The sequence below is a fragment of the Xiphias gladius genome, chromosome 3, assembly GCF_016859285.1.
Source record: "Xiphias gladius isolate SHS-SW01 ecotype Sanya breed wild chromosome 3, ASM1685928v1, whole genome shotgun sequence".
Taxonomy (NCBI): domain Eukaryota; kingdom Metazoa; phylum Chordata; class Actinopteri; order Istiophoriformes; family Xiphiidae; genus Xiphias; species Xiphias gladius.
Window position 1 is genome coordinate 18195562 of NC_053402.1, and position 71469 is coordinate 18267030.

At 41.1% G+C, this 71469-nt stretch overlaps 4 protein-coding genes across 13 annotated transcripts in view; 2 read left to right on the plus strand and 2 right to left on the minus strand.

Moving 5' to 3' along the window:
* The first annotated feature begins 3073 nt into the window (after positions 1 to 3073).
* On the plus strand, positions 3074 to 26451 carry axin1 (axin 1). Of its 6 annotated transcripts, XR_005707234.1 has the most exons (12): positions 3074 to 3256; positions 5835 to 6806; positions 13465 to 13605; positions 14702 to 14798; positions 15537 to 15674; positions 18896 to 19440; positions 19537 to 19701; positions 19901 to 20149; positions 20353 to 20460; positions 22980 to 23129; positions 23864 to 24861; positions 25035 to 25100. XR_005707234.1 is itself a non-coding variant. In XM_040124214.1 (11 exons), the coding sequence occupies exons 2-11, from the start codon at positions 5911 to 5913 to the stop codon at positions 25090 to 25092; spliced, it is 2547 nt and encodes an 848-aa protein (XP_039980148.1). In that variant the 5' UTR covers positions 3074 to 3256; positions 5835 to 5910; the 3' UTR covers positions 25093 to 26451. The 6 variants fall into 6 exon arrangements, 5 of the variants coding, with proteins under 5 accessions (XP_039980148.1, XP_039980144.1, XP_039980146.1 ...); XM_040124214.1 differs by lacking the exon at positions 23864 to 24861 and having other exon boundaries at positions 25035 to 26451; XM_040124210.1 differs by lacking the exon at positions 25035 to 25100 and having other exon boundaries at positions 23864 to 24999.
* Positions 26452 to 35711: 9260 nt separating this feature from the next.
* galr2b (galanin receptor 2b) lies at positions 35712 to 43687 on the minus strand. Its single transcript, XM_040123742.1, has 3 exons — positions 43627 to 43687; positions 40321 to 40703; positions 35712 to 36474 (listed from the first exon to the last, which is right to left on the minus strand). The coding sequence occupies exons 2-3, from the start codon at positions 40692 to 40694 to the stop codon at positions 35712 to 35714; spliced, it is 1137 nt and encodes a 378-aa protein (XP_039979676.1). The 5' UTR covers positions 40695 to 40703; positions 43627 to 43687.
* A 14983-nt stretch (positions 43688 to 58670) lies between these two features.
* zfand2a (zinc finger, AN1-type domain 2A) lies at positions 58671 to 63252 on the minus strand. Of its 3 annotated transcripts, none has more exons than XM_040123915.1 (10): positions 62979 to 63252; positions 62180 to 62278; positions 61989 to 62083; positions 61409 to 61540; positions 61154 to 61305; positions 60919 to 61053; positions 60713 to 60788; positions 60539 to 60615; positions 59151 to 59281; positions 58671 to 58988 (listed from the first exon to the last, which is right to left on the minus strand). In XM_040123915.1, exons 2-9 carry the CDS (start codon positions 62232 to 62234, stop codon positions 59170 to 59172), a joined length of 834 nt encoding a protein of 277 aa, XP_039979849.1. In that variant the 5' UTR covers positions 62235 to 62278; positions 62979 to 63252; the 3' UTR covers positions 58671 to 58988; positions 59151 to 59169. The 3 variants fall into 3 exon arrangements, with proteins under 3 accessions (XP_039979849.1, XP_039979850.1, XP_039979848.1); XM_040123916.1 differs by having other exon boundaries at positions 59197 to 59281; positions 62180 to 62221; positions 62979 to 63251; XM_040123914.1 differs by having other exon boundaries at positions 59197 to 59281; positions 62979 to 63249.
* Positions 63253 to 64171: 919 nt separating this feature from the next.
* The window catches only part of uncx (UNC homeobox), a 15844-nt gene continuing 8546 nt past the window's right edge, over positions 64172 to 71469 (plus strand). For 2 of the 3 annotated variants that reach the window (XM_040123912.1, XM_040123913.1), the window contains exon 1: positions 64172 to 64514. The gene's annotated coding sequence lies outside the window, so the exon portion shown is untranslated. Of the gene's footprint in view, positions 64515 to 68112; positions 68588 to 71469 lie in introns of all 3 variants that reach the window. The other variant, XM_040123911.1, reaches the window with a different exon arrangement.

A 71469-nucleotide genomic window follows, 5' to 3' on the forward strand; every position in this document is an offset into this window, starting at 1 on the left:
GGAAGTCATGTCTGATGATGTGATATGTTATAGAGGGACGACACACCTTCGCTTCGAGGCTCTGAAGCATTGTCGAGATTTTCTAGTGGAAGAAACGCTGACCTCTGACCTCTGACATCCGTGTTGTCAGAACTATTCGGAATAAGAACAGTGTCAAACAATAATAGAAATGCGGTAGATGGAGGGAGAAAAATAATTGCTACTGAAGAAAAGGATGAAAAACTAATGATGAAAAACTTGAGTATTTGTGTATCAGGATGCTTAAACTGTTGCTGCCAAAAATCAATTTTCCCCAGAGGAAGCTGAAGTGTGTTGGGTCTCTTTCATCTTTTATGTTGCTGGCATTGAATACTGTAAGCGCTGTGTACAGTTCACACTTTAACAGGTTTTCTAGATTTGAGCAGGCAATTCAGGTGATGCGACGAGACAGAGTGTGAAATGTATATTCCCGTTCAGTCTGGTTCTCTTAAATGGTTCGGCGTAATTACATAGTCAGATGCATTTACGTTTTTACGATGTTCCACTGGCCCTTCATCTTAGACTCAGTAAACCGCGTGACTGCTCAGCGATTGCCCGGCATGAAAGCACAGAAACTGACAACAGCCTTTATTGCTCCATCGGGTCTATCCCTTAGTCTTTGTACTGTAAAGTCGTAAAGTAATGACACAGTAAAGTGTGTTTAATGTTGCTGGTAAAATGTGATAAAATGTTCAGTTGAACTGAAACATATCTGCATTAAATTCCTTGCTTCAAAGCATCAGTACTAATTATTACAACGTATAAAGGCAAACTAATGTAGTTTTATGTGCCCAACTTTGTGAGTTATTTTCAGCCAGAACTGTCAAAATAAAGATTGAATTTTTTTTCTATTTTTGCATGATGGCATGTTTATGGCTGTGTCTACCACTTGTACAGTCACTGCTTAGTTTGGTATTCACCATAGATGTGTTGATTTTATTCCTAAACACACCAAAACGTGAAAAAAATTAACCTCAGAGACTGTGACATTACTTCTTTGGAGTGAGGAAACATATCGTTCAGACAGAGGAAGGTTACAAATTGGTAGGAATAATGTTAACATTGAAGCCACCACAAGTGCTTGTTTGAATCAATATGACACAGGAGTAAGACCAATGAATAACAGTGTAAGATGTATATGTTGGAAACCAGACATAAAATTCACGTTTTGCACATTGTCTGCAGCCCTGGAAACCACTACAAAATAATGTATGTTGTGTGAATCTACCATTAACGGCACGTACTGCCGGCCAGTTGTCCATTATGCTTCGAAGTAAAGTATCATAACCCTTGAACTCCGGTATCATGGAGTTTTTCCTATGTTTATCACTGGTATTTACTGCTCTTGCTGCAGTCCTAGTGAAACGTCCTGGTGGTAAATTTTTATGACACAGGCCGCCTGAATGGACCGTCTAGCAGGAAGAGCCAAACGTGCGCCATGGTAAGCTGATTTAACTGATCAAAGTACCTTCAGCCCATGTAATCAGTGAAGTCATCCAGTGCGGGCCTTTTGCTGGAATGAAAACACGCAGACTTTCTGCCTCTGAAGCACATTGTTGTCGATCCTGCCCTATAAACACATTTCCCTGTGAAATCGTTGCACTTGCAACAGTCAAATGGCAAAATGTGCACTTTATAGGCTTTTCGTGACAAGGACTCCGAACGCGAGGTACACCCACTGTTTACCAGTGGTGGAAAACGGACTAAGATCCCAAGAACTTAGATTAAAAGTAGCAATACCACAATGAAAAATATTCCATTACAAAAAAAAGTCCAGCATTCAAAATCTTACTTTTATTAAAAATACATAAATAATGGCAGCAAAATGTACTGAAGGCAACATAAGTAAATGTACTTATATAAATATTATAGGAATAATATCACTTATTCAATAAAATGTACATTTAAAGCAGCTTTTATTGTTGTCGTCAGTGTCGTCAAGGTCAACCTAATTTTAACAGCTGTTACAGTCGGGTAGTCCAGTCTATGACAGAGCATATTTTACAGACTTGGACCGTATGCTCTATGTATAAAATACTCATCCGAAAAGTAGCTAGTAGCTATAGCTGTCAGATAAATGTAGTGGAGTAGAAAGCGCAGTATTTCTGCCTGAGATTGGCGGAGAAGCGGTGGTATAAATTAACATAGAAAGGGAAATGCTTAGGCGAAGTTCAAGTACCTCAAAGCTGTACTTAAGCACAGTACACCTAATGGAGAAGCTTAGATTCCTTCAGCGTTGTCTACACTGTGAATTTAAGCTGTGAGGATGGCTTTGCCGTGACGGATAGGGCCTTTTTTTTTTTTAAAGGGGCACTCCACCGGTTTTACACATGAAGTTCAGTCCTCCCATAATGATGAGTACTGCCTAGTCTGTGAAAACGCTGGCCGAAGACAGTAAACGTATGACGAAAAGCCCGCGTCGCAAACTGGGGGAAGGCTTCTGAGGGACATAGCACTTAACAGGCAGGGGAAGGCTAATGAAAGAGGTGCATTATGGGAAACGTAGGATCCGGTAATTTCTTTTCTGAGCGGGTCCCACACTATGGATTAAAAATCGGGACCCGGCCTCTTCTGCATCGGTTTTGTCCTGCAAGTCCACCAAGTGGAGGGGACACGCAATACTGTGGGCTGTAGATCTGACATTAGCAATCATCTAATCTGCACTAGCGCAGACATCTTTATCATTCACATACAGCATATACACAGGTCACGTTCGAGAACGCCTGTACTTCCTTAATAAAATGATGATTTCTTCCCTCAATAGAGGTTATTGGTTTGATATAGGTTATTGAATTAAAAAAAAAAAAAGGTCAGCCAATATGCAGAACAATACTTTTTTTGGTTGTGAGGTACAAAACGTGAAAAATTGCAAATGCGAAAAGCGTGGAGAGCAAAAAGAGCCAACCTCTTTTATCGGGACATTTATTTCAACACACGGGAAAGCGAGAGGGAGAATTGGGGGGGGGGGGGGAGAAAAACCCCATCAGTGTACCACATGAACCAAAAGCTAAACACTGGCAGTTTGTGTAGCGAACGGGCGAGGCGCTGTGCATCATCTGCTGCCTGTGTAGCCTCGGCTCCGCGCAGACAGTGAGAGACAGCCATGGAGAGGCGGAGAGCGGACCGTGTTCTTTGTTATTCCTAAAGTCCTGCAGTTCGCAACTATGACACTGCTCGCGGCGACTTGTGCCGGTCCCTACGCCCGATGCGCTCGAAAGCAGCAAGAAGATTTTCACCGGTTAAGTATATGTCACTTTTTTTTTTTTTTTTTTTTTTTTTTTTGGAGGGGGGGTGGTGGTGGTGGTAATGTTCCTCCCCTCAGCTCGGAGATTGGGATTGCGGTAGTCGGGAAATAGGTGCCGTCGCTTTCGCCGGTTCTAAGTCTGCTCGGAAAAATTGATGTGGGGTTCCCTCTGTGTCCTCTGACGGTGGCGGGGGGGGGCGGGAAATGTTGGCGGCCGTCACGTCTACCCGTCTACTTTGGCGGCCGTTGGCGGACGCAGCGCGGATATTAATAGGTGAATAGTGTGACAAAGTTGTGCACTTGTCGGTCGGCTACAGAAAGGCCTGGCTCGCTCTCTCGCTCTCTCTCACTCACTCTCACTCACTCACTCTCACCGTGTGTGTGTGTGTGTGTGTGTGTGTGTGTACACGGAGTTTGTTACTGGCTCCCCTCCCCCACTCGCCGCTGCTGTGCTGCTCATTCTGGAGAGGCCAAGACATGAATGTGATGAGAGGCTCACTTCAAAGGGAGCAAACTGATAGGCTACAGTTTCGGGGGGGGGGGGATCAAATAAATTCATTTAAAAAAATAGGTAAATTAAAAAAAAAAAAAAACCCGCCCGGCACATCACGCCTAAACCTTTCTGAATATTCACGTCGAGCCAAACACCTGTGACCGCAGAACCGCTAAATTTATATGTATCACTGCGCCGGCCGAACATCTCTGGTGCCGATGCGTCTTTACACACACACACACACACACACACACACACACACACACACACACACACACACACACACACACACAGGTGGCACGGAACTAGTTTGACCGGACGATTGATCCATCGAGCGTTTGTCAAACTGGGCACGAAATGTGCTCGTGGCACACCTGGCCCCCCACGCAAGGGGGTGCACGTGCTGCTCACACTTAGGGATTGTGCAGGGGAAAAAAAAAAAAAAATTCCCAGTCGCCAGTTTTGTGTCTGTGCCGTCTTCGTTTCATTAAGGAGAAACGATTAGCGTGTGTATTGGATAGGACAGAGAGGGGGTGTGCCCTAAAGGGAACGTGACGGCAACCGCTGAGAATATTTCTTGTGAAATCGCGGATAGAGTGAGCTGAAGCCAGCTGTCAGCCCGTTTTGAAATTATAAACCTACTTTTTTTTTTTTTTTTCCCAAGATTTATTTTTAATCCCCGAACCATTAGAGTCAACTGTGCACAGAGCTATTAATAGGAAAGTGATTTAGATTCAAAATGGTAAGAAGGCCAGGACAGGGCAATTCCTGTTAAATTTCCTTCAATTAACCCTTTGCTCCTGCACTTTTTGTTGTGATTGGTCCGAGCCACTACTGGTCAACATGATTTTGTCCTGTCCACAGCTGTCAAGAAGTCTAAAATAGGATTTTTTTTTTTTCTTTCCCCCTCCATTGCAGTTACATTATGAAATTGGCGCCGAAATGGTTACCGACTCTACTGGGAAGCGAAAATATAAGCAGCATGCAGAGTGCATAGAGGTGGACATACAGGCACCGCTGCGTCTTTGCTCACCGAGAAAAAGCTCGGGGACAGTGCATCAGGACCGGGACGTGTCCTTGAACATGATATTCGGTCCCTAATATCATCACATATGCTCTTCTGCAGCTGATCTTTCACTGTGATAACGGGGGAATGAAAAGGGGGAGAGAATATGGAATAACGATCAATAAAGTATCCTTTGCGGTACTGCTCATATCAGTTAATAGTAGAGACAGGATGGCTGCTTCATTATTGAGTCTAGAAACCTCAAGTGAATTTATCACCGTGGTGATGCGCTAATACTCATCTGGATGTAGCTGGAGTAGCTGTGTGAAGTAATGATATGCTTACGCATATAAATCAGTGGGATATTACTGGATACTACATTAATACTGCACCACATTCACCCTACTGCCTAGTAGAAAGCTGCCTCTAGACTATCAAGCCACATTAAAAGCCTAATGACTTCGGTTTTCAATTTCTGCTCAGGTTCTCAGTTGCCGTGCAGAATCTGTGGCCACAGACCAAGTGCATGAGCGTTTTTTCTTCGGTTTATTCTCGTATTGTCGTGCGACGACAATTCCCAATACTGGAGCGTAGACAGCTGACATTACCATCCTACAGTGCGGAGCGTGCTACATTGAAAAGTGAACCAGAGGCTACTTTCTGGTTTTAGAGCTTTACAATAGGTTGTCTCACATTTTCAAATCCTCTGGATTTCCGCAGTGTTTGCATTCATTTTGATATTCAGCTGGAAATTGGACGTACGATGAGTTTTTCATGAGAATCTGATAAAAATGCAAACTGGGTAGAATTCCAAAAATTCCTGACGAGGCATTAGTCCTCTGCTAAGCGAGCATATGGCGCGTAATCGATCAACTTTTTCTCAACAAGACGATCATTTGAATTCACTTGCACCCGGTATCAGCAAATTGCTGCCTAGAATCTTTTTTGCCAGCCATTTGAGAATGACTATTAAAATATCTTATAATAGTAGTTCCCTGTCAAGACAAGCAATAGTCTGCCTTTCAATGATGTGATGAAGCCGCGTCTCATTGTTATATTTTTCCTCCTTGCAGGACTTTTTCTGCAGTGGTGTAAGTAGAGGTCTGGATCTAATAGTTGTGCAGTGTGGGCTCTACGGGGACGTGGTTTATGGATGCTGGGACTATGAGCATAAGCGACAAAAGGGTCTACTTAGCAGACCTGGGAGGCAGCTTCACTGAGGATGCTCCAAGACCTCCAGTCCCAGGGGAAGAAGGTGAGCTGGTGTGCAGTGATGGACGCCAAAGCGGCAACCTTGGCTTCTCCTCGAAGAATGAGAGCCTCAAGTGCGAGGCATCTGTGGCTACGCCCAGGCGACCGGACTTGGACCTGGGTTATGAGCCGGAGGGCAGTGCCTCTCCGACGCCACCTTACTTAAAGTGGGCAGAATCTCTTCACTCCCTCCTGGATGACCAGGATGGCATCCATCTGTTTAGGACGTTCCTCAAGCAGGAGGAGTGTGCAGATATGTTGGACTTCTGGTTTGCGTGCAGCGGCTTCCGCAAACTCGAGGCTAACGAGGGTAATGAGGAGAAGAAGGTTAAACTAGCGAAAGCTATCTATAAGAAATACATCTTGGACAACAATGGAATTGTTTCCAGACAGATCAAACCGGCTACCAAGTCCTTCATCAAAGACTGTGTGATGAAGCTTCACATTGATCCTGCGATGTTTGACCAGGCTCAGACTGAGATACAGACTATGATGGAAGAAAACACCTACCCCTTGTTCCTTAAGTCTGACATTTATTTGGAATATACGCGGACAGGAGGAGAGAGCCCCAAGCTGTACAGTGACCAGAGCCCCGTTTCTGGGAATGGAAAGGGACTGTCGGGTTATCTACCGACTTTGACTGAAGATGAGGAATGGAGATGTGACCGTGAGTCCGAGGAGCAGCCCGAGTGCGACCCCACACCGAGCCACCGGCTGACTCAGAAGCTGCTGATGGAGACGGCACCGCAGCGAGTTGCCAGCAGTGCGAGGTTCCAGGACGGTCACGAGTACAGGTAAATCCTCCCAGCAAGCTAGAGAGCTGCGCCTCAGCTCTGACTACACAGCTTTTCGCTCTCTCTGCAGACTGCTGAATTAGAAATAAACCTGAAACCCCACACCACCATGAGCGCTGCCTCAAGTTTGGAAAGGAAACAAGAGTCAGAGTGTAGAACAAGAGACAGCTGAGATAAGAGGGTGATGGCGAAGTGAATCTAAGTGAACTTGGCTGTTAGAAGGTTGGAGAAGTGTTCTCTGTTTTTCTTGTGCAGGTGCTGTGGGACATATGTGTTTTCCCATTGGACAGGACTTTGTAGTGAAAGAGCTCAACACAATTTTGTTTTAAGAGGAGCTTTCTGAAATCACTGTAATCTTTGCCCCCCTCTTCCTCTCCTTCCTCTTAATATTGAGTCTGCATTGATGGGAAAAACAGTTTCTTTTGCCGTAATGAAGTCACCAGCTCCCAAACCTTTTTTCATATCGCTGATGAGTCACAGACATGCCTATTGATATGATAGCTGTATCTCTGATTCTGGATTTTTAAGCCACATTGTGACATTACCTATTTATCTTAATGTGCACATCTGCCGTCAACATCCTGTTGCACGACTTCTAAAGGTTGAAACATGTTATCTTTTACGCTCTCTTGCGTCAGAATCGGTACTAAAGCAACGTTTTATCTTAAATTGATGTTGGACACTCCCGACGACAAATGACTCAAATGCTGGTAGTTTAGAGAAGTTTTTGATTACTTTGGACTATTTTTCCGCAGTGCAATGGTTGACTGTGCTGGCCAGCAGTGTTTGTGCAACGGCAGCGTTCAGGCTGTGGCATCTATGCTTTGAAATGCTTTTCATTTTCAGCGTGTCACGTCAATGTAGCTTCAACCAGATGTTGTTGTAATCTGTGCAGTGCCAAATCTTCTGATGCCCGCTGATTGATGATGAGATTCATAAGTGTTTAGCCATTTTAATGTGCCTGTATATGGATAATTAGGCTTTAAATTTAACGTTCGGTTGTTTGTTTGATCCAGAGGCAGTTACCCTCGACAGAATATCGAGGCTAATTGCGGCTAATTGCAGCTACTCAGCTGAATGACCAGCATCTATCCTGCTCCTTGACTGTTTCTTCTCCTGTGATGATGACTGAGTCGTCTGCATTTTGTGTCTGTTTGTGATTCTTGCAGATCCATTGAGTCTCTCTTTGTGACCTACTTAAATTAAAGAAGGACATGGTCTTGTTGACCTCCTCATCATCTTTAAGATCATTCTTGGCATTATTAGCCAGTGGAACCAGTTGCAAAGACCTGCTAATTTTAATTTGCCCTCTCTTGTCTTTCCTGAAGGTATCTTGTCTCATAAATTGTGTGTAAAGTGATGTTTGACAGTGTTGTCCATGTGTGATTGAAAACTTGATTGATACTGAGTCTTGGTCTGCACAGTTTATTATAATTTTATGTCATGATTCTGTACTGCCACATAGTATAATCCTGTAACTTAGTACTGTTGGCTGTGTTTGAATAATCGCAACCGTTGAATGGGCAGCTTGCACAATGTGACAAAATTATATACAAATGACAGAAACATAATGAGACGCAAAGTGGAAAAGACGGTGTCAACAGCATTTTTTTTTTTTTCATGGAAGACACTTTGACATGTCACAGTGGGAAAAGCACAGATGCAAATAATAAACGCAGCAATGGTTGAACTACCTGAAAGTGCCTTAGTTGCAGGTTCGTGATACCGCGCACGCTGGATCACTGTCACGCTGCCCGGACACTTGGTTATAACGGCGCCCTCGTCCCTCACTCATACAGGTGTTATCAGTAACACCTGTATAGGTGAGGCAGGTTGCTGTAAAACAGTGATCATGTCAAAATTAACTTGGAAATAAAAACAAAGAAACAAGAGAGCGTTCGATTTTTGTTTGAGCTGACCTTTGATAACGAAGGTAAAGTTTGCCTTAATGTCACGGTAGCTCCAAATGTAATACAGTGGGAATTATTTATAGTTTTAGTCGTGTGAAAAGGAACCACAGTGACTGAGATTTCACCTCATTTGCTTTGAATCTGTCTAATACACAGCAGCCAGTAGGGCGCCTGAAAGAACAGACACGATTTGATTCTATAGGGCTCTGAATAATCAGACTCTGCATGCTGGTTTACTCGACGCACTTGTGATCCTCCAGCATAAGAAATTGTAATGATGTTCAACGAAAAGTGGCGTTAGGACCTCGCTCCCAGTTTGTGTCTTCGCAGAAGAAAGTGTAACAATGAAAGATCAGATGAAATCATAAGTAACTGCTCACTGCCCACAACTTAAGTTATATCCCTGCTGATTAGCAGCTGCGACAGCGTGGCCGGTATTGTTTTCACCGTGTGAGTCACGGCAACACTCGGTCCTGGAGACACCTATTGAAGCAGTGGCGGTTTTGAGAATTTTGGTAGGTTTCTAATATATATCTGTCTGTCCACGGACAGATTTTGTCACCAGGATAGCATCACTACCGCGCAAGACACTGTCACAAAACTTTACAGGTGTGTTGTTGAGATCAAAAGGAAGGCTGAGTTTGAAGATGGCCGTGGTCCGACCCATGAGTACTCAGCACCCACCCACGTGTGATTGCAGATATTGTTTAGTTTACAACAGTGACTCTATGTAAAGAGGGTACGACGCGTCCACACTTCCTACCACTGCACGCAAATGTAGGCAAAATGTCCCGGATTCGTGCGCTGCCATCTTGCACGGTATGGAAGTCCCGCCCATACACCCGCTCGACTCGGTGGTGAGCAAACACACAACTCTCGATCATGACTTCAAACCCGCTTTTTATGGCGTCAAATAGCTTATTAAAACCAAACTTATCCTAGAAAAAATTAGCATTTGAGCATACGTCCGTGTAATAAGAACTACCTAAAATGACAGAAACCATCTTTGGGTTAAATATATTTGACATGTACTTGGTTTTTAGTTTAGCCCTTGTCCCATCCGCTAACATGGAGGGGGCAGGGTTTTATGACTTATACTGCAGCCCGCTGAGGGGGGCAGTCGAGATGCTCCGGCTTCACTTTTGTGGAGCTGTCATGTCGCCCATCAAACCCGCTCTGTGACTTAAACACTGATCAAAGTGCGGTACAAGCAGTGGAGACAGGAAAATCCTGATTACAGTTTAGGCAGGAGAACGAGAATCAGCCCTGCCGTAGCCTGGGCAGCTGCAGATGTCTGCTGCCTTCTCCGCCTTGTCTTTTTTATGTTCGAGTCGCGTTGTGTCTCATCGCATTCTCCAGTGTTCGCATGCAGCTTTTCTGGTTGATAGTCGCCGAACACATGATGAGGCAAATGCTTGTTTGTACAAGAACGACTTTTTTTTTTAAAGCATAACCAAAGTCAGTGTTGTTGGAGTTTGATGTTTTCTTGAAATCTCCACGAAAATATAAGAGAATGAGGGAAAAAGTTGAGACAACTAACTACCACAGGCATTTCTGCCAAGTTGAGTTTATTTTCACATCATTATTTCAGCAGTCAAGCATTTTGCTGGAAAGAAACCCTACATTTTTAAATAGTTTTACAGCATCACCCGTTGGCTTTTTATGAAACTAAATTTTACATCAGTTGTGTCTGATCTCTTTAGAGACAGGCAACAAAAGACATTAAACAGTCTCTCAGATCGGCTTTAAAAAAATCAAATGACTTGAATAAGAACGGCCAACACATTCATTAACGTTGAGGGAGATTGAAACAGCTTTGTTTGTTCCCTTTCGAGGAAGATGTGAACTTCAAAGGCAAGACTTTATTTTCTGTGTCATTTTTACGAAAGTTGTCGCTGCCTGTGAGGGATCTGATGAGGGCCTTAGCAGTCTGCATGCTAGACTAAAGTCGTGACAAACACGGAAAAACAGTATAGATGAACGGTTGTGTTACTGCTCAACGTTTCTCTCAAATTGACATTATTATGTGTCTAAAAGAAATGATCTGTCATCAGTTTGAATAATGTTGAGTTTGGAGTCGGACCTTTTTTTTTTTTCTTGAGAAAAGGAAAAAATACGCTTCCTTTTTCATAAGATTTTTCGGCCTTTGCATGTATTTAGTAGTTGACATGAAGAAGAGACAGGTTGGCTAGAGGGAGAGCTGGGAATGGTATGTGGAAGTTGTGATTACATGGAAGGCAGCTGAGGACAACGTGGCCAATCACGCTCTCAAAAATCAAATGTATGTCTGAGCCAACTACTGACCAACTGAAACCCTTTATATTGTAAGTTGTATAAATCAAATCAGCACAGATGTGTGCCAACAGCATAGAGTATGAGCATACTGTGTTTGTTATATACTGTATGTCCTAAAAGAATTACTTCAGCCTTGGGTTGGGTCCCCAGTGTGCGTTTATTAAAGGCTAGGTTCACTTAAAAAAAAATCAATAATCAGGCATCCGCACCAATATTGAAAAAGCTTTTGGTTACTGTAATCATTCATCCTGTTCATACTGGCCATTAAGAGATCTCACCGTGCTTCCGTTGTAATTGATGGGGGACAAAAAAATTTAACGGTATGCATTCTGTGCAAAGAAATATGAGGCTTCCAGAGTCTGAGTTAATCCAGTCAAGAGGGTATCTTCCAAATGTACAGTCTTTTGAGTACATAACTCTCTTTACATTTTCCTGTGTTTTGATTCGCTTAGCTGCAGCGGAGGCGTACTCGTACAAAGGCAAAACTTTGTACTGAAAACAGTGTAGCCTTTAACTCAATAGCTTTTTAAATAAATCATTTCTATATAGCCTGTTTGAAGCTCCTCATACTCGTGAAAATAGAATGGAAAAGGTAATGCCATATTCAAATTGACATTGTGATTGTACGGCCCTCTAACTGCTGGGGGTCGTGAGAATTTTGAGCCGGAGAAACAGGGTAACATTGCCACTGAAATAAATGTGAATGCATATCAGTATGAGGGTGTTCACATACTCTTCCCTATCAGTCCTTTTTTAGGCCTTGGCAGAAAAATAGTTTAGCTTGTCACCTGCTTGATTAGCGGTTGTTGAGGGATTTGCTCACCTAGATCTGGGTAGAGTTTTTCTCGAAACATCAAAAGCAATAAATGGAGAGTTCATATGGAGGTTTTTTAGCTGCATGGCCCTGACTGGAAAGCAGATGTGCTTATGTTGTCTTGATGACGTAATCAGCTGGTGTTAACAAAATGTAACTAACATCTAAACACATTTTTATTGTGATATAACGCAAAAAAATGTGCGCAGTCATTGGTGTTGAACTGCAAGCAGTGTTGCAGGACAGTACTGCTTCAGGAATCATCTCATCTTTCCTGCATCAAGTAACAGATCGCCTCAGAATAACTTTTCATTCTTTGCCTTGTCATTTCCTTTCAGCTTTAAAAATAATTCTCCGTAGACTGCACTTTTTCTTTGTCCCAACTCATTGCCAGCCCTCCACTGTAATTATTCACTGGTGTTGAATGTAGATGCTAATGAAAATCAGTTGGTCGCAAAGGTTTCATTTTGAACTCTGGGTGCTTGTGCATTCCAAGGAGGGAGAAAGCTTGGGATAAATGCCTCGGGGAATTCCCATTTGAATAATACCAAAAAAAAAAAAACATCTATAATTCATGTGTACAAAGCCCTTTAAGAAATGTGTTCAGCAAAGTCAATGACTGCAAATATAAATGGTGTCAAATGAAGCTTCCCCATGATTCCGTAGATGCCCTCTGAAGGATGTGCCATCAGGATGAGGGTGGCAGATACACTCCACTTTTCAATACCCTGGTATCGCGTTTATAGTGTGTTTACAAAAGTGTTGCTGGCCAATGCTTCACAGGATTCGGCAGAGCCAGAGGGGTTGACCAGGTGCAGGAATGGGAGTTATTAGGGGCTATGGAAAGATGGGGGCACATTTTAAAAGTGACTCTCATATTAATTGCATGTTCATTCAAATGCCTATTTGAATGTGTCACGTTCAGATTCGTAAACTGCCAGCCTAATTCTTACCATTGCCCAAGGATATGGAGGATTTCAATCGATAGGAAATCAATCAGCAACCGTTTTGAAAATCTAAAAATTGTCATTTCTTAAACAAAAATGCCAAACATTTGCTGGTTTCAGCTTTTCAGTGTGAAGATTTTATGCTCTTCTTTCTCAGAAATGAGAGTAAATTGAATATCTTTGAGTTTCGGACTGCTGGCTGAACAAAACAAGACATTTGAAGACATCCCCCTTGGGATGTGGCAAATTTTTGACAATTCTTTGATGTCTTGTAGACAAAAAAATGAATCAGCTGATTGAGAAAATAATCATCAGATTAATTAATATGTATGAAAATAATTGTTAGCTGCAGCCCTACTTAAAGTTGTGTTGCGTATAGTCTGACCCATCTGGAGCAGCAGCTCTCCCGTAGACATTTGGTTGTTCCTAAGTCATAAAACAAGGTGAATAATCTTCTTCTTTTAGAAAATATTAACTGTGAACAGACAAACATTTCGGCTTCTGCACAGATTTTCTATTGCAATATCTAACTATTTATGATAAAACAGCACTGTGTGTTTGAATTTGGGATTACACCATAGAGCTTGTACTGTCTTTTTATAAATGTGTTTTTTACGAGCACACCATGGTCTGTTTGGGTAAATGGGTTTTATTTCTCAGCAATCTCCTGAGTATTTCCTTCATTTTCCAAGGCATGCACCGTGCTGGGAGCCCATCAACCCATACTACGTCAACACCGGTTATGCTATCGCTCCCGCCACCAGCGCCAACGATAGTGAGCAGCAGAGTATGTCCAGCGACGCAGACACAATTTCCCTTACCGACAGCAGTGTGTATGTATTTTCTCATCTCTCACACACACACACACACTCATATAAAAAAAATATATTTCTTGCATAAAATTGTAATACTAGGTCATTAAAGGCAATGTCAGGCTGTAACTTTGGCTGGAACACCAGAGTGATGATATAACCTAATACTTTACTAAGTATTCCCAGGCGTTATTTAAAAGTAAGCCGTGTCATATAAGTTTGCATTGCTGGAAGACGGAAATAAAGGTTTAATTGGCTTCGAAATTGCTCCTCTTGCCCATTTACCCCATGCTCGAACTTTACAACAGGAGTAGCAACTGAAGTCCCATCTGCTCATTAGCCATACAAGTAAAAGCTGTTAGAATTGATCTCCAATGCTAATAAGGAATCCTGACAACACTCTCATAGCAGACATTAAGCCAAGTCTTATAGAATGTATTTAAATGGAAATGCTAACCTACTGACCTCTTTTGCAAAGAGGAGCAAGAACAGATTTTAGACGTTTCAAAAGTGATTGTTTATAGTCGCAGTTCTTAATTTGCAGAGCAAAACAGAGCAAAATTTTTTTTTTTTTTCTTTCACTGATGTCTTTGTTAGTCCACAAGCAGGAGAGCCAAAGGCGGTGCATTCTGCCATATGGGATCACTTGTTTTTCACTTATCAAGCATGAAAACAGGCATGCGCTGGTGAAAAGAAGATTTGAAAAATAATGTTTTCTAGGTGCAGAGACGGCACGGGGGAATGAAGCCGAAGAAACTTCAAAGCTTGCACAACTGGACAAAAATGTGTTTGAAGCTGAATGGATCAGAAGCTGTTATCAGCTAATTGGTCCAGAGCTTCTAGCATAGGAGAGTGTGAAACCCAGCATGGCCAATACCACATGGAATTACAGACGCATGGATGTGTTAACATGTAACTGTAATCTGCCAGACCACTTGTGGTGTACGAGGGACGCAACAAAGCCCGTGAGAATACCTGGCCTGCTGTACTGATTAATCAAGACTTACTAGGTGTTGGTTTCAGGCAATGATGCAGTGAAAAGCGTTCGACTTCAAAGCCGTCTGTGTTGTTTATTCATGAGGATGTTTTATGAAAATGTCCTTGTTGTTAATTCCAGAGATGGGGTACCACCCTACCGATACCGCAAACAGCATCGCCGGGAGATGCACGAAAGTGCCAAAGCAAATGGGCGAGTGCCACTACCTCATATTCCAGTGAGTTATTCATGGGTTATTTCCCTTCCCACCTCTCTCTCTTTGACTGTCTGCCTCTGCCTCATCTTTCTCGGCTTCCACCGCTGGAGATGTGCATATTTAAGCTCTGCTGTGTCGCAGGGCCTGTGATGGAGTATAAGAATAGCTGATGGTGAAAGAGAAGGCTGTCTGAATGCAGTTTGATGCTTTCCTAAGCTGTGTTTGCTGAAGCCTAGCAGACATGAATCCTCCCCTGTGACAGCCTGATGCCTCCCTTCGCCGCTCAGGCTGTCTCTTGGTAGGAAAACCCTGGCCCTAATTAGGCCGTGGAGTAAAGAGTCAAATTAAAAACTCCACACGTAGCATCCTATTAGGATGCATGAATTGGCTGTATAGTAGAGTACAAATCCCAAAAGCATAACTCTCATGTTTCCCTGCCCCAACAAATTAATCATGACTTCACTTCATTAGCAATAAGAAGATTGACGGGGCTTGTAGGTCATTTTTTTTTTTTTTTTAAATGTCACTTTGTTTTTCAGCTGCAGGCACCCTTATCAAATGGATATAATAATGTTATGGCAAGGTGATCCGCTTCTGATGGGAAGTTTAGCTCCAACCTCTTTCTCAAAATCACACAGATGGTACGGGAGTGACGGGATGTTAAGAGTCAGGGCGCCCCTGTGGTGTTGACGGTAATCCAGTGGTGGCAAAAAAAAACCCAAAACAAAAGACACTTATTGTATGACATTTCTCCCCCAGCGCACAAACCGGATTCCAAAGGACATTCACGTGGAGCCAGAAAGGTTTGCTGCAGAGCTGATCAGCCGACTGGAGGGCGTGCTGAGGGAGAGAGAGGCCCAAGAGAAACTAGAGGAGCGGCTGAAGAGAGTTCGATTGGTATGTTCACTTTAGTTTCGAAAACCAGTGTCTACTGTGTAAAGCACAACCAGGGCTACTGTTTTGTTAATTCGGTTTAACGTGCGACTAAGCAGCAAACCCCCGAGAGTTGTCGCGGAGGTTCGCGGTGGAGAACACTGTCTGTAGTGTGATCAAGAAAGTTCAGGGAGCAGGAAAGGGTACGTGTATGTCTTCGCTCTCAGCTGTTCTCATCTTGTGAGATACTTTTAGGATTTTGAATATATATGGTGCCACCACGTTAACTTTGGTGACACCAGCTGAATATATTAGTGGCCAGGGGGAAAAGAAAATTGAAAAATTAAACCCCTAAAGTAGAAGAATTTTTATCAGTTTTTTTCTAGACAAATCACTTGTATTGTCAGTAAAATGTCGGAAAATGGTGAAAAATGCCCATTATAATTTCCCAGAGCCCATAGTGGCATCTTCAGATACCTTACTCTGTATCACCAGCAATACAAAACCCTAAATATATTTAGTTTACTATTATATGTAACCAAGAAAAGCAGCAAATCTTAACATTTGAGAAGCTGGAACCAGAAAATGTTTGGCATTTGTGCTTGAAAAATGACCGAAAGAATTAATTGATCGTTAACACTGTTGCTGATTAATTTTCTGTCTATCGACTGATCGATTGATTAGACTTGTCTCTAGAACAGTTTTGTTTTTTTATATGGAAAAAGTTTATTTTGATATATGGTTTGCTTTCTCAGATCTGAGCAACTATATGTGTAAAGCTTTCGGTTAGAGCTGTTACACAGATGCTGTGATACAGAGAACTTTTTTCTTTTTTTTAAAACTTTAATAACTTTAATTTTCTTTAATAACAGAGTGATTCAATAAATGATGACCATAGAGAGTAGAAAAGCAGACTGTTGGTTGAGGAGAATCTGTAGATACCATCAAAGCCCATTTCTAAGCCAGAAAGCGAGATGTGTGCCTGGCAGCTGGGTTTGAAGTTTTCAGTTATAAAGGAGTTTTAAATCCTTCTGGCCTTAATGAAATTAATGAGGCCAGCCATTTGAATGGGGAATAAAAACACATTATGAATCATTTTTGAGAATTTTGTCCTTGGCCTGTCAGCGATCTGGCTTTGTCGATCAGTCGGATGGAGCACCTGCACTCTCGCCCATTTGTAAGCCTGGAACAGTGTGCCGCCTGTTTGATGTCACTTGAACGGTGATGAAATGGTTGCTGCAACCACAAATAAAATCTCCCTCAGTACACAAAGCCAAGTATTAAGTCTCAAGGCAGACAATTTATGTGGTTTGGCCCCGAAAGGAGAGAAGCTGCCATCACACAGTTCGAGCTTTGCTTTATTAAACCTGGAGGCAAACGTGAAATTACCGACTTCATCAAGTGATACTCTGTGCATCTGGAAAAGGACGTGGACCTAGGGCTCCGCTTTTTTGACCTGAATATCAGATGTATTCAAATGATGTGGTTATAATCCGTAAGGAATTTCTGCGGGATAAAATAAGATATTAAAAAAAAAAAACGCGGTTAAAAAATTGATGTTATCATTTTATTGCTGCGAGAAATAGCTCGTGAGGATGTGAGTAACGTTTTCCCACAGTTCTGTCACACAGTCCCCTAAGAATAAAATTATGGCTTCACCTAATGTAATTTTTTTGGAACAATGGGCCCTGTGGTCCAGCTATGCACTGGATAATTCACATACAAGAGCAGCAGCGTGCTATTCACATAAGTGAATCAATGGCCAAAAGACCATGTGAGCAGGATGTTTATCGCTTGTCTGAATTGGTTTTTTATTTGGTGTAAACAAGATAACGGAGCATGCAGGCATGTCGCACTATTACTCCTCATAATGAGAGGCAGAGGTATTGTATACATGAGCTAAACTATCATCAGTAAAACCCCAGGAACCACCTCAGCTAGAGAAGAATGAAGAAGTCGTGGTTCCACGAGTAACTTCCAGGGGGCTCAGCTAACAGAGACATCGGGATCTGGTGCAGAGACACGAAGACACAGTTAATCAGTTAATAGAAACACGCCAAAAAAATATTTGGCTGCATAGGGCATCTTTTAGAGCGTGGCGGAATTGAACTCTTGAAAGAATAAAATGCATATAAATAAGCATATAGGGCACACAGATTTTTTTTTTTTTTTTCACATGTTCCCAACTGCAGATTTATTTAATTATTAACATATCTGTGACAAAAAGTTTTGGCATGGGCTGGCTAAAAATGAAACCTGAACCCCCTGCCTACTGTTGTCTCTCCACCATATCTCTTTGTTCTCTCCCCTTCCTTCTCTCTCTGCCAAACGGTCTCTAACTTTACACCGGATGCTTTACATACAAAAGCTCTGCCGTATGGCGCTCACTGCCCCAGCTGCATTCAAAACATTTGTAATGGTTCATATCTTGATGGAGATTACGTCTGAATATAGGTTTCCCTTGCAGATTTTGTTGCCTTTGTCCTGTGTTAAATGACAGTTTGTTCTGTGTCAGTAAATATTTAGCTCCGAATGAAACATTTGGTCTAGAATTTCATTCTATCATATTTTTTTTTTGCAGTAATAGTGGTGTGAGGTCCTTGTGCCGTGTACGGATTGCAACTTGACCAGTTTTAGATGACTTGATTTGATTCTACTGTGGAGGATTTTCTCCATCCACTGCTGTGTTCTATTTCATCGCCGCATGTCCTCCGCTCCCTGCGGTGCCTGCCTATCAAAACCCGCTCTGAATGCCTGCAGCGCCCCCCCCCCCCCCGAGCAGATGCTGTCAGAGCTGAGGCTGTATCGGTTGCACTTGTCATCGCATGAAACGGCAACAAATGTGCTGTGCGCATGCATAGTGCGCCGGATCTCACTGATGCTGTTGTATTCCTGGTTTGTCTCCAAACCTCTGCACCGAGAATGATAGCAGGCACATTAGCATCTGGTGAAAATCTGCCATCTGCAGGCTGAAACCGGTAGAATATGCACCCTTGTGGAAAAAATCCTCGGTTTTGTCAAATGTATGAGGAAATAAACTGTTAAAAGAATAAAATGCATATAGATATATTTTATATGGATTAGTTTTATTTACATGTTGTATGGAACTTGTATATCCCTCAGATATTCATACCCTATCACTATAAATTTGTTTTATTTTTCCTGATTTTTATTCCAGATAAAATTTTTTCCCTCAAAATGATGTTTGGTTTTCTGTGTGTTTGGTTTTTGTTTGTGCACTGAAGGAGGAGGATGGTGATGAAGTCATCATGTCCACGGCCACATCGTTAGCCGGTCACAGGTTCCCCCCTGGTGCTCATCCGCAGAATTACAACTCCCGCTATGCTGACATCAGCTACAGTGGTCCTTTTCTGAGAGACGCTCATGAGGAGAACCCCGAGAGCATCCTGGACGACCACGTCCAGCGGGTCATGAAGACTCCTGGCTGCCAGTCACCGGGGACGGGTCGCCATTCTCCCAAGTCACGCTCACCAGACGGTTTCCCGGGGGGCAAAGGGGCGGGACTCGGTACGCCGCTGTCGTCGGGCCAGGGAAAGCACCCATCCAGGCATGGCCTCAAGGGAGAGACCAGCCACCTGTACCACCACAAGCATGCGCATCACATCCACCACGCAGGCGTCGGGAAGCCCAAAGAGCAGGTGGAGGCTGAGGCAGCCGCGCGTTTGCATGGCAGCTTTCCCTGGGGCATGGAGACGAGTCATTATGGATCCAAGTTGCGCAGCTACGCGGATGGCATGGGATCCAGCCCCATGGAGCATACAGGGTATAGGTGAGACACTCAAGCATTAGCTGCTGTCACGGCATCAAGGCACCCAAAAGGCTTTTTTTCTTTGCCTCTTACCAGTTGTTTTCTTCCATTGTACAGTAGCAAAGGCGGCACACAGTGTAAAAGAATGTACAAGAAAGGTGAGGACGTGCGGCCTTATGAAATGCTGGGGCCTGGAGAGGAGATCGAGAAAAACCAGAAGATCCTCTTGTGGCTGATGGAAGGACAGAAAGAATTGGTTCAACATAAGAGAAGCCCATACGGGTCAGTGATGGCAGTTTATATTCCCAACTGCGTTTTTGTCACCTTCTGTGTTAGGTCTAAAATAGTACTGGCTGTGTTGCCATGGATAACATTTCCTCCTCCATTGCAGCAGTTGTGTTTGTTTTCTCCCTGTTTATGTGAGCGAAAAAAAACTCCACACACCCATGAGCGTTTTCCTGCTACAAACTCCACATTTTAGGAGCACCTCTGGGCCCAAGAGGACCGGGGGCCACGAGGGATCCCGTGTGGGCGCAGTGGAGAGGTCAGGCTCGGCGTACCCGTGCGTCAGCGCCCAGCTGCGCAACAGCGTGCAGCCGTCTCACCCTTTCGTCCAGGATCCCACCATGCCACCCAACCCGGCTCCCAGCCCCCTCATCCAGCTGGAGGAGGTTTGCCGGCGGCTCGAGGAGGAGAAAATTAAGTCCGGAACTTTACAGCCCAAGCAAAGGTAAGTAGACGGACATGTCCCATTGCTATAGTTACCTGTCCAGTTGATCGGCAGAATCTATTGAACTTGATACACAAGGGAAGAAGCCGGATCTGTCTTCTCGGTCATTTTTTCACAATGAAACAGTCACCTTTTTGTTCTCTAGCCTGTGTGCACTTTTGGGCCAGTCTGTGTCTAACTGCTGGGGTTGTTCGGTCCCCCAGGTATGTGATGGAGGTGATCCAGAGGGGTCGCACCGCAGTCAGGCCCGCGCTGTTCCCTCCGCTCAGCGTGGTGCCCGCCGTTTCTGACAGCGAGTTCTCCGAGCCGGAGTATGTCCACTGTGTCTTACCAGTAACTTTTCCCCTCTAATCTCCCAATTCCCCGTAGGTCACGGCAAACCCATCTTACTCCGCATTCTGACGACTGGCAGTTTAGTTACCCAGGACTGTGTGTGTTTTGTAGCACTACTAAAAGAGACATTAGGAAATCAATAATGGGCAATTTCTTTCTCTTAATTCCCTACTCTGTGTGCTGTATCCTATCCTTGGGTTTGTTTTAATGTGATATAAACTTTGTAAATACCTAGGATCAGACTTGATGGCAAAAAAACATATGAGATCCTTTGATTGTTATTGCCCGCGAAGACCAGAGAGTGGATCACAGAAAAAGCCGAAGTGTGTGTTTTCTGTGTTCACGCAGAGGCAGGCCAGCCGGAGTATATTTTTTGATGTTTCCCTCAGAAACAGTCTCCCGTTTGATGTTTGACAGCCGCCTCAGATGGGTACTTAGCAGATGGGGGTTGAGCAGGGGAACTGTGCAAGAGGCAGATGAAAGGCAGGTTACATGGCACTGCCAGTGGGTGAAGCCCTCCGGTCGGACCTGTGAAGACGGGGGTTTCGGCATCTCCAGTGTCCAAACTGGAAAAATGTCTTAGAGATAGCCGAGAGGTGGGAATTTGGAAAAGATGAAGGATGTGGGTTGTGAAAGAGCACGGTGGTGGTGTCTGTTTATGCCACCAAAAAGACAATAAGGAGTGTAAGGTATCAAAAGTAAAAAGCACCACTTTTTACAGTAAAACACAAATGTTAATTTGAGTAGCACCACCCGGAAAAAAAATACCAGTAAAGCGAGATAGCTTAGAAATGTAACAACAATAAACGAAATTGTTTGTTGTTTGTTAATTGTGGCGATTGGGCGCTAAGGGAGGGTTTTTAAAGTGCTGTAGTATCTTCCGTGAGCTGCGTCTCACAGCCGCTGCAGAGCTTGAGAACCTCTGATCCACGCCAATATTAGAAACGAGAGAGAAGGAACACATAGTATGTCGAGGGCCGTGTTAATCTGAATTCAGGGGACAGACGGATGTACTGCAATGTCTTGAACGTGCTGACTAATTGACATTCACTGACGTCACTCAGCTGTGAGCAAGCTCTTGTCCCGGTTCTTAAGTTGTACTGACGGCCGGTCTTAAAAGCCACGAACCACCACACTGCCGGCCACAGGCGGGGTAAGGATACACTTGTGTCTGAAACTTTTTAGTAGCTTGATCACTCTCAGAGAGGAGCCCGCCGTCCGCCTGGTAAGGTCACCGCAGAATTCATTTACTCCCCAGTGACCAAAACAGACGCGGTTGTGTGGCTGTTCGAGCTGGCGCAAGAGATGCCAGGCTCGAAGGTTATTTGAGGTCACTGAGGATAACGTGATCTGGCCGGTGCTTCCTGGCACACCCGGGATCATCATTTCAGGGCCTCTCCCGGTCAGACGACGTCGTAGGGAGCGCACCCATTCAGTTAACCTGCTGCTTCACCCTTCAGCAACAGACCCGTGCCCGGTTGCAAGCATCTTTAAAAGGGTCGGTTCACCCAAAATTCGAAATACCCCGATATTCACGGGTTTATCAGTATTTGCTGAGGTTTTGAGATATCTATCTGCTGATGATACGAAGGAGGACCTTGGTTTTGGTTGCTCTAAGCATCTAAAAAATGAGATTTCAACTCAACAGCAGCATGGCTTTCCATGAATAATGCTCCAGGTACTCGCGATAATCCACCAACCTTGCTGTCAACACTTGGTATTTTAAGCTATTTTTTTACATTGGGAGAAAATAGTAAAAACTGGCCACAGCACGTTCTGTAGATATTTTGTTTTTCAGCCACATCTCAGGTCATTTGTTTACGTTTCTCCCATACTGTATATCCTGTTGAAACGCCATTTGTTTTTCCGTTAGTTGTCCTCAGATAGCCTCAGACTTGTTTCCTCTAGATTAATCTTTTGATTATTAAAGGGAACTGTTTTTGTTTCATTAGCACATCCTAGTCGATTACAAACACAGTTTTAACTTGTTCATGTGAACCAGAGAAGAGGGGGACGTTTTCACTCGCTCCGTGCGATTGCACGTATTGATTAGTGAGTTCAACCTTCCAGATGCAAAGTATCCATCTGTCTGCAGACTTGCCGGCTGCTTGTCCGGTGTTGCCCACATCACAGGCACACACAGTTACCGTAGATGTTAGGCCTCATTCTTCATGACATTTCTGCTCATTCCGTGTGTTTTGACTTGTTTATTTAATTCTTTCATCCTTTGTTTTTTTTTTTATAAAGCACTGTGTGATTTGAAATTTTACATCACGGTCACCGTTTCCCCAGTTATACAGTTACTTATGAATATGAGCATGTAATTGTAATTCCCGTTAGTTCGTTTCAGTTGAAAATCTCTAAATTAGACCTTCCTTTTTTTTTTTTTTCGTCCTCATATGTTAAACTATTAAAATAACTTTGAAAAGTGTGGACATTAACAAAGGGAAAGTTTCAGATTTTCTGAATTATTCTGTGTTTTTTTTCCCTTCTGCAGACATAAAGCCACAAAGAAGCAGCCGTGTGACAACACTGTTGTGGCATATTACTTCTGTGAGGAGCAGATACCGTACAGGACGTCTGTCAAAGGGAGAGTCGTCACTCTGGGCCAGTTCAAAGAACTGCTAACAAAGAAAGGAAACTACAGGTGAGATTTATGCTGCCATTTGATTTCCATGGACATTTATATTTCAAGAGCCGCGTCACACCGGAAAATCTGAATTGGATGAATTATGAGCAGGCAGGGTTGCGATCGGATCGAGTTGTCTATGACACAGCTTGCTTTGAGACTCCAAAATACTGTGCAGCGCAATCGGGAGTCTTTAAAATGTCATTAGAGCTATGGTTGTCTGGGGGATATATATGGGAACGATTATTAGCTCTAAATACATCCAAGCCGGTTAAATGAAATTTTCAGGAGGCTTGTCAAGAATTAAGTTTTCTTAAAACCCTTAAAATACCTTTCAGAATCAAGTGTGGGTGAGTCTGTGGTTCAGGTTGTTTTTCTGCCGATACTGACCTCATTTCGCGCGTCGCACGTGATTTCGACACAGTTGTGGTTTCTTTGAGTAGATGCGATTGAATTTCAGAAATTCCAAATCTGCAAGGCCACAGTTCCCGCATCGCTCATCCTTTACTTATCCATTTAATGACAAATTGAGAAGGCAGGATGAATTATAGCATGATCGATCTAATGGGTTAAAAATTAGATGGTTGTTAGGGTGCTACAAGTGAATCTTAAATCTTTAAAGCTTGATCATCTCAAACTGGTTTCTGACATTGTAACACGCAGATAACTTAAGTCTTGCCAGCTGGACAAAGTGTAAGTGACGGTCAGCGCTTTTAACCTGGAGGACTTAACTTTGTTCTTTGGCTTTTTAGGTATTATTTCAAGAAGGTCAGCGACGAGTTTGACTGCGGGGTGGTGTTTGAAGAGGTGCGGGAAGATGATGCGGTCTTGCCCATCTTCGAGGAGAAGATCATTGGGAAAGTCGAAAAAATTGATTGAAGCGCGCGTCGAAGGGGAAAGAGGTCGAAAGGCCGGCGCGTGACGGACATAGGAGCGACGGGATGGTGAAGAGGAAGTGTTATAGGATGACGACGAGGGGGAGCAGAGAAGAGAGGGATGCAGTAGAAGAGCGGAAGAGCGAAGCGGTGGCCACGGCGGGCGACTTGGGACTTTTGAGGCTCGGTACCACCGCTCCCGTGACATGGGACAAGCAGAAAAAAAAGACCTCATTCACTTCTTTGGAGTGTAATGTAGAATTGTAAAGTTTACTAGATAAATGAAGAACAAAAGTGCTACTAAAGCTACATATTTTTGATATCATGTATCAAGAGGGTGTCCTTTCTAAAGTAATCACACTTGTAATTTTTATATGTATTGGTACCAGACGTGTACAGTTTGTGTTTAAAGATAACAAAATTTTATATCTATTTAAGTATTTAAAATGCTCATTGTCAATCCTATGGAAGCAGGAGTGTCGTCCCTGTTGAAGACGATCAAAATCCTTTATAGGGCTGATTTTTCTTTGTTTCTTTGTTTCTTTGTTTTCTTTCTCGTTCATTGTGAGAGCCCTCCGGATGTTTATGCTCTTCTAAGTGCTTTTAACACTTCACTTATCAGTACTTTCTTTTGTGGCATTCAGTCAGGCTGCACTTTCAATGTATTCTATACCACTGACTGTGTCCCAGTGCGAGCTGCGACATCATTTTCTAGGCTTGCGCACGCAAGGTCATGCTTGTAGCGCAGAGAGGTCCTGGGACCCGTTCGTGCGGGGGCCACAGCATTTGAATGAGAAGGCCAGTGAATGTCATCAGGATACTATCAAAAGTCGATGCGTTTGCGCAGATCACGCAAAGGCATATTTAGGAATGTGGTGAGTCCTCTTCCCATTTTAAAGGCAGCGTATAGAGGAGGGTTCAGCCTTTTCAGATTTCGCTTAAGTTCTGCAGTCACATAGATTGTATCCCCGTGAGCTGATGAGAACCAACAGACACTGACATGTTGCACTTATATTTACATCAAGTTTTTTTTTTTTTTTTTTTCCAGCCTCAAGGTCCGTACACATGGACTTCTGCTATCAAGAGATACCATCTTACACCTTTAGTCGCTGCTTAGTTGATGTATCAGTTAAGAAAGGGCTGGACTAAGAACTGATTTCTGATCTCTAGCCTTCTCCAGCCTTTATCACAGCTACATCTTGTGCCTGGCAGGAACAAAGTGTTTAGTGCAAATGGTCTACTTTTGATGGATCACGCTACACCAAAGAGAAAAAAGTGGATGGTAGGTACAGTTTTGAAATTACGCTTTGACACTGATATTCCTCCTTACTTTGTGGCAGCACTTATTTTATCATATTTAATGTTAAAACATTTAAACTCTTGCATGAAAGGCCAGAATGTTTTCGGCAATGGACAAAGAGGGTGTATATGACGGCAGTTTTTGGATGCACCTCGGTATGAACTGCTGTTATGAAAACAGAGACGTTCGGATGAAACGCTTCATGAAGCTCGAGGCAAATTTAGATCTTGTTAGAACTGCAGTACTGAAAAAAACAAACAAAAACAAAAAAAAAGGTCACAGCCAAATGTAAATTTGCTGTCTCCTCTGTTTGGCAGTATGAATGACACTTTTGCACTGGAAAAACACACACAATGAAACTGAGAGCAACAGCACAGAGGTGCTGGGGAAGTGATGTGACGTTGAGATTCAGGGCCACTTTTTTTTCTGTTTCTTTTTTTTTCTCCTCATTGTGCTGGAGACCATAGTGTGGAATGTGCTATAATAAAAGCCTTTCTTCTCATGGAATAACAGGCAGAACGATGCGCGGAAGTGCTGTATTGTATGTGTTGTTGCATAGACTCCCGGGGTAAGGAATAGCTTTTCTTTTGTTTTCTTTTCTTTTTTACATTTGTATATTTGAGATGCTGTTTTTTCGATCCCTAACTTAAATCAGTTTAATATATTTAGTGCATTTGCCTCCAGTGGTCCTTTTGTCTGTTGATTTACTGTATACATTTTTGAGTACTTTATCAAGTTAAATACTTTGTGTTATCTCGATTTTCACTGTTTATTTCTTTTGAAATGTGTCAAAACTCTTATGATTCTTACTGTGAAAGCCCCAAAAGCGAACCTCCCTTATTTAAGATCAATGAAATGTATATAAACATGAGAGTGCCTTTATTACTATGCTAATGATGTCTGCATTTTGACTTTCAGACAGATGTGGGGACATAAATGCCAGGGACTAGCTTTATATTTTTTATTTAGACTTTTTTTTTAAATTGTTGTTCTTTTGCAAAGTTGCTCCTGTTCAGTGATTGTCGCTATTCCACCTTTTCTATGTAAATATGTACAACTTAAATTGTCATCAACCAGCAGCCCAGTCAGCACATTCAAGACCCTGGACCTGTATCTGCTCACTAACTAGCATGGTTACCGTTTAAAGGTACCTGGACAATAAATACATGCAATAAACCAGCGCTTGCGTTATGTGTGTCTTCATCTAGTGCAGGAGAACACGGGTTAAAGGGCCTGTGGTGGTGGTGGTGTTGTGCATTGTCGGCAGACAAGAGAACATTTCAACTGTGGCAGATGACTTGTCTTTATTACCCGGTAAAATCTATCTGTTCATATCATAATTTAACGGTTACCCAGACATGTTAAAACCACAGAATGCTACACAACTTCTGTTTTGAAGTTTGAACATAACTGCAGTGTTTCGCCGCAGACTGAAGATGGCACTCTTAGTTCCCCGTTAATAATATGTACACTAATGTGTGAGTATCTCACACCAAAATGGTTAGAGACAACCATATCGGGTAATGTACGAGGAAAAACTAAACTGTGGATCAATGTGTTTATATGAATACAGATCTGAATGGGTTTTTCCCTGGATATAAAGGGAACAGAAATCCTCTTAATTAACCTGCCCTGACCCTTTATCTGAGAGGATGAGAGGAATGGAGCACTGCAAACACTGCTCTCTCTTTCTCTGGCTGTTCACATACCGCTTTGGAATAAATAATAATCAATTTTCCTGCAGAGATTACCGGGAATTGTGCTGCTTTTACCTCAACTCCCGCAAGCTACTCAGCCGGTTCATACCTGGGTCTGGCGCTTAAATGGACAGGATGGTTGAAGCAAATACACCTACACAGCTCCTGCTGCTGCTGCCATGTTGTCTTCCTTGCGCTCCTTCAGATTCCTGCCAGTCAAACTCTCGACCCACAGGCTCGTATTGGACTAGTGACCGATCTCCCAGCTCAGATTAGAGAATCTTTGACCACCTCTTTGTGCGATAGCAACACACTTGTTTTGTCAGTCCCTCAAGCTACCTCAGGTTAAATAAATGACCATTAATTAGACTGTTTATTTTACGCTTGACTAAAATCTTTGCGTGCTGTGCAGATGTGTGGTAAAGACAGCTGTGCAGCAGCCCCGCAGGTGTTCCGACGCAGTTGTTTTACACCTCTCAGAGACGCGGTGCGGCCTCCATCCTGCTACCTGTCATTTCTTTGTGTTACTGTTGATAAGATCCCTGCAGCATGCTGACCAGCCTGTTAACACTGTTCGTTTCACTCTCTCCTTCCTTTGAGTCATGGGGGCCACGAGTTTGTAACCTCAATCCGCGAGGCGACGGCTCGGATATATTTGGTCTGCAGCGGATATACTGGTTTATACGATGCAGGAAGCAAGAGTTTCACCCAATGACCTACACAGAAATGTAAGACAAGATATTTTAGTAGAGTTACTGAGTCGAGTCAGGTTCCTGCCGGTGCTGTAGAAAGAGATGAAACCGTCACCCAGACCGCTGTGCATACTCGGGATTCTTGTTATGCTGAACACAATGTCAAGATTAAGCCACCAGTAAACCAAATACAAAAGGAAATAAGAGGGTGAGGATAATGACGGTGATGGTGATGCTGATGATGATGATGATGATGTTGATAACGGTGATAATGAGGGCAATTTTAGGTATAAATTCCTCTAACAACATCATCAAATTGCACGTACAGTAAACGTGCAGTTGCTAAATGCTGAACCAAGTTGGTTGAGCATGTTTGGTCTTTTATCTGTGCTGTGTCATTAAAAGAAGGTGAAGCAAACAAAAAAACAAAAAAAATAAGGTCAGGTAATGATTCTCACTGAGCGCGGTAGAGCACTTGATATTAGGTGCTTAACTCTCAGGATAAATGAGGGGCCTCATCAAACACAGACTTTCCAGAAAAGCACACAGAGGAGATGGAGGCCACTGGAGTGACTGAATTCAATAGCTGTGTTTTATATTTGGCTTAAATTTGTTAAGTCTGACCTGTAATTCTACTTTCTTCGCTCAAACTTGAACCAGAACTCATTAATAAATTTGTTGATCTGTATTCTTTAATGAATACTAGTTTAGATTTGTTGATGTTTTTAAGAGAACCCAAAGTCTCCTATCGATCCAATGTTTGTGAAGACGGGTGTTAGAGAAAAGGACACGTTTATCAAAGGCCGATTTCCATCTAAAAAAATTGTGTGGCCTGTGACACTACTATGAAAACAGGGCACTTCACAAATTTAGTTTCAGGTAAAGATTTTCATGTCATGTCAAGAATGTCCAAAAAAAAGCATCCCGCGAATTAACAGCAAGAATCTAAAAAAACACAAGTCACCCGTCAGACGAGCTGATATTACCTGTCCTGCGGCTCATCATTCGAAGAGAAAGCAAGTGTGATCCAGCCACGCAGAGGTGGTAATCTAGAAAGACAGCTACTTCAAAGTAGAGTCTGTGGGATTTTCATATGAAACACCGTGTTCTCGCTGTTCCTGTAACAACTTGCAGAACATTCTCTTAAACTGCTGACTGAAGCACGAGCCTAGAAATACTTTGGTAAAACAATTCATACGAGGATTAAAGGAAGTGCTGAACATGTTACTTGCAGAACATTCTCTTAAACTGAGTTTTTTCTTGTAATGACTTATGATGGTTGCCCTGATATTTTCACCGCAGTGCACCGAAGACATTTATCCATTATGTCGTTTTTTTTTTTTTTTTTTTGGGAATGGATCATATGAATCACGTTAATAACTGTTCGCTTTTTTAATCTGTATATAGTTCTGTCAATGTATAGTTTTGTCTGTTGGTTGATTGACATATGGGATTTTATGTTGGGAAAGGGGCCTTGTGAGGTTTTTAGTGAGGCGTACCTGAGGACGCCTCTGATCACAGGTGGCCACTTGGCACGCCTGTTGGTAATAATTTGATTGACAGCCATTGCTGGGGAAAAGTTAAACAGTATCCAACCAGGACATTAAAGACTCTTGCAAATAAATGGAAATATCTAATGATTTGGGGTCTGCGAACCGTGTTTGTGCTTAGGACTATTCTCAGTATCACACCCAGCAACATACAGTACACTGATACTGTATGTTGATAAACTGATCTTGGATTTCTGTACCCTTAATGATATGCCTCTTAAGCTCAGACCGTCACGGTCAAACCTTGAACTGCCGACTGAAGCACGAGCCTAGAAATACTTTGGTAAAAAATTCATACGAGGATTAAAGGAAGTGCTGAACATGTTACTTGCAGAACATTCTCTTAAACTGAGTTTTTTCTTGTAATGACTTATGACGGTTGCCCTGATATTTTCACTGCAGTGCACCGAAGACATTTATCCATTATGTCGTTTTTTTTTTTTTTTTTTTTGGGAATGGATCATATGAATCACGTTAATAACTGTTCGCTTTTATAATCTGTATATAGTTCTGTCAATGTATAGTTTTGTCTTTTGGTTGTAGACATATGGGATTTTATGTTGGGAAAGGGGCCTTGTGAGGTTTTTAGTGAGGCGTACCTGAGGACGCCTCTGATCACAGGTGGCCACTTGGCACGCCTGTTGGTAATAATTTGATTGACAGTCATTGCTGGAGAAAAGTTAAACAGTATCCAACCAGGACATTAAAGACTCTTGCAAATAAATGGAAATATCTAATGATTTGGGTCTGCGAACCCTGTTAGTGCTTAGGACTATTCTCAGTATCACATCCAGCAACATACAGTACACTGATACTGTATGTTGATAAACTGATTTTGGATTTCTGTACCCTTAGTGATATGCCTCTTAAGCTCAGACCGTCACGGTCAAACCTTGAACTGCCGACTGAAGCACGAGCCTAGAAATACTTTGGTAAAAAATTCATACGAGGATTAAAGGAACTGCTGAACATGTTAAAAAAAGACCAAAAAAAAAAACCCCTTTGAGATATGAAGAAAACTCTATATATTATGTAGATGCGACATTTGCTCCAACTGCATCTTCAGCCATCCCTGGAGAGGCCTTTGAATTCCTTCCTCCAAGGTTTCTTCCATTGTCCTTATGAGCCCAGATCATTAGTTGCTATGGGTTGACTGAGTCTTTCATCAGATCCTCACCACCACTGCTAAATACAATGAAGTTTCAGCCCTTTCAGTAACAAAGGATTCGCATCGGGTAGAAGAGTCAGCCAAATGTAACTAAGCTAAGAAATCTCACCCCCCCCCCCCGCACTGCAGCTTAATTGTTTTTCAGAGTCAGTCCCAAACATCTTGATAATGTCAAACCTTCCAACTCCCCCCCTTTTGACCCACTCCTCGCATCTTTAGCTTTTCAGTAGATGTATGCGTCTGTATAGTATCCATTCAATCGCAGAACATAAAGGAGCATCTACGAAACTTCTACTTAGTAAATTCAGTGTTTTCATAAACCAGTTTCACACCATCATTTTTTTTTTTTTTGAAATGAAAACTGATGAAAAACTGCAGCTGCCCTTACGCCCTTAAACGATGTCTAAGATAAATTGCAGCGTGGTTTCCAGAGCAACCAGAGCACCAACACAGGCCCTTTCAAGGTTACCATTGACGTAAGTACAATTTTCCTACAATCACTTCCAACCTAACAGGCCTAGCTTCCAGAGCTACATTACATAAGGCATTAACATTCACAAAAAACGCCCACTCTAACCCCACTTTGTAGATACACATTTAGTCAATTAACTGTAGGATGTGTGTTTCAGTAAAAGCTTTGTTCCATCAGCGGTAGCACATCTAACTTCCATGGTAATGGAGACGTCGTTGGTGCTGATCGATGCGTCTTTTTAAGTGACCCGCTGTCTGACCTGTGGAAGGCCAAAGAGGCCATAATCCCAGAACGATCACATTGGAGTCATAATTCACTGTCAATCAGTTTTTGATCCTGAAGGAAGGCAATTATCGAGCAATTTAGACAATTAACCGAAAATGAATATATTTTTATCTGTGTTAAAAAACAAAACATTCAGTCTGATGTGGAAATCCTGTTTGATCAGAAAACAAACAGCAACCTCTGCCGCAGACTTTTTTTCTCAGGCTGATGTGGTTTTCTACCTCCATTTGAAAATCTGCGGGGATAATATAGTGCTTTATGCATAATTTTGCCTGCATCGCCTGCTGCAAACCAACTGTTGCTCACAATCGGTGTCTTTTGGCAGGGATATTAAAGTGAGACTTTAAAGTTGGTTGCAGCTGCATTGAGGTGTAAATTATGTGTTTATTATCTGCTGCTTTCAAATGTGACAGGTGACATAAATGGCAGAGATTGCTCATTTAGGTAGATGAGGCCATAGTTTGGAAATGTTCAGGAAGTTTGGGTTACATTGAGATCATAAAATCATTCTTTTGTGATTGCAAGAAAAGGAAGCGAGTCATGTTGACATTTCAAGACGTTGACTTGTGATTGTAATTGAATTTCTTTTTTCTGTCAGACATGTTTAGTTGATTTACTACTGTGTTGCACTGTGAAATGCTGTATTGTTGGACTGCAGCAGTTTTATTTTATTTTTATTTCTTTTGAGCAATCTTAAGTGAGCTTGCTGGTTGTATCTTACTTAATCTTGCTGTAAAGAGCTCTGTATGCAAGGTGGTTATTCAACTAGACCTCTTTAATACTAATGCTGCTTTCTGTAGTAAGTAATATAAGTAAAATTTATTTCATAGATCACCTTTTTCTAGAGCTGACATCACAACCTGCTTCACGATAAAAGTCGAATCAAATCAAAGATCAAAGATCACAGATCTTGAATCCACTGGGAGAGAGTTCCAAGGTTTAGGAGCCGTGACTTTAAAGACACTTCAACAACACGCGTGATAGTTTTTCTCAGTTGTGTTCGAATCCTAAGCAATTCAAATCACGATTCTCAGAGCACTGCGTGCAGGCACAGTTCATTGTCTCAAACCATTTTTTGAAAATTAATTTCTCGTCGCTTTCACACAGAAATCCAATGTTTATATGTTCATCAAGTACCTTCAGTCGGCTCATAAGCGTCAGAGCGGGGAAACAGACTGCTCACACAGAGGGAACATGTGAGAGTATAAAATAAAATGATGCAGTGATCGATCTTAATGTTTCGAGAACTGCAACTGTGTTTCACGAAATGTGCTTAAGCATTCGAGAAACACTGTACGTCAATGATTGATTTATCAACCGCTGTGAAACACCGCCGACTCCGTGGGCTTGTGGACACGTTGGTGGAAATGTGTGAGAGACGTTAAGACGTGTTTTCCCAAAACATCCTTTAGTTTGTCACGTTGTAAATGACGCTTCTTCCGGGTGCAGCTTTTTATTTCTGGCTGATCAATGGATTATTATAGTGTCCTTTTCTCCGGTCTTCCATTGAGGACTGTAAGGCAGCTACATCTTGTAATTATGACACATTTCTTCATCGTCTCGGTCCACCTTACAACTCTGATGAACTTCTCGTGTGTGCCTGCAACCAAAGCTTGTCAATGTGCTGTATGTGGCGTGGTTATGGTCCAATTTGTTTGTACAATATCACGGGGTATTGATTCGTTTCTTCTTTCTTTTGCCCTGCTGTGCAGACAGAAAAGCCGACTGAAAAAAGAACAACTTAGTTGAAAAGTCTGAAAAGCATTGCATAACGTCAATCGAGTCTGCTTCTTCTATGACAACAAAAGCTTAAAGGGCAGCATGACCTGTGATGCCGCTGGCTCTGCTGCAACGACATAAGGCACCAAGTGTATGCAGTAAGAAGCAAATATATATATAAAATATTTCCTCTTATTTACTGATATAGAGCATTGTCCTGACTTTGCAATGTTACTAATCCCATTGCTTAAAAAGAGTTAACACGGAAACTGTGCATTTCAGTCAACACGCAAGGAATAAATTTGAATGAATAAACAGTTTTTGACTCCGGTGCTCTGCCCTCGTCACTCCTTGCCACCCTCAAGCACAGCACAGCAGAGACTGCGGAGTGACGATCATAGTGCGGCCAACCAGCCGCCCCCCCAAAAAAAAAGAACACCTGCAGCCATAGCTGGGAATATTGTACATAGTGAACCGATACATCTAAACCCCCCCAAAAAAACCACATTGAGATGTCCGAAGCTCATTATTCTAAGTGTATCAAGTCACTGCCTGGAGCAAACGATCTCTTCGCATAAAATGTTATGCAGTGTTGGTAAGCAGCGGATGACCATCAGTACAGGAACAGAAATCAATTGACACTACTATGCCAGTGTTAGATCGTACTAGATTGTACGGGTGTACCTAATAAAGTGGACACTGAGCGTATTTTTCTCGCTATGCCTGTGTCTAATCATGCAGAGAGTTTTGGTTTTATTTGTCCAGGCTTCGGGAGATCCATGTCTGAGAAGTCGGCCTCCATCCCAGTACGGTGGAGGTGAGTGGAATTTTATTTGCTATATTTGAAAAATGTAACAATTCAAGAGCAAGGTTTTTTTTTTCCAGACGCAATATCTCCGTTATTCTGGATAACCTGCATACTTTGCCGTCGATTTTTTTTTTTTAATGTACATGCATGGATGGATGGAAGGATAGAGAGAGAGATAGATAGATAGATAGGCAGTGTACCTCGGTGTTAAAGTGTGAGGTAGTCTTTATTTTGTCTGCTCAACAATAAATAACTTGGTTTGATAACATTTATTTTATTTCACACAGTTCACACTGTGTACATTGTGAACTGAATAAAACCCCCACTAAAACTTCACACCAGAAAATATTTTATTCGGCCATTAAAGTGTGTGTTCTAAACAATTTTTCATGAATGTATATATATATAAATATATATATATATATATATATATTTAATATACACACATATGTATGTAAATTCTTAAAATCTACAGGCTGTTACATTTTATGATGAAACAGAACAAACAGAGAGACACTTAAATATATACCATAGATGCAAAGGGCACAGTAAACACACTGGAGGAAAAATGGTCAGTGCAAAGAAGACTGTCCTGTTTGAAAATTAATCTCTCCAGAGGGAAATTGCATCTTACACTTCCAGAACAGGATGCAACTTCAGACGCGAGAAGATTTTTCTTTTTTACAGCTCTGAGGTAAGAGACAAGCTTACAGCAAAACAGAGAGAGAAACTATAAAACCGTGTCAATGATCATGATCATTTCACAGCTTTTAAGATTTTAAATACACAAAATACACACTTTTTTAAAATACAGAACTCTGAAATGCGTAAGTGCACTCATTGATAAACATATTCATTTAAATATATACTATTTTACACCAAAGAGAAACATGCCATGATTATAATCATCATTGCTAAATACAAGTAAAGCAATAAAATGCGTCCAGTTTTCAAGTGGGGTCCAAAAAGACTCGAGTCTTCTACCTATAACAGTTTCTTTTTATTATGTATCAAAAACAAACTTATCTTTTTAATAAATATGTACCTTTTGATACCTGATACTTGAACTTCCTACACCAGAATGTATTCAGTCCAACTTCTGGCATTTTAAATGATGGTATGAATTTGAAATATAACTGAATGCGATGTTTGCAAACAATTTTCTGAAAGTGTTTTAAGTTAAAACTCACATAATTCAAATATACCAGCAATATCTTGACAAGACAGAACGGCATCTGCATGCAAGATGGAAAGAAAACAGACCAAAGAAGGTCTGCTCCACTTAGAAAAACTACAACCTCGCTAACAGTCTTGCAGGTTCCAAACCAGTCAAAAAGGCCTAATCAGACTTTGAAGATTGAAGATGCAGCAGGAGTTATGCGGGGAACAGACCACATGAGAGACCGAAGCCACCGGTCATCAAACCTACAGTCGACCATGGCGCTGAAAGTACTTGCACAGGATGGACTTCGCATCGGCGGAGGAGACGCGTCACTCCGCAGAGGAACGTCATTCCTCCTGGCCTATGCGCATGAGCTGTACGATGGCCTCAAACCTGCGCCAAGCCGCGTCTGAAGTCAAGCGAGCAGCAAGCGGTGCCGCGCGGTCGCCGACGTCTGTGGGACTGTTTGAAAAGGGAAAAGGCGAAGCATACTGTAACAGAGTGAGACGCGGTCTGTGCTGCTCTGCAAAAAGTGCGAGAACAATGTGGATTCTCAGACACTGAAAAAAAACTTTAAAAAACCAAAGTGCAAGCCATGGTTAAGGCAAATGGTGGAAACAGGAAAAACTGAGAATTTTTCACTTTTAGTAAAACCTTTCTTTCTGATCTGTTAGTGGTTTTAAACTAAATAATTATATATTTATCTCTGTAAATGTGTTTGTGCATGAATCATTCCATCTTCTCTCCTGTTTGCCACCAAAAATGTGAATATCATGCCCAGAAGTTTACGCATTTATTTTAAAATTGTAGCTGCAATGTCTTTTACAAAAAGGCCATCTGTACTAAGCCTGTCAGCGAAGCCGCATCACTTGTCAAGTCTGCCGCTGAAAGGGCAAATTCAGTGTCACTGTAGCTTCCCTTGGCTCTGCGATCGGCCTGTTAATCATTTCACATTCATTCTGTCTCATGTTCTCCTCGTTCATCTGTGACACCTCTGTGGAGCCCGCTTCGAACCCAGGCACAGTGTTGGCCACGTGAACAACGTGAACCTTATTCCTCCCTTTTTTGCTGAGGATACAGCTGAACACCTTCTTGAAGCCTTTGCGAAAGTGCTTGGACACCAGCGCGTACACGATGGGGTTGACGCAGGAGTTGGCGTAGGCCATGCAGTGAGAGAGAAGCCTGAAGGCGTACGTGGTCTGATTGAAAGGGAAGTCTCCGTACAGGTAGCACAGGATCACCACGTGGTACGGCAGCCAGCATATGCAGAAAAGCACGGTGACAATGATGATCATCTTGGTGACCTTGCGTTTGGCCCTCTTGGATTCTGACATGCCGTCCAGTGGGTCGACGGCCGTCCACAGGTACTTGATGGTTCGGGTGTACGAGAGGCTCACGATCAGCACGGGGATGACGTAGCCGAACAGGAAGGTGCACGTGTCCAACACCTTACGGTTCTGCTCCTCCCAGCCGGGGATGCACACAGTACTGTTGGCGTAATCAATCAGGTCGTAGTAGCTGAGATACGGACCCGCAAAGACCAGGGAAAGACCCCAGATGATCACCATGGCAACCACTGCATTACAAGGGGTTCGTAGCTCCCTTGAGCGGAGTGGGTAGCGGATGGCCAGGTACCTACAAGGGGAAAAAAACAGTAATTGTGACATGTGATCCAAACCACATGAATTCTGATAACTGGCGGACATGCTGAGCCAGTGAGTGGGTGTAAATATCCTACCAGTTCCACATAAAAATCAATAATAAAGCCAAATGTTTAACTTAAAATCTATATTTAACTAACATCGTAAACATAATGAAAAAAGCTACAATGTAAAACAGTTTAACAGTTACTAGTCAGTTAGCCAGTGACTGCTATTGTTCAGTCTGGGCTGGCGCAGGTTTCAGCTTCAAATTGCTTTAAAGTCTCCAGAAACTGAAATTTTGTTTTAATCATTCGCTGTTGGAAATTGATAGGAAGTGGGAAATTGAAATAAAAGGAGTGTTCCAGGGAGGACGTCTTTGTTAGATAGGTTTTGGTTTGTTTTTTTGTAATGTTTTAGATTTCTTTCAGTTCACTTCATTCTGGGTTTTCAGTAAGTTATCGGGCCACTTTAAAACTCATAATACATTTCCCAACCCAAAAAATGTAATAAATCATCATCCCATATCACCACACATCTCCATTGTGGATTACAATTTAAACTGACTCAAATCTTTGTTATTTCCTGGCTTCAAAGGTTCGTCTTGCATATTAGATATATCATCTCATGAGTGAAAAAGAATGTGACAGTTGATTTCTGTCACTTCATCAACATTTGGGGAGTATCCACCAAGGATGCTGCCACCGCCACACTCACTATTGCGAGCATCACAGCTCACACTGACGGAATCTGCGTTGAATGATAATTATTCACACTGCAGCTATTTGTGTGCTTTATTTGGAGAAAAAACAAGTTGGGGAAACGTGTCATGCTGACAGCAATGTCCAGAGAGAGGGCTGTTCAGCAGGATCTGATCCTGCATGCATCTCTTGCTTTTGATGTTGCTGAGCAGGCGGGCGATGGAGGCTTAAATCCCAGCAAACACCACGAGGTGTCATCACAGAAGAGCCTAAGGTTTTTTATGGCACCAATCTCTTTCAATAATCTGACTCGACACTGTTTTTCATGTACTGTATATACCTGTTTTGGGTTTTTTTTCAGCTTTGAACATTTACAGCTGAAGTGTTCTCCGACGGATAGGGACTGTGCGAGGTGTCGCGGCTTCTCTTGCCCAAGGCAGGGATTCTGGGTAAAGCTGCAAATCGGTGTCCCCTCTATCTGCATTTACAGGACACTTCAGCCGGCTCTCCAGAGACGGAGAAGACAGCCTCTGTGGTCTATGAAACCTCACTGAAATGGGGCCAAAGACACTTACATTCAGCATGAAAGGAGAAAAAGCAGATAACCCGAAGCTACTTGTCACGCCCGGAGCTTCTCTACAGGTACTCGGACATTTCTCTGTATGCTCGGCTGGAATTGTCGCAAAAGCATGAGCTAATGGGCCCTCTGTTGTCTGACAGGATGTTTTGCTTTTGGTTTGATCATTTGGGATTCTAAGTTATGATTTGCTGAATCAGAAACCAATTAGACTGTAGGAAAGCAGACTGGGAAAAACGTGTTGAATGAAATGACTACTCTTTTAGTGTTTTCTTCCCACGTATAGACATGAACTGCTACTGTATATACACTTCCTGAACACACAAACATGTAAACAGAGAGTTTAAAGATCTCTATATAGATTTCTTTATTTTTAGGCGTTGAAGACTGCAGGTGTTTTTTTGTACTGTTAGTTTAGTCACATGCACTCACCAGATCTCGAGTGTTTGTTTTCAGACTGTGAGTCCAGATGAACCCCCACATTAGTAGCGATACCGCTCAGTTGTCTTGTTTTATATGGAATCATTTGCACAGTGGGAACATCTCCAACATAAAAATCACAGTAAACATATGATCTGCCTCAGGGTAGCTCATAATGCAGCAGCAAATACTTTAAAGTAATAAAGTGCCCTGCCTGCGTGTGCGTGCGTGTGCGTGCGTGTGCGTGCCTGTGTGTGTGTGTGTGTGCCTGTGTGTTTGCGTGTGCTGTTCGTTCAGGCTTAACTGTGATTTAATTTCTGCCGGGGATTCCTGGTCTGAAGTGTAACTGTGAGCTGCTGCTTTTCTTTTTCTTTTTTTTTCCTTGTTATACAGGAACTGAGGATGAAAACAGCAGAAATGTATTAACCTCCCGACTCGGATGTTCCTGCTCTTTTCCAGACTGAGGAGGAAACGTCTGGCTGGCGAGTTAAAAAAAAATCTATTGAATCCTCCAAAGTGCAAACACAGCCAGTGTGAGCAGAGGGCTTCTGCTGCATAGGGCAGGTGCACACTGACTCTGTCCGTATTGACTGAGCTGATAATGTTGCCCAACAAATATAATGATGGCTTACAGCTTACTGTGTGAAGGGGGTAATATTCAGCCAGGGATAATGCGTGATTCCCTCCTAAGATATTCAATTACAGATTCAGCGTCTCTGTCGGGTCTTATGGGTCTTTGATTAATTCCATTAACGTGTACCTCCTGGGTTTTGCTGTTCTTGATGTTCTTGTTGTTTCCTTTGTTTAATCTTCGCTAGGTGATAAAGTATAAAATCAAAGAAATCATAGCGCGAGCAGACAAAGTGTGGACTAACAAAAGTTTCCTTAGTTCTTAATGGGTTTTTTGAGACTTGATACTTTGTCGTCTTATAACTTCTTGTAACCTGTTCAATACGATTCCCATTAACGAACACCATCGCTGGGAACACTTGCAAGGATAACACTTCACCATAAGGGTACAAAACATATACTTAAGTTACGCTTAACTAATGCATGACTGATGACGCAAACATCTACATGTTGCAGCGTGGCCCGGTGGTCAGTGTGTCGCATTTGCAGGCGAGGGGGTTGAACATGAGGCTTCTATTTTGTTTTATTTTATTTTTTTTGTTTAATGTTGGTGTTCATTTGCACACGATTTTCATGACATGACTTTACCCGTTCATTCTCCCTTGATCTGTCTTTAATTATTTCCCTGGGATTAATATTTTGTGTTTTATGAATTTGTTCTCTCTGGAGGAAAGCGGGATGACAGATGTATCAAAGGTTTTAACAGCCCATTATAAGTGTATTTGGGTGTCGGAGATAATTCAATAAAATGCGGAAAGTACATCCATGTATCAAAGGTTGAAATAAAAAAATAAAGTGTTGAAAAGAGGACGACTAAAGGAGTAAAGGTGATGACTGCAGCTATTAATCTGAAGGAGTGAATGAAGTTATCTGAGGGCACAATTAGTGATCGATTTCCATTAATATTAATTCAGGGGAACATATGAAGTAATTTGAGGGAAGGAATCACCAGACTGATTCATCAAAACAGGCATATGAGTGCATGGATTAGTCATTTGAGTGAGGGATTTAGACTTTGAGACCACGAATTACTGCTACAAGGAAAATGAGGGATATCTAAATGTTTAAATTGAAAATTTCTGGTAGTAACAACAAACGTAAAGTAAAGCTGAGAGATAACAGATTAACCCATCAAGTCATTCTGAGGACTTGTGATTCTGTGTTATTTCAATAGACTAAACATTTAATTGATTGATTGCCAAAAACAAACCAAAAAAAAAACGTGACAGATTAATTGATAGCAGAAATAATAATTAGTTGCAGTGCTATTAGTAGAAACCTTTTTGCAGCAGAAGGCAAAGGGCTCCATGGGAGATGTGGCCTTAATTTTGAAAAGCAGCACTAACAACACTGACCTCTAGCTCCAGTGTTCTCTCATTTTTTTTCGATAACTGTTTCAAGGCCATTTTAAAACTTTATCCTGTATGAATGTTTCACATGTCGGGTAGCGGGAAATGATAAAATACTGCAGTGTGTTTACCGTAGGACCTGAACAGTGTAGTGGGTCGCATACCTGTCAACGGAGACGGTGGCCAGTGTGAAGCTGCTGGCGTACATGGTGAGGTTGATGAAGAAGTGCACGACTTTGCACATAAAGGAGCCAAACACCCATCCCTCCAGAGAGTAGATGGTGGCTTGGAAGGGAACGCAGAAGATGATGAAGAAGAAGTCGGCCACGCTCAGGTTGAGTATGAACAGGTTTGTTGTGTTGTATCCGACCTGTCCGCTCCGCAGCAGCACGGCCAGCACCAGGCTGTTGCCGATGGTGCCCAACAGGAAGATGAGGGAGAAGACCACCGACACTATCACGCTGGTGGGGTTCAGCTGGTAGCTTTCAGATACATTTGCCTGCCCCCCTGGCTTGCTGAAGTCCTCAAAATCAGACATCTTGCGAGTCTGAAATGGAAGAGGAGACAACACACGTGTCAAGAAAATAATAATAACTATCCCAGTATCTGACAAGTTTCACCGTGTCTTCTGTTTGAAAATCTTAAGTCACATCCGCTGAGAATACCATTTCCCAATCCACTGTTATTCACTTCTCTTTAAGGCAGTGCTTATGCACCGGTGATCAATACTGACATGATGACAAAAGGAGCTCGCTCAGAGGGGGTTTAATTACGAGTTATTACTTTGCAACTTTTCAATTATACTAAAAAAGTTGACAAGGCTGCATGCACTGAAAGCTTTCTTTACCCAATGAATCCCCGGTGGAGTCGTATCACACATACTAATAAGACAAGAAAGAGGGGCTGTTTAATTGTCTGGTCACGTTTTGTCAGATGTGTATCTGGAATATAATATAAGTGATCACCCATTCGTGGTGAGCAGTGGTTCATCGCTGACAATTTCTGACCAATCACAGTGTCATATTAGAGCCTCTGACGTGGTGCAGTTTCATAGAGTGAAGTCTCGGATGATGTCGGCGCGCACAGGCTCTTTTTGTCAAATTGTCATAATGTGTTGCTGAACGGCGAGTGGTGCAAAATTGGGGCTTGAAAAGTAAAGAGCTGCTCTTGATGATCACAGTGAAGAGACACACACACACACACACACACACAACCACACACACACATACACACAGGGCAATGTCGCCAAACGCCGGATTCAATCCCATCTATCCATCAGTTCCATCAGAGTTCAATTCTGGATCAATTAACTGTTTTTAATGAGCAGCTGCAAATTATGTGTTTCCTTGCTGAGATTTGACGCCAGTGTCAGTGTGTCGTTTGTCGAGAATCGGTGGGTTTCGATGGAATTTAATTTTGGGAGACCATTTAGTAGCACATAAATGTACTTTCTAGGACACAGGGCTGATCAACTGGATCAGATTGAAAGTTGGGAATTACTTGGTATATCCTTTAAAAATGCTCTTCTTTGTACTGAACCAGCAATTTCTTGAGGTAGTCGAGAGCAGGCTTCTACACATCTGGCAAACTGCAATCCAGAAGCTTTGAAGTACCAAACATAATGATGGGCAGCTGGTACCAGATGCAGTGTATTTGGTTCAAGTGTATATTAATCAGCTCTTCATGCTGATTTCTGAAAAAAAAAAATAAATAAATAAAAAAGGGATGGGATTCTCATTTACATGCCATGTAGACTTCAAAGCAACACTTGTTCATTGGCAGCTGACGTCTCCTGGAAAGTGTCACTTTCCAGTATTGAAAAAAAAAAAATCCATGTTATATCACCTTCAAACGGCTGACAGCATTTAGAAATGGCACTTTTGTAATAGCCTTTTTGTGTGGGAACAAAACCTAAACTAGGGAGAAAAGTTATCATCTAATACAGGCATTTCGATATCACCTTGATTTCCAGCATAGAATTTGGGTCGTGGTTGCGATTTCCAGCCATGTAAGGGGCTGGAAAAAGGAAACAACCCACATATTTGATAATAAGCCACGCTATGTCAAGCTCAAGCTACAACCGTGACACTTTCTTAAGACTAACACAAACGGAAGAAGCGAAAATTTGCTTTTTTCATGGAATCACCCTAAAGCAAGAAAGCAGCTTGCTCCAAGAAGAAGCATGAATGAAGCTTGCTGATTATCCTACCTAATTTAAGAGACTAGCTTTTTATTTAAAAGGCATGCCACATGATAAATTAATGCCTTATTATCTATGGCAGCTCAAATGTAAAATTCATGGAGCTGAAATAATGCTGCAGCACCGAGAGGCTCAGACTGCTATAAAGCTACGTGTAGATCACAGTGTATAAAAAATGCTATGAAAGTAGACGATAAACCCCGAAATGCTGTGACATTATTTTATGTCATCCTCGGGCTTTTAATGCTTCCATTCCTCAAATCTCAGCGGTAACCAGCCTAAAATTAATTATTAAACATTATTAAACTTTCAACATCCTGTGAGTATAAATTCTGCTGCCAGTCTACCTGCATAATTAGAATCATTACTAAGGACAAAATGAAGAAGATATACTTATCACAGTCAATGGCAAATAACAGGCACTCTAAAGTGGAGACAATGGAAGTGGGGATATATCCTTATTAGCCATTTTAAAGAGGCAGGGTTATAGCATCAGCTGGTTCTTGCTGCAGAGGAATTTTCCTCATTGCTTTGTTTCCATGCCTGACTTCGGCAGCCCCCTTCCATGGTGTGGCTGATGCCCCCTTTTTTCTCCCACCCCGGAGGACAATCTGGACTGATATTAAATCTCCGACTGCAGTGGGATATCGGGGCTAAGACTCCAGGCAGTGCAGAACATGTGCGGGAGCCTCAGGGAGGATCCGAGAAAAAACCGGGAATAGACAAACAGGAGCTCGTGGGAGCTGACGGGATGTGGAATTTCCAGACTTTGGCTAAACTCTGTGTGACAGATGCGAGGGTATAAATAGACTTTTTGGAAACGAAACAATGAGTAATGAATACAGCAATGCCAGAGAAGAGGATGAGGGTGACGGGGATGTAGCACAGTCTAAACCAGACTCTGTGGGGAAATACCTTCATTTTGACAGGAGAAGCTTCAGCATTGAAACTGACGAGCAGGCACAGATAAGGCAACACAATGCATCACCATATTTTGCATCCTTATCGATAAGCAACAGAGCTAGAATAAGATGCATGATATCTTCCTCTGTCTCATGCGGGGGGAAGATTGACAGCCAAACTTTCGATATCAGCCAGGCAGCAATAACATTTCGGCATACTGTAATCAAATGAACATAAAAGAAATTGCCAGTTGTGTATCCTAAATCTGTATTGCAAAATGTTGCATAGATTGTTTCAGATATTTTTGTTCTGCACAGACAGCAGAATCAGCATGTAGATCAGGCAGATGGCAGCGTGATAAACCTACCGGGCTGATGATGGGTGGACAGTATCCAAAGCCTCAGCGCTCCCCTCAGATTAGGACCGACACTCCCGGCCGACCTGCTCCGTTAAGATGCTCATTCTCTTCACACTGAAGCCTCTGTTCTTCCAGAGTGCTCTATCTGCTTGTGTCGCTGGTATCTTACTCTTTCTCCTCCTCCACCCCTCTCCCCCTAGCGAGGACTCCTCCTCCACATTCACTTGAATTTTCACACTCCACTGCAGAAAAGGATTGCAGAGCGAAGGTATGGAGGGAGGCTTCAGCACCCGGGCAACCTATTCATAATCAGGGCATAATCAGGACGTTCTAATAATATTTCATGGCCTTTAAGGAACAGTTTGCACGTGCGGATGAGGCAGTGACCTGTGTATCTGCGTTAATCTTTAACATGGATGTTGTGTAGCGAGTGAACCCATTGTCTCCCAGGTGGGAGCACAACTCAGTTTTAGCCAATCGGTTCGGGGACGGCACAAGAAAAATATTATTGTCTGCGTGCACATTGTTAGAGCTTCAATGAGCGGGTAATGTTAGTTCAGCGTCAGGTTTTCAAAATAAAAGAAGGCAGTTGAAATCACTATGGATTCCTGGGACATCCAATATCACTGACTGTGTCTTTATAAACCTGTGGGTTCCAACACAGTAAAAGGAAATAGCTCAAATTTTCAAATCAAACAACTGGTCTCCATTTAGCTACAATTACCATTCATTTAACAATTTACATGATTATATGATATTTATAAACACTTATTATCTTATTGAATAATCACCTAACTTACTTCTAGGAACAGATGAATGACTTCAGAAAGTTAATGTTTGTATTGACACTTTTCATATTTACCTGCAAAATTTCAACAGCGCACGCCTAGTGTGGGTATTACATCTTGTGTTTGAAGCTGTTTTTAAGCTGCGTCTTTATTTATGACCATTGTGTAAATAACGCATCTTTAAGCTATACATCGAGATTACCGATCCACAGGTCTCAGCGGCTTTGGTAGATTTAGATTCACTAATAGTAACTGAGCTGTTTTGGCATATAGGAAAAGTATATGGTAATCATGAGAAGTATGCAAGAAAGTCTTTCCCGGCTTGATGTTTAAAGCAGATTTGAAGCAGTATTCATTTCTTGTTTTTATCAGAAATACCATAATGAAAAAGACCCTATATATCTTGTACAAAAATTGAACTCTTAGTATACATGTATATACTATATATTTACATGTTACTATTTCACCAGACACGCAGCAGATAGGTAGTTCATATTTCCCAGAACAAATTCAATCCAACATACCGTCTTACATTGAACAATGTATGAATGGAATTCACTCTGTCGACAGAAACCTTTTGTTTTGTTCTGTTGTGATTTTTTGTTGTTGTTGTTGTTATTCAAAAGCCTCTTCTGAAAAGAGACTTCGGTCTTTGTCATTAAGATAGCACTGAGAGCTTGTCTGTGTCTTTCCTCTTGTGTTATCATTTCTGAATCATTATTATAAAATTCATGGAATCAGAATCACATCATGCCAGAGGTAAATGGAAAGGTTAGAGATTCAGAAAAGGGTCGCGTTGACTTTTTGTCATTCAAATAATTCAAGAGTAAGCAAAGGGGCCGGAACGACTCATGCAACAGAGAATATGCAACAAGGACAAATGTCACTGATTTCCTGTTCAGACCTATGATTCATCTGGTCATGACCAGTATCATCTGCTAAATAAAAAGCCCCTTCATGGCAAATTATGTAGGTCTATGACACAATTGAACGAAACAATGGGTATATTCAGTGTATGTTTTTAATGTTTTTTATCTGACTCCTGACATATTTTGCAGATTTATCTTTATTTTTTAATAGCAGTCGTGAGGTTGTAATGTCCACACGTAGATGTGTGCTCGTCATGCCTTCTCCGGTTCTTTTTTGGCCCGGTCATTGAACCCCCGGTCCACCCACCCGTCACCGAACCTGCCAAGTGTGCACACAACATCACCTGGTACTTGCTGCCCCCCCTACTGAAGGATCAGAACAACATGGTGCTGACCACCAGCTGTTGGGTGAAGGACCGAGTTTCATCTCATTTGTTTACTCACTTGTTCAGTTGTAAACTCAGATGAGTCATTCAAGCTCCCGGGTTTCATCAACTTTTTTCCGGGCACGCTCCGGTGTGAGTAGAGGAAATTTCTACCAAATCAACAGGTTCTGGCGCGGGCTGCTCTCCCTGCGGCGCCGGGGAGTCTTTGCTCAGGGTCCTGAATCCCGAGTCAAGTAACATTCAGATGCACCCTCACAGCCTTCAGTCTGACACGTTTCTGCCTCCTCCTGTTCCAATCACATGCTCTGACATGCTGTCTGCGCTGCTGCCAGCTATCATCCATCAAGGCGCTGCATGACACCGAGTCAGACAAAACTGCAGGACGGAGCGTGATGTCCGCACTGTGCGACCACCTGTGGAAAACAAAAACATCAACTTTGTAATCCATTCCTTTACATTACTATGGTTTCCACTGTGGTCCCTGTGTCATTTATTATCACCCTCACAGGTTTTTCAATATTTTTGTCCTACTTATATTTTTTGACATGGCAAATTTGAAATTCATGTAACCGCTCAAACCTGCAAATAAGGCCATGAACACTTTACTTATATGCATCTTAACCTCAGTATAAATTCAAGTACTGCATCTGACAGTTAACAAAAAAATGCAAAGTTACCGGGTTGATTCCAGCTAAGATACAATCCATCTCTTCCCTGGTTCCTTCTGTAACAGAAACACCCTTATTTAAAAAGGATGGTCAGAAAACAGAGGCCAAAGCAAACAGCTTAGTTTGGACAACGATGGATCCTGGCCTCAGTGTAAGGCAAATTAACATTCAGGAATACCTCTGGGTGTTGTTTCATGTGAACGTTTCCATGGCAACCCCGGATGGATCACTTTGAAAAGGATGGCGAAAAACACGGAATTGATTTCCACCCAGAACACAAGGACTAGCATGACATTTTACAGAGCAGTCTACGTAGAAATGCAGAGAATGAGTAGATTATTAAAAAGCTGCTCGGGGCTAACAGTAGCTAACAATAAATAGTTCTTCTGCTAACTTAACCCAGACTTAACAATGGTCTCTGGTCTGTTTGTATAAAATAAAACTGATCAATACAGACTCCCCTAATGAATTCAGGCAAATGACAACACCCAATCAGTTATTTGTCTCCACTTAACATAAGATTAAGAAAAAGCATATGGCAAGACAGAGTCCTTCTATGCGTCTGTTTTACAAATGTTTTATTCATTATAACTAATATGGTTTCGTTGTCTTCAGAGACGCTGTATCAGAAATTGCAGAGTATTATGCAGTGTGCCTGTGGCATGCCGTAACTCCGCTGCTCAGCTGATTAAAGCAGAGTGAGGTGAAACCATTGTGCATACGGCCTGTGCGACTAACAAAATTAGTGTCGACAAGCAATCAGATAGCTCCTATGATAAAAGTGTGACCAAAATACTGACGGACTCATTAGCTTCAAGATGCACCGTCTCTGAAAAAATGTGCCTAGTCTAGATGACTTTGAACAGCCCGCCTTATTAATTAGTCCTCCGCTCTGAGATGTAAAAACAAGTATTCAATATTGGTGTTTACAGTAGAGATCAATGGTGAGTGAATAGTTTATATGCTGCATGCGATCCCGATTTAATGGTCCCCCTCTGAGTGGAGACGATTAATCATAGCAATAGCCTCAGAGGAAACGCGTGGTGTATCCAAGGTGAAGTCTTAAACTCACACGCTCACCTTGGCTCAGGCCCACTGGAGCATTTACATTAGCTGGCCCCTGCTGTGCACAGACTCCAGTGGGGGAAAAAAAAAGAGAGATGCCTGCACTGTGCCGACGGATCAATTAGCCAAGGCTGGGGGTGCAAGAAGTACACAAATCTTTTACTTAAAAGTACCAACACCGCAATTTAATAAGACTCCATTACGAAACCTAGTTACCTTCCTAAATACAAGCACATAAATAAAGAAAGACTCAAAATTAAAAGTACACATTCTGCCGAAAAATATTGTGTTATTAAATTATTAATACTCGGGCATCAGTGTTTGTGTTGTGGTAGTGATAGTTTTAAAGGAGTACTCCACTGATTTAGCGTTGCACTCCTGTAATATTGTTAGACTCACGATGGACAGTTTTGTTTTTTTTTAAAGTACCAAAATTGATGCAGCAGAACCAGAGATATCATCTTCAATATTCCCTTCATTCTTCTTTCTTGTCAGAAGCTGGTACCTACATTACCCAATGAGGTGTATGGTCATATAGGTAGAAATTGAAACCATGTGTTGAAAATGGAGGCATGGCTCAGAGTCCCCAGGTCAAAGGTCCTCAGAGGGTGCCTCATAGCTTGAAAAGGAGGTTAATGCTTTGGGATTGAAACCATACGTTAGTGACACAAATGCCCTATTTAAGAGTCGGTGACCAAGGCTGATTTTCAGAGCGGCTAAACGGCTTCACACCCTCTCACGAGCAGATCTGCAGATGCTTGACTTGACGCTGTACATCTTTGTAATAAACCTTTATATGCAATGGAGACGGTGTCCGCGGAGTCTCCTTCATCCTCTCCACATCATCCTCACCATCTAATAAACTACACCCCAATGCAACTCGACTGCCATCAGAGATGTAGCTGTGTTATCCTAGTAGTGGCTATTATAGCCTTGAGGTTCAAGCCTCAAATAGAGATGAGGAGCGGGCTACAGAGGTCTGGTAATTTCACTTTCTAACTCCAAACCCCCTGATTTTTTTTTTCACTTTCAAACTTGTAGTCTTGAGCCCCAAACGATTTATCAGACTCCCCACATCTCCCTCTGGAGCCACAAAAAGCTTTTTACAACTTTTTCTTCACATATGCCGTAGTACTCCCCAAGTCCTTCAAACCTGATAGTAAAATCAATCTTTGACTGCTTTATGTACAGTTAGGTAGTTTAACCCAGTAGTTCCCAGGCCAGGGGTTAGGGCCCCTCTGAAGGGTCACGAGATAAATTTGGAGAGTTGTGAGATAATTAATTGGGTAAGAAAAAAGTATTCCCCCACACAAACACATTTCTACCTCGTTGGGCCTCGAACACAAGCATTATCAACTCATAGACATGTGGCGCGTGGATAGGTATTGCTTTTTGAATTGTTCACAAAAAGGTTTGAATTCATTATTTTGATGTTTTACTATGGTTTGTCATATGTTTTTTAAAATGTAACTTGTAACTTAAGCTGTCAAATAAATGTGGTGAAGTAAAAAGTTCAATATTTCCCCCTGAAATGTAATGGAGGAGAAGTATAAAGTAATATAAAATGGAAATACTCACGACAAGATAAGTAACTCAAGATTGTACTTAAGTCCAGCACATGAGTTAATGTACTTAGTTACTTTACACCGCTGGCTAAGTCACATGTTATATCATAGTCTCAGTTCGTGCATCTTTAGATTAATGAGTCCCTCTTTTAGCAGCCAGTGTATCTAAAACAACAGTTATTATAATGCACATACAGCAGGCAAAGCAATTAGTATGTTCAGTATACGGGGGAGTGTGTCAGTCACCTCTGGTCTGGGGCTTTACCACTGGGAAGAGGCATATTAACTGCCAGCTTATCCACAACAATGGCAGCACAGATATGAGTGCTTTACCCGGTGTAAAACTTTTAACAGCACCTCTCTGAATTGGACTGAATTAGACGTCGGAGTTGAATCTCCCCATGTGTGTCTTTCTGCAGAGGACAATGAAATCCTACCATAAAGTCCTGCTGCATGACTCATAACTTTATTAATTCTGAAGATGCACCACATTCAATGACTGAATGAAAAACATGAGGAATTAGCTGACGCTTCAAAGAACAGAAGAATTACTAGCTATGGTAAATTTCCAGATCCTGACATGCCACATATTGAATGGCAATAATATTAAGTGAAGTAAGCCTGTAAGGGCTGATCACGAAGCCCCTACTCATGAAAAGAGATGGCTGTGGGAGACATATGAGGATGGGAAGAAAGAAGATAAGATGCTTGTGTACCAGCTGAAGCAATGAGAAAGAATGACTGCAGCTACAGACATCAGTGGTTCTTAAAAGATCATTAATATTATCCTTTAGGTACTCGGTGTACAAGTCTTTTAAGCAAATGCACAAGCTTCAAAGAGATGCTATTTCAAGAAGTGCATGTGCTGGATAAGGGAGTATTTTTTAAGATAAAGACCAGTCACGAAATGTCTCACAAATACCACGATTACCATCACGACAAAGCCTCAATTTGGGATTAAGAACCATTCCATTGTCCGGATGTGGAAGATCTGTTATTTTTTCCTTTCTATGGTTATAGCAAAATTATAAAAAAAAAAAAAAAGTGCTTAAGATTGATTAAAAAAAACAAACAAACAAAAAAAGCACATTAAAATGAAGACAAAACGAATGATTAGCTAGAATAATTTTTAGCCATGCTAGCAGCATTGACTGTAGGAATGGAAATGTCAGTTTGTCTGTCGGTTCGAGTCATTAGTCCAGTCTGGAGTATCTCAACAATGCTAGATGGATTGCCTTAAAATCTGGCACAGCAATTCATGGTAACCAGAAGATGAGTCCAACTGACTTTGGTGTTCCACTCATTTTTCTCCCTTTAACGCCACCATCAGGTCAACATTTCAATTTGGTTTATGATCAGATATGTCAGCATGATTCAACAATGTTAGCATCGGGACTGTGAGCATGTTAACATGCTGATGTTGAACCACTAGCCTGGCTGTACTCTTTTAGTCTTGTTAAAATGGCAAAGCTTATGGATTAAATTTCCTTTTAATGTGAAATCTGAACTAAAAAGGAAGGTTTTCAGTAAATTTTTAAATGAACATGGTGCCGGAGCAAATCTCTCATCAGTAGGCAGTCTATTTCATGTCTTTGGTGCACAAACACTGAAAGCTGTCTCACCAGCTTTCGCAGTGAGAGTCTGAGGAGATTCTGATGAGAAAAGAAATGAAATCAAAGCAGAGATTTAGCCTCATCAGAAGACCCATCACGGTAGAGAAATAAGGTTTGATTGCAGGTTGAAAAATAATACAGTATTACGTTGCAAATTGCCACCATGGGTCAGTCCAGGTCCCAGCTACAAACATATAATGATAATGATACATACTGTGTGTATCATTATCCCACGGTTGTCATAGAAACCAATGCAGATGATGTGTCTGCATTTAATGTTGAGACCGACAAATTTGTCTTGGGGTGTGCATCAATTGGGGATATTTTTCAGTGTCCCAACGCCTTGACAAAGCAAAACAAACAAAACAAAACAAAAACAGAACAAAAACAGAGAAGAAAAGAAAGAATGGGAGCCTGAGCAGAGCCTCCCCTTCAAAGTTCTTTTTGTGCAGCTTCTGAAGGCGCCTGAAGTTGACAATATTTCAACTTTTGCAGAATTTTTCGGCAAATTCCACTTTCTGAAAACTGACAGCTTAGAGGAGCCAGATGACATTGGCCCACATTGTTCTCGCTCCACGGTGGTCGGAAGGAGCTGTGAGAGCAGGAGAAATGCCACCATCGACCTGATCTCGGGGCAACAATGGCCAATAGGATTAGAGGTTTATTGGTCAGTGTATAAACTGTACTGTGCAGGGCTTTCCCCCCCCTCACTGCAATAAAATAATCATTTCCACCACTTCCCCTGCACACGTGTTTCTCCATAATCTAGACACAATTGCTGTTATTGGTTCAAGCATCCAGCTCATGTCCACTTTTGGGGGATCTAAACTTAGTTTGATGTAATGACACTAAAGCCATGAATACAGAGTATGGATCTGGCAGTGCCTTTTCAAAAGACCTTTCATTAGAAAACAAGCAGTATTGGGATGTTCAAACCTGCTCTCAATACGGGCATGAATGAGGTTGTTTTGACCCCGGTCTATATTGTCGCACTGATACTGAACGAAGAACCCTTGGCTCCATGGAGAATCGTTTGGCAAACGGCTGACTGACATACTGTAATTGATCGGCAGCGAGAGGAAGCATTCCTTACCCTCAGAAACACCACTTCAAACAAAACATCATCAAATCAACAGATGGAAAGCGCTCACAGTGCCACGAACAAATTATTGCTTCCTGGTGATTAACACATTGGAAGAAAAGAGAACAAAACGAGAACAGTTGAAGCGAACAGGGAACCTTGAGTGGATCGCAGTTTGTTTGGACTGGATTTAAAGCTACCTTTGTCATCGGAGAGGAATAAAATACTGTTATCATATCACGACTATTACTTACTGAAAGATTTGACTTCCTTTTTGAGGCATAAATCATAGCTTCCCAGCCTCAGACTCGTTTTCCCTGGTAACGTTTTCAAACACCTGCAGCTGCTGAGAATACGTGAACCCACGGGTAACCCTGAAGCCGCTTAAATCTGCCCTTGGACTCAGAAAGAAGAACACAATGGAGCTAATACTTGATTTATAAAGGTGTATGTTTACACATGGGGAAGGTTCCAGCTTGGCACACCACAGCCTCAGCTGTTCACTTGAAAACAAAAAATCAACTCATCGTTCATTGAAACCAGCAAAACGTGGAGAAATATAGCTTGCGTCGTTGTCAGAATCAATGTTCTCGTGTTCAGTCACCGGAAAGAGGCGTGCTACCGAGTCTCCTTGTACAAGCAAGAATATAACGGTGTGTGGCTAGGAAGAAATGACACAAATGCACAAACACTCACTACTTTCACTCAGAAAGCCGTAAAACTGTAATGGTGATTTAGTAAAGTGTCCATTGTATATCAAAGATTTAAGCCTGCATAGGCTGGGGAAAAGTGAATCTACTGTACAAAATATTGAAATATCAAATATATTAATTGTGTTGATTCCACCTTTCTCATAAAGAGGCATCTGGTTGGATACTCAAACGACTCAGTTGACATGTCTCTGTTCACCAGTGAGTTGTCCAGATTTCTAGAACCCCAACCTTGTTTGCTTGAAACCTACTTGATTATGGTCTTGATGGTTTTTTGCCGACGAACGATTTTACTGGATGTTTTTGCCGTGCTAGCCGCATTGCTCATGGGGGCAGTAATGTTGGTGCAGCTGGTCCGCTCCATATCTCAACAACTGTTGAAAGCGCTACTGTGTCAAAGCACTGCCTCACCGGCATGGCTGTTGATACGCCTTCGTATGTAACAGCTGTTTCTTTGCAATACCAGAAAATGTACTCCCCGTTATTCTTCAGAAAGGTCTCTGTGAGGAACATGTGTGACTTGCTGAGAACAATCTACCCTGTCATATAAATTTGACTGTGCCCAGACCCAGAGGAGGGCCGCAGTCCTGACTGAGCCTGACTGACCTGAACGGGCTTCTTATTGATCATGGTGCAGTGTCAAAGCAGACACTCCTCTGTGTCCTTGGGAACGATGAAGTATGAAACTGGAGTTGGTGAAAAGAGATACAGGGATAATTGCAAGAAGGAGCGCAGAGCCGCAGTACAAAAGAAAGACAACTCGATTAATTGAAGCTGAAATTGGAAAAATAGGCAGTGCTCAGAGACGCCCTAACAGAGTTCATCAATATCCTCACAGTTAACAACTACCAGGATTGCTATATGACCCGACTGGAAAAAAAAAAAAAAAGTTATTTAAAGTTTGAATATCCTTAAAAAAATCCTTAAAAAAGTAATCACAACTCTTATAGATTGTTCATAATCTTATGAACAATCCAAGCTTCTGTTCTCGACTTTAATCCCTCCCATTCAATATATTGAACAACATTGTGTGTTTTTGTGATGACTTGTCGAAAATCGTGTCCGAAAAAAAAAGAAACCTTCTGGTTCTTCTTGTTTTCCAGGGATAAAAGAGGCTCATAATTTCAAAACGATAGTCCTGAGCATTTATGAAACATCAACAATTTTGTGACTCTGGCAGACAGAAGCAAGTGGGCTACATTTCTCTCCGTTTGCATCGAGAGATGGTGATGTTGATAAATGTGCCTTTTTCTCCGCTGGGTGACGGTACGGACTCGCCAAAGACCATGTTTCCAAATTCCATTCTACATACTAATATTATGCGGTATATATATTATGCACTAATTGTCATAATAGTAGCGGGTTTTTGCTTTTAGTATACGAGAAATCAATTGACTTTTTGTTTTTGTACTAAGACGAAGTGACACAAGATGTGTCCCCCTGTGCATCAATGAAACTGCAACCTTAGAATGTAACTGTCGATTCACAAAAAGAAAGCCCAATTGTTACCAATAGACTGAATACTTCATGTTGTGTTTTCTGACCCACTTACCCTCCACCATTTTTTAAGTATGTTTTGCCATTGGGAGTAGCTTCTCAGTGTACTGTATTGGGGGCCAACAGTGTACAGATCCAGTGTTTCAGCTACTGCTTTGGGTACGCTTAATTTTTTTCTCTATTCCAAGTGACTTGCAGCCTTAGTCTCTATGTTTTAGCCATCAAGTGTATATTTAAGACCTCTTTGACAAGATTTTCAGTTTCAACAGTCAGCTAGAAACATTAAAAGGTCTACCTGGCATCGTTTGCATTGTTAACAAACCCGTGGGGCTAACATGAGCTTAATTAACAAGAGCTAAAAGAAAAAAATAAAATCCATCAACACCTGGCTATGGTGTGTGGCTAGAGATGAGAGGCCTGGTTCTGTCTGCCTGTCTGGAATCAGAGACTGTATATGAAGCTTCGGATCTTTGTCGAACGGTCGAGTTGGTACTTATTAGTGCCGTCAGAGTCGGAAGCAGAAACAGTTTTCCATGGGCGGCTTAACTGATTTTTTCACTACGTGTATGTGAAAACTGTCACCAACACCAGTTTGGGGCGCAAGGTACAAAATACGTTAAAAGTGGAATTATGCAGAGCGAGGTGAGGACGATGCCAACCTCAGCTCATCTGTACACTTCTACTCACTTTGTTAAAAGGTAGATTTAATCAATCAGCTCAGTCTCATTGAAGTCAAGGCCCATTTACTTGAGCCCTATGTGCACATTGAGCTCTCAATCAGCTTTCACTCTGTCCCATACTCTGACCCGCTTTATGCTCGTACACCACTCATCTGTTCAATGACCGAACACTTTTCAGGGGCGAAAAAAAAAAAAAAACAACCCAAAAACAAAGACACACAAAAACAAAACACTCAGCCTGAGCTGTTCCTCTCCACTCTGTCCCACTCTCAGACCCCAATGACTGTCAAGAATAAAATCATACCTACTGAGCTGAAGCACTCTTACTGAGTAATGGGCTTCCAGTGTTTTAATGGCTGTAATTCCTGTGTTTTTCCATAGGTTTTCATCCATCATAATATCCAAAGACATAAATGACACTATCCATCTTAAAATAAGAGCTGCAAGTATTTGAAATTCATTACATACAGTACAGCGAGTGGTAATGTAGAATTAAATGTACAATAAAACCTTTGTTTTTTTTCAGTTGTCTGCTGATAATACAGGAGTTTTTGTTTGTTTTGTTTTGTTTCTGTTTTCAAATTACCAAATGGAGTTGCTTCTCTGTTCTGCAGCTAGAGTAGTGGAAAAACAATGAATGGCCAACAGTGCCAGGTCAGGAGGCAATAAATATGGCAGTGCCAACGGAGTCAGCTTTGTGGGGCATGGCCTCTCTGTGCCGAGCCAGTAGCCTAGGTGCTGCCGGGGAACCAGCTGGGCGTCTCAAATAAAGACGATGCCGATTTGAGCTGATGAGTTACTCCATCTTCGCTCACCGCCTGGTCTGCTAAGGTGAAATTCTCAAAAGGGGAACCTTGCATTAATGAATCTATTTCGGACGCAGACTGTTGTGTTACCATAGCAATCGGTTTTTTGTAAAAATTCCTCAAAAGCTCCTCGTGGAAATGTGCATTTCAGCCCGTGGAGGTGGAAACTACTGGTGTACTTTGCTCTGATTAAACCTTTTCAGCAGAAGGTTTCCGCCGCCGCTAGCCTGCGTCTCACAACTTTTCCATTAGCGCTGGCACAAGGAGGGCAAATTCTGCTCCACTCTCCTGTTTTCCTGCTGTGCTATGAAATGACACTTGTGGTACCAGGAAACTGAAGCCGTGTCAGAGCCATTTTCTTTTCCTTCTCAGGCTACAGGTCATAAATCTTCAGCCGGGAAGCATCTCCACACCTGTAACACTGACACCTGTTTATGCTTGTGATCAATTATTTTGCTGTTTTTACAAAAACGTGGAAAATTATCTAAGAATGTAATTATTTAGACCTTCACACTCTATTTAACTGTATCAATATAGTGCAACAGGTTTTTAATATGCCAATAAAATCCAATATACTTGTTTTACGTATAAAATACTAAAATCACAAACCTTGCTATCTGCAAACTTTTTTTTTTTCTGAGAAGAACAGCCATGCTGTTATGTAGTGATGTTGTGAAGAATTTCATCACTACTAACAAAGCACTGCCAGCACAGGGTCACATTATGTTGTACTGCTAACTGTGAAGACATTAAGTGGATTCATGGCCACGGAGAATCATTGCGGCTTATTCAGACAGTTTGTCCGTTTCTCCTCAGCTGACCAAACAGCAGTTAGTCAGGAAGCCTTGAAGCCGCCCGGAAACAGAATTCAAATGACACAAAGGAGATGGTGTCATGTTTGGTTTGCGGAGCGGATGCTGTTGTGTCACAGGCAGCAGGTGCATCAAGCCCGTGCCTCAACAAGCCTCATCACGACCTGGACTGAGACCCCCAGAGTTGAGAAGGCAACAGAGGCGTAAAGCCTCTGTCCTAAACATGCCAGAGGCTGAACGTTTTCCACACCCAGAGAAATGACCTTCTCAGCAATCACAGCGACAATTCCTGCTTTTTCTATTTTCTCTACAAAGCCTTTTTACAGAGTCATATCCCGCTTATCTTGAAACTGCTTGACATATCGGACATTATTTCAATGAATTGAATAACCTTGGTAATCTGTCTGAATGTCGTGATTGCCAGGCAGTTTTGAGCCGAAGCGGCATCTCTAACACCATTTTTTACCACTGAAGGCGGCAGATTTCTTCCTCCTGATAACTGTGAAACGAGTATTCACATGGCAACAAAACACTGCATCTCACGCACACACGTCTCACAGTGTAGCGCAAACATCCAATTTCTACATTTACAATAACTTTAATATTTGTTCCTCTCCTTACTGACTGCAGCCACTTAGAGGCAGTGTCTATAAAAATAACTCAGGAGAGGCAATAAGGGCTTTTTCTTTGAGATACCAGCATTACCGTGGCCTATAATGAGTAGCCTTTTCTGGTGAAAACTGGAAACATAGTGCTTTTCTTTTTTTTTTTTTAATTAAAAAAACAAAAAAATACAGGTTTTAGCCAAAATGACCAATTATTCCCTTATTAATGAAAAACATAAGCACATATGTTTAGTAGGTCATTCACATACCACCAGATGGTGTAAACATGAGCTCCAGATCCTATGTAAAGAATTTAGCGCTTATAGTAGTTGGAAGAAAATTACTTTTCTCATGAATATGCAAATTTATGCAGCAAGATGCTACAACTGATCATCTAGTGCATGACTTTGTTCAATAGTAATGTCTGGTGTGGATACTTTTAAATAGCTGTATACAAACAACCCAAGCACTAAGATTTAGGTGAGATTAAAGTTACTAGACAATACCAGGGATGAAAGTGTGAAATGACCTATCATGGCAAGTGATAAAGGTAATTAGGTACTTTGTGACACATTTGTATTTTGCAGCAGGTTGAAGAGGTCTTGTCCGGCAGCCGTACTCCTCTCAGCTCTGCTTAGTAATTATTATTATGTAAATGTATTTGGACAGGTAATGACACAACACTCTCTTTTCCCAGCCTGCATTTCAACTGCTGGCATTGTTGGTCATGTCACACAGCTCAGTGGACTTCCATAACATCAGTTAATCATGCAAATGGCAGCAAAGGCAAAAAAAATATTAGATCAAAAGGAGCATTCACTAGATTTTATATGACAACTGAATCTCTGTAAGACTATTAAGTAGCAAAAGGGCAGAGGGCTTTGTTAAAGGGAGAGAAATAAACATCCTGCTATGACAGATTAAACATAATCTATGAAGCCTTACTGCCCTCTGCTGTACAAACACTGAATAACTTGAGCGGCAACTAGTGAAGACTACAGCTGGTGGGCAGCAACAACGGCTGAAACTAACAAATATTTTCATCTTCATTGAATCTATCAATCTTTTTAAATCTGGTCTTTATAAAATGCCACAAATGTCTATCACAAGCTCCCACGGTGACATCTTCAAACTGCTTGTTTTGTCCAATCAGTGATCTAAAATTAAATCTGTGGTGAACTACTTTCTTCAAATTTTTGTTCTGGCAGCTTCTCCTACAACATTTGTAAATAATAGCACACTTAAAAACATATATATTTTTTTAAAAATGCGTTTTGCTCCCTTTAACACATTTAGTTTCTTATGTAAAATATACAGTAATTAAATTCTGTCAAGGCTTGTACATCTTAACCCAAAGTAGTTAGTGATATAAGTCCTCAGTTTACAGTTTGTAAGAGATTTGATAATTGCTATACAATTCTTCCACATCAGAAAGTCTTACAGACCAATGTGTGGGATCAAAAACTGAAAAAAATAAAACAAAAAACAAAAAACATAAAAACGCCTGCACTGTTGATCACTTTTACTTATTTCATTTACAACTTTTCTGCCCTAAGACCTTCATCACGATGAATTTTACCTGATGAAGGTCTAAATACTACATCAACAATTCGTGGAAATAATAAGAAATTGTTCAATATTTCCACTCTTAGCTGCAAAGGCATCACCCACATTCACTGTAATTTGCTGGCCGAAGTTTACCCAAAACTGTCTGTGAAATCTGACCAGTTATCTGTCAACAAACCCTAACCCTTTCTGCTGAAAGTATGAATAAATTATTCATTTATTCCACCTCGCCACTCTAATGGACATGCCGATTTTTGCCTAAATAACAGGCTTCACCCCTCAGAGTGTCAGTCTGAAGTCTGTCATCACATCCGAATCAATTGAGCAATTCAAAATTCAGGGTGCATCTTTGAAATAATTTATTCAATATTCATATACAGAATGGTAATATAATGGATTCATCATGATCAGCATATAAAATATGTACAGAGCAAATCATTAGTAAAAATGACAGATTCTGCTGGGAAAGTATGTGCTTATATTGTAGAAGGCGGCAATGTCTCAGCAACTTCCAAGACTATTTCTTCATATAACAATCATTGATCCTGGATACTGATATCCCAGATGTGCAGTTTCTAGTAGATAATTAGTACAACTTGAAGTTTAAATGGTGGTCCGTGATTAAGAAATGCTGCAGTTGGACTGTTTGGACTCTCTCCCCTAAACAAAGAGAAATCACAGTTAGAAACAAAGACTAATTTCATTTCACCCCACATATTTCAGATAATAATTAAAAATGTATGAAGGGCAAATTAGCTTTTCATCTTCAGCCAATAAAGTTAGTTCAAAGAGGATGGGTTGCCATGACAACAGTGTACCTACATGTGTTCCTGTTAGCATGTTACTGACGGCTAAGCTTTCCGGGTACCTGTTGTCTCTGCTGCTGGCGTCGGTATTCTTCCTCACTGGCGGCGAGGGCCTGAGCGAGAGCCAGATCCTCCTGCTCCTGAGGGCTGAGACACAAAGACAAAAAGCCGTAAGACTCACACACAAAAACAGAGTCAAAGCCTGTGGACGCTGGATTTATTTATAGTTCTACCTCACTATTGTTTGTCAGTTGACACAATTTGTTTATACAACTTTTTAAAATTATGACACTGTCTGTACATCTGGATAAGAATGGTGGTAAATCTGCAAATATCCAACTGCCTTTCCATAACTTGAGATTGAAACTCGCTCTTGACTGTAGAAACAGCAGTCAATAAGAGCCAATCTAGTGATAAAAATCATATAACAGAGACTGTCTCTGTTGATTCCCACTACTCGTTCTTCAAAAACCTGTTCAAACCTTACAAAGTGAGATGAGCACTCAAAAGTGTTCTTACTGCATTTGCAAGAAAAATGCAACAAAAAACTTTGTGAACGCTCTCCCTACTTTAGTAAATATTGGCCTTTATTTTAAAGCTCTAAAGTCATTTACGGTGCTGCCGACCACAATCCGATAGAGCCCTTTCCGCCCTTTGTTAATTTTTGCAATCAAAGCAGCCCATTCGGAAATGCCTCTGGCAGTGGGCAGTCTGCCAGCGAAGGAATTTCTCCACATCAAATGCTATTCCCATAATGCACATAGATATCAGCGTTATTAAATATTTAGGGCAAATGAAACCTTCGATAGCTGGACAAAAAGGCCTTCAAGCACTTTAATATCCAGGAAAGATGTTGCACTATTCAACACATCTGACACTCAAAGAGATAGAAAATGTTAATTGTTTGGTTGATCCACAGAAAATTAAATCATTTATTTTGCTAATTATTTCATCGTTTAAATCTTTTTAAGAAAAAATGACCTAATATTACATTAATCTAAATTCTCATTTGTGATAATTTGCTTTTGTGACAGTAAACTGAATCTCTCTGGGTGTTGGGCTAGGGTCGACATTTTTCATTTTACACTTCTCTGACATGTTGTAGATTAAACAAAAATATATATGGCAGAATAATTGGATACTAACAGAAATGTTATAGCCGTAGTTTAAATCCAGTGGTTCCAGTGTTATTTATTTTTATCAGATTCATTCGATATTAGTTAAACTTCATATTTTCCCTACCAGTCACCCCCCCCCAATACCTCTCGGTTATGAAACCACTGTTGCTGAGGGTCAATGGGGAAAACACTCCTTCGCTCTTAACAGCAGCACACTGGCACGGACTAATGTGATGCTGATAATTGGATATTTCTGGCATAATAGGTTTTGATGAAGTTTACTCACCTAAGGGCTGGCTGAACTGTCGGCCTCGTCTCGGCCAGAGACATCTCCAGAGCTCTTTGTAAAGCCTGCTCCTCCGTCTGCAATGACAGCAGCAGAGCAGCAAAGTCATGTTTACATTTTACTCGCATTTGGGAATTTCTTAACCATGTGATTTCATTTAAATCATGTGCATACCATGCCGGCCTGAAATGAAGTCGAGGGTGGTATTACATTCTGTGCCGAAACAGAAGTAGGGATCCGCTGGGCAGTGCTGAGAAAAGGAGAAATAAAAGTAAGACCAGCAGGAAGGAAGGAATAACTGTTTTAGGTGTCTATTTAAAAAGTCAGCTGAATGACCATTTTTATGAAACATTTAGAATCAAGAGAGTAGAAGTGCTTACCCACTGTTGTGGCCTCTGGTATTTGCTCTCACACCATTAGAAACAGGTCTAGAGTTTCCTGAAGCAGATGAACTAGAGCTGGAGGCAGAGCTGGAGATGGAGGAAGCACCTTGGGCCCTCATTACAGCAGAGTGTCTAAGATTTAAAAAATAGTAATAATAAGTTAACCATTCTTACTGTGATATTTCAGATGAAAGGACGGCATAATCTGAAGGTGTAGTGTTATTGTACACACCCAGATTTGGACAGAGGTTTCCCATCAGTCTTACAATCATGGTCTAGTGGGTGCCGGTGTTTAAGACAGTAATTTAAATGGCACTGGTCACAAGTCACTCGCATCATTTCCTTTTGCTTACAGCCTCCTTTAGAACATTTATTTGTGAAAATCTGAAAAAAGGATAAAAGATTCATATATTTTTGTTATAGTTTTGAATGTAACTGACTGCAATGTAAAACCCATCAATTTTATATTAATGTATTAAGCGCATACTTTTCTCTTTCTTTGTGCAGGGTCCGATTTGCAGTCCCGATCAATGTGTTCACCGACTTTGATGTCGGGCATCTCTCCTCTCTTGATGGGAATGGGGGTGTTGCACAAGGGACATACTGGGACCTGAACATCCTATAAAATTAGGCATGAAGCAAACATAGGATTGGATCAGCCAAAACCACACAGTTATCAACTCTGACTTTAAGTCTCGCAATAAAACCAAGATATGAAGACCATCATGGTTCTTTGTTTCTGTACATTTCATGTTGAAACAGAAGTTTGACGCAGACCAGGGTATCAAAATGTTAAAGCAAGACTGATCAAAATCTGCAATGAGACTTATTTTGGTGGACTTATGCAGCCTGATGCAATCAGTAATGATACACTGTTTTTCTCAAGTTTACAGGAGTCAAGTTTTGATCCAAAAACACAAGTTAATAACAGTATAAGTTACTCTGATAAATATGAGCAGATTCTTGCATTAAAGGGCAAACAACTGAAATGAACATCTTTACATGCGAGTTAAACTAAAACATGTTCAACACTGTGTAGACGATATACCGAAAGCATCATGTTTTACCTTTTTGTAGGATGACGTGCATTTGTGATTTGCATAGGTTATGTGGTCCTTGCAGAAAATCTCTTGACAGGCGTCACATCTCATAGGAAGAAAATCTGTAACGTCAAGTAAGTTTTTGATTTCAAGATCAAATCAAACTTTGATTGGCATAAGCAAACAGGACACGGACATCTTTTTCAAACTGTACTCACCTAAACGTTTACAGGTCTTCTCAGAGCAGTGTTCACCTAAATCTGGAAACTCCATCACAGAAATACCTCTACAGCTTACAGTGTTAAAATCTGAACAGCCTATAGGAGGAGGGAAAGGTTTAGTGTTTCACTCAAAGCTGTGACATATGAGGTGCTGACGGTGACAACTCTGAAAAGGGAGGACTCACTGAGTGCTGGCTAACGTTAGCTACGGAACTAGCTATGTCATTCACAAGTTTGTTACTGCCAGTATCGTGTCGAAGCGGCTTACTTTCAAGTTAACTTAGAAGCGATGCTGGTTTTGGCTTTCGGAATCTGTCTTGGTCCTGTGCAAAAATAGATGTTCTGAGTCCCCACAAAGAGCTAGCTAGGCCAGGCTAACGTATACGATTAAGTTGGTTACATAACTACAGCCCACGCTGCTTAGAATCGTATGGCAGTGACATAACTTGACTTAACAGCGAACAGAAATGACGGTGCTCTTACAAAATCATGAAAACAGGATGTTTTGAAGTCACTATCAGTGATACTGGTTTACTAAGTACACAAATGCTAGCGGTTAGCTTGTGTGTTTCTAAGCAATACTCCAACATTAACGTTTACACTACATTGTCTACATAACATCATTTAAGTCTGTGGAGACAAACATACATTCCCTTTGAGTGTAAACCTCCAGAATAAACGCAGAAACACCGTCAACATGTTGTTTATGTTTTCGACGCGTTAATCAAGGTGTACTGTTAGCTGCCTCAGCTAGCGAGTTGAATCTGACAGTTCGTTTGGTTTTTTTTTTACTCACCAAATCCCGTTTTCCTTTCGTTCGTTGTGTTGCAGTAGAAAGCGAGGACGTTATCTTAAATTAACCAGGTTAATGGCGACTTTACCGTACCTGTTTTATTTTCTTTTCTTTTTTTTTTTAACAGTGGTTTAACCGCGGATCCCTGAGAACCACTGCCTGTTAGCCGAGCTGAGCTGTTGCAGTCAAGTTTTGATGTGTCACGCACGCTCCTCCAAACGTCAGCGACGTAACCCGACGTCAGGAAAACCCGCGTCACAGCAGGTGTGGTTTTACAGACGGTGGAAGAGACAGGTAAGGTCTGGAAAGATCTAGAGCTTCACATCTCTGCTCGTTACTGCCATTTAGAAGAAAGACAAACAGTGAAATCTTTATTGTATTTGCTAAAGTACCCCCCAACACCTCCCTGCCTTTGTCTCCCCTTTGTTTTCCCTTCTTCTGTATTTTATTTTGCATGTCTACGAAATTATTCTCAATGAGGTTTACATCATCTACACATGGTATTTTTCTTTTCTTTTCTTTAAAAAAAAAAAAAAAACAACTTTATTTAACCCATTTTCCCACATAACACAAGTGACATGACAACAACAATCAGATATCCATTTCATAATTTTTTAAAAAGTAAAGTACATATAAAAAAGGAAGACGTACATTAGTAAAATACAAAAAGTTTCATTGTACGAAAGTCATACATTAAGATACACCTAGACCCAATTTCTTAAAAGAGATTATTTTACCATAGATAAGTGTAAATAAATATTATTATCATTAAGCAATTATAAATAATTAAATAATAAAATTAAGCAAGAAAGAAAGAAAATAAAAGGCATTCTACATTAAAATCCCTTTAAATAACTCCTGAAGCAGACTGAAGGCATGCACACATTTCTTAAAACTAATAAGCTTAACAGGCTCAGACTAGACTGGTTTTTATTTAAAGCACATGCTTGGTGTGATGTAATGTATTCCCAAAAACAGCCCTTGTAACTGCTTGAAATACTTTCAAGAAAATAACACAGGTCAGAAATATAATTTGGCCTGTTAGACCAGAACAGATTTATAGTTTCAGTTTTATTTTGAAAGGGTTAACCGGACATGTTAGTTTAGTGGTATGTTAGCATTGTGACCTTTGACCTGAGTGGAAGAAGTCTTCACTGACCTCCAGTGGGCACATGTGGGAAACTGCCATACGCCATTAAATTCGTGGCTAGCGCACAGCGATAAAAATTGTACGGAGTTATTTATTTCAGTATTTTGTAAAGCTCATTATTAGTGTGATTTTTTTGAAGAACAACAGCAACGCCCATGTTGGTAATAGCTCTAATAATGGCTGTTTCCTGGTGTGTGTTGCCTAGCCTACGGCCATTTCCGAATCAAATCAAAGATGGCGGCCTATCGGCTACCTGGATAGGAAACGCAATCACAACTCGGGAAACGGGTTGAAAATCTTTTTTTCCTTTTTCTTTTTCTTTTTTTTTATTTTTAATCCAGACGATAAGAAAAGTCTTTGAGGTTTCTGGAAATACGGTCAGAACAACGGTAAGTGTTTTTAAGCACTTACTTACTTTGACTGTATGGGCTTTTCAAACATCGCCTGTCGGTGATCTAGAGAAATGGATGCAAACCCTAGAGAGGCACAATCTTGGGCTAACTTTGTGTGTTGATTAGCAATAAGCAAATTCTAAGTTACTTTGGTGAGAAAACATTAACAGAGAAACGTGCAAACAGTCATTCATGCTGCACTGATGAGAAAACTTCCCCCCCCTACACCTCCAGATATAAATACAGTGACAACCTTTACTACTTAGTTGGGGCAGTTTTCAGAAGACTTTATTGATTAAATTTTCTATTTCATTACAGACCAAGTATTAAACATTGTCAATGGAAATTACAATCAAAATAGAAAGGGCAAAGACAATGGCACAAAAAATTAAGATAAGAAATAAATATAACAAGATAAAATAAAGGCAATTTTCACAAAATGTGTTTTCAAACATGTACTTATAATGATGAATTGTGCATGTACTCTTTTAGTTTTGACTAAATCTTAGAGAGTTTTTAAAATATGTTAAATTGTGAAGGAAAAGAGAAAATATTTGTTATCTTTTAGAAAACGACATTTGTGAATATAAAATGTTACCATTATTTTCATCACATTTATAAAGAAATCAATCTTGGGGTCTATTCATTCAAACTATATTATGACATCTTCAACAGAAGAGTTTAAAGTTTTGTATTTTTAATTTTGGTAATTAAAACTAAATCTGACCATACTTTTGCCATAAAGTTACAGTTGAAAAAGCCACGAGTGAGTGATTCCGTTTGTTTCCTGAAACAAAAACACAAAGATTATTAGCGTTATTGGGTCTACAGAATTTATATGGTATTGCACAAGTTTTATTCCAGTTAATATCTTCAGTTTACTGGTGCCAAAAAACCTTTCCTCCCTCTTCCTTTCTTTCCTTGTAAAATTTTTTTCATATACTGTATGTTTAATATTGCATTTGGAATCAGTAACATCTAGACATCCTACAAATGACTGGTGTTTTAAGTTCTAAATCTCATTATACCCATTATGACTTTTCATTAAGTGACACAGACCACCTGGGATAGCTTTACAAACAAGAGCAAATTCTCTATATGTGACGGGAAAGTTGTAAGTCACCAGGAATATGCGGTGCAAAGTATACAAATGCCCATCATTATTAAACAAATCAGATACAAAAGTGATACCAAGAATGTGGTTTTGGATAAAGTGAATTCATCACTCCAAATTTTAAGTTTTTTGAAGACTAAAGTTGAGCAAAAAATATATTTTCCACGTCAATAAGGTTTACTACTGATAATAGTAAACTTTAGCCATCCAGTTAGCTAAAAAAAAATGCGGGGTACTGGTCGCTAATGTTAGCTTAAGTATCATTTTTCCACTTACGCTTTCTTCATGTTTGTTTCCCTCTAGTGGTCATAGTGGAACTACAATACATGTACTTCATCAATGCACATCAATACAGAAATAATGCAGCTCCACTTAGTACTTTCAACCTGAAACATATTACGGGGCATTAATGTTTATTGTTCTCTAGTGGTCATAGTTTTCATTATATTATATTATATTATATTATATTATATTATATTATATTATTATAATTCTTTAGAGATTTCAATGAGTATTTTTGTTACTAATGGAATTAGTACTCGTATTAATGATATACACTTTGTCAAACAATATGATCAGTATGATCAAACAATATGAACCTCTGCGCCATGTAATGCATTCCAACAAACTGTCCTAAAATAGATATCAAATCATATATTCTTCACATCCATCTGTGGGAACACGTATCCCCAGATATCTCAGCGCTAAATGAGGTTTGAATCAAACAAATGACTCCCATCTGGGCTTCTCTCAACTGTAGGGCAACAAAATGACACCACATCTCTCCAGCATTTTCATTTTAAATGCAGATGACCTTTTTTTCCGACTTGAGATGCAGTCAAGACCACTCCAGTTGTCATGATTTTTGTTTTCATCCTCATCCTATACTCGCTCTACCAGCTGATTGCCCCCTGAAAGATGCTTGTACTGTAGCTACTGATCATCCTGTCTTGTTGTCCCTCTTCAGTACTTTACTTTGCTCTTGATTCAGAGTTTGTTTACCCTCCTTATGGCTTTACAGACAAATGATTGTCAGCTGAGACGTTATTTAATTACATTAAGTCAAATTTACATCTGTTCAACTATAAGTAATCATAATATTAGTTTGATTTTAATGTGGTTTAGGAATTTTGCCAACTTTGCATGCACAGATAATGTTTTTACATTTATTTTTTACACATTTTGCACATTTTGGTTTAAATCAATAGTGCAGCACTTTTTGCATTTAAGCAGTACTTAACCTCTTCGACACTAACTGTGGCGGAGGTTGGGCAATGTGAAAACTTATGAGATTCCCCAAATACACATTTCAAATGAGTTTCGAAGTTTATACTGTACTTCAGGGTTTTTCCAAAAAAGCCTCAGTATTGTGGCAGTATTACTTGACTTCTGGGTTCAGACTTATTTTAATAATTAATGGGCTCACTAACCAACTAGACCCCTTCATGATTCCAGTGATTAGTGTTGCCATAGGATGAGTGGCGAAGATGTGCGGTGAGAGATGTGGTGTGTGTGTGTGTGTGTGTGTGTGTGTGTGTATGAACATGAACACATTTACCTGAGAGAAAAAGTTGCCCATGGAGGGGCCAGTAAGGCACTGCTTTAGTTGAGTTTGACTGCTGAGTTGGCTGCTTAATAAAAGCCCAACTGGCATCAGCACGTATTCTAGTCTCTTCCACACAAAAGGTCCTACTACAGCCCTTATATTCCCTTTTTAATGTCTAAAAAACATAGGTGATTCAAATAAACCTTACATTTCTACAATGTTAATGCCTCTGTAACTTTGGTTCAAAGAAATATAGAACAACCTTTTTTATTTTGGGTACATTATTTTCAGGCTTGTGCACAAAAAAGGTGAGATCCTGTGAAATTTTTTGCTATTATACACTTCCAGAGCATGCATGCTACCTCCTCCTAGAATCTCTCCCATGATACAACTGCATGAGTCTTTTGATCACAGGCAATTCAACATTACTATATATTTAATATATTCTTTATTCACTGTTATGTCAAAATAACTTTAACGATATCTATATTTATATTGTGTTAAATATATGCATTACTTCAGTATGACTCTTAATGAATCACAATTCTACCTCAATGACTCCCTGCAGAGTTGCCCTACTACAAACTACACAAAGCTCAAGTCATGTCATGTATATGGCCCAAGTATTGTAATGTATTAAAATGTCTGTAGCTTTTGAATGTAATTTACTTTATTTACAAAATACTCACTAAATGCTGTGTTTATTTTTGTAAATAGCTCTTTATCTTTGTTTCCTACCTCTTCAGTGTTTTTCATGTGAATCTCCCCTCAATAAAAACCTTTTCGATAAGATCTAATTGAATCATCTTATCTTACCTTAAGGTTTAGCTTAAACATGCACACCAGTAAAAATCTAAATCGAACGATTGATTCAGACTTAAAGGTATAGATGGGGATTCTAATCCAATGCACTTTTTTTTTTTTAACAAATTCAGCAAATATGTCCTCATGGTCCACTAGCTGTCCGTTCTGTGTGTGCGCTGGAAAAAAATCCGGTGTTCCTACACATCGGTGGCTCTGGGAAACAAACAAAGAAAGTGTCTCGGACCGAGCAGCGCAACACTACTCCACCCAGTCATCAACAGGATGCCTTCGAGCTTGTGCACAGGACAGGGGAAAGAAGAACAGGGGAGATGGGGGAAAGGGGGCAGTTGGAGCGAGAGACGGTAAATCTGACACATACAAATGTGCTGAACGCCACGACGTGATCGCATTTTCAACATGGAGAGAAGGCCGAGAAACAGCCGAAGAGGAGAAGGTCAGAAGAAATAAACTTAAGAAGAAGTGCTGTGATCAGGCAAGGGCGAAGAGCTGCATTAACATAAGTGAGGCTTTCCAACAGTGGAGAGACCTCAGAGAGTTGAAAGACATGAAGACACATGCAGAGGTTGCTCTGTTCCTACTTGACAGGTGTGTGAAAGATAATTTTTGATATGTTTCACAAGGCAAATCAGAGAGCCGTCAGTGTTGTTTTTTCCAGTTTGCTATTGTTCGTGATAGCTTATCCCAACTGGTTAGCTAGCAAGCAGGTACCTGTGTCACATTTGTGTGTACGGTAACTATAATTACTGCCCCGCAGACATTCAGCTTACTACTTTCTAGTTTGCCAAGATACGGCGTTGGTGTGATGCTAGCTAGAGTAGCAGCAGAGTTGTGAGTATCGCAGTCTGGAGTTGGTGTGCTGGCTATGGGAAACTGTCTCACCCTCTCTCCATGTTAGCTTCGCAGCAGCAACTGTAGCAACAGTTTGCTAACCCACAACCTAGCTAATGTTAGTTACATTACTTGCTGTCTAGTCATTTGCTCTATATCATGGTGTTTGTTCATACAATGTGCAAAGGGGATTTATAGCCAAGGAAGGCCTAAAAACACAAGTTTGCTAGCACAGTGGGATTATTTGGATTGACGCACAATTTGAAATGCTATGCCAGGTGATGTTACCTTCCTTGTTAGCTTAGCTACAAAACCTACCTTCTGTCACTGTAGTTTTGTAAAACAATCTAAAAAAGTAACTCTCACCACTTTTTACTCCATTGTGTTTCGGATGCTGTGCTTGTGTGCATGTCACTTGTTTGATGACGTTATATATTATAATGATTGTTTTGCTTCAGCTATAAGAGAGAGTATCCACTTCCATGCCGTATAAGGCGCTCCGGATCATACCATATTTCCCTTTTGGTCGGCTAGTACATTTGGGGAAATTTGTGGGGTGGGGCTTCTGAAGGAGCACTGAAGGGAGAGGGTGTATTTGTTTTTGCTGTTGAGTTCAAATATCAACAGTCTCTCTCCAGAATCCCTTACTCCTCCTTTAATAGGAGTCATAATAAATTCAATCTTGTAAGCCTGGAAATATAAGGTTCTCTAGGGGGTTGACAGGAGCTCTGATAAACTGATCATTGGGGATTTGACACTCCATCCAGAAAAACAGTTCTGTGCTTTCTGTCTTTTGAAATATTTATCCTGTAAAGAGTCTTTGAAAGTAATATTCAGCGCTCATGAAAATGTGTAACTCATTTTATTAAAAAGCGAGATAGACACATAATTCCAACATCACAATCTGACATGAATTATTTAAACTCGTTCCATCATCCCATCTTTTGACAATTTACCGAGAACAGATCTGAGCTTATGTTCTTGAATTTTAGTTTGGACTCTCAGTGGAGTGAGTATAATGGGTTGAAATTGACCTCAACATTGTTTTAGATGGCACACAGGCTAAATCTCTTGCAAACCGCTGGCTTAAAATGTTAATTTCTCAGAGCAGAGAACTTCTTGCTTTAATGCTGCCAGGCTGAGTGGTGTCTTCATAGGTTTTACCAGTTGATGGCAGCAGGATTCTTCTACAAACTGCTCAGTTAGCTGAGGAGGGACTGTGAATACAGATGGATCACAAAGGATTTAGTGACTTATGTATACACGTTGAGAGAATAAAACGTGAATTTGTGTGTATATTGTAACTATATGGTTAAAAAAAAAGCCACAACGAACGCATACAATACGTTTTTTTGCACATCAATAGTATGAGGGTTCAGCAATATATATATGTGTGTGTGTGTGTGTGTGTGTGTGTGTGTGTGTGTGTGTGTGTGTGTGTGTGTGTGTGTGTGTGTGTGTGTGTAATAAAAGTATTAATAACCTTTAATGAATAAGTAGGATAATTATGAAGGATCGTAATGACTCCCTCAGTGTTTCCACTGCTCCCCGCATTTTGCACATTTCAGCTCATAAGGAACAAAACTATTAAGAAGGGATCAATAAAGAAACTGATTTAAATGCCTCAACTACAACATATTCCTCCTTTTTTGAGATGTTAAATATATTGTAAGAGTGACCCATCAGGAACTGACGGAGGCAGTTACAGAGAGCATATATTTCTCTCTTGTTCTGCAACACCTGGCTCATAAGCTGCTAACACTGCGGCCAGATGGCACTACTCTGAAAACACCTGGCCCTCCACACGCATCCCTGAAGACTTCTCATGTGCTGTACACCCAGACCTCTTCTTCAGTTGTTGTTGTTAAGGATGCAATTTCAGATTATCAGTCATATTAGAGGATTACAGAATCTTTCAGAAGAGAGATTGAATAACGGTTGAATAATTTAAAAAAAAAAAAGAGGAGAAGAGGGGGCTGACAAAACACTTTTTAAATATCTGGGGGGTTTTTTCCCAGATAAACTGAAAAGTGGAGTCATGTTCACTTGAAAACAAGAAAGGAAATGCAGAGCATATACCAAAATCCACTACTAAAGAAATTCCAGTCTTGTCAAACTTGACATTTTAAGCTACATGCTCACTTTGAGTGTGTCAGTCAGGGATCTGTGACATATTTTTGGGCCTACAGCATGTACAGTTTTTTGCGTGAGGTCCTTACCTAGTCGCAGTACAGTGTGAATTTTTTTTTTTTTTTTTTTTTTTTTTGGGAGGGGGTGTTTTGAACCTGCTTTGACAGCAGATAAGTGAGGACAACTACACAGGGTAACTCAGTAGGTATTGAAAAACTGTGTGATAATATTGGAAGGTCTAATTTTACTATAACATCTATATGGTAGTAATAATAACACTTTCGATTTCTGCAGGGAAAATCAAGAGGTCAGAGGTCAGGGACACAGGTTAGAGGTCAGGTCTTGCACAAGAATACTTGCTTCAGACCACAAACACATGAACGTGTGTTATCTGTCCTCTCCAACAATTTGTCCACCCTGCTACATATCATTGGTCCTGGTAAACCCTCGAAACATTTGTTTTGTTATGCTCATATGAGTTTTCAAAACTCTTGCTTGTGGCAGACTAA

Excerpts from the sequence above, each read along its gene's own strand:
- axin1 (XM_040124210.1), top strand. The coding sequence starts at position 5,911 with ATGGATGCTGGGACTATGAGCATAAGCGACAAAAGGGTCTACTTAGCA. Across the intron at positions 19,441-19,536 it reads ATGGAGCATACAGGGTATAG|TAGCAAAGGCGGCACACAGT; the intron begins GTGAGACACTCA and ends TCCATTGTACAG. Across the intron at positions 23,130-23,863 it reads ACAAAGAAAGGAAACTACAG|GTATTATTTCAAGAAGGTCA; the intron begins GTGAGATTTATG and ends TTGGCTTTTTAG.
- zfand2a (XM_040123914.1), bottom strand. The coding sequence starts at position 62,234 with ATGGAGTTTCCAGATTTAGGTGAACACTGCTCTGAGAAGACCTGTAAA. Across the intron at positions 60,616-60,712 it reads CTTCATTTCAGGCCGGCATG|ACGGAGGAGCAGGCTTTACA; the intron begins GTATGCACATGA and ends CTGTCATTGCAG. Across the intron at positions 58,989-59,196 it reads GCCAGCAGCAGAGACAACAG|GGGAGAGAGTCCAAACAGTC; the intron begins GTACCCGGAAAG and ends CTCTTTGTTTAG.
- galr2b (XM_040123742.1), bottom strand. The coding sequence starts at position 40,694 with ATGTCTGATTTTGAGGACTTCAGCAAGCCAGGGGGGCAGGCAAATGTA. Across the intron at positions 36,475-40,320 it reads GCCACCGTCTCCGTTGACAG|GTACCTGGCCATCCGCTACC; the intron begins GTATGCGACCCA and ends TTCCCCTTGTAG.